This window comes from Sapajus apella, unplaced genomic scaffold, assembly GCF_009761245.1.
Source record: "Sapajus apella isolate SASKATOON/1434 unplaced genomic scaffold, GSC_monkey_1.0 scaffold76, whole genome shotgun sequence".
Taxonomy (NCBI): Eukaryota; Metazoa; Chordata; class Mammalia; order Primates; family Cebidae; genus Sapajus; species Sapajus apella.
In genome coordinates this window covers 221,197-283,699 of record NW_022437016.1, presented here as the reverse complement: position 1 = coordinate 283,699, position 62,503 = coordinate 221,197, and the positions used below count along the sequence as shown (strand labels likewise).

At 41.4% G+C, this 62,503-nt stretch overlaps 1 protein-coding gene across 1 annotated transcript; it reads left to right on the top strand.

Moving 5' to 3' along the window:
- The first annotated feature begins 5,314 nt into the window (after positions 1 to 5,314).
- On the top strand, positions 5,315 to 35,035 carry TNFSF8 (TNF superfamily member 8). Its single transcript, XM_032251420.1, has 4 exons — positions 5,315 to 5,841; positions 17,915 to 17,957; positions 30,685 to 30,756; positions 32,247 to 35,035. Exons 1-4 carry the CDS (start codon positions 5,647 to 5,649, stop codon positions 32,639 to 32,641), a joined length of 705 nt encoding a protein of 234 aa, XP_032107311.1. The 5' UTR covers positions 5,315 to 5,646; the 3' UTR covers positions 32,642 to 35,035.
- The last annotated feature ends 27,468 nt before the right edge of the window (positions 35,036 to 62,503 follow it).

Here is a 62,503-nt window from a genome sequence, read left to right as displayed (position 1 = left end):
CCTTTTTAAAATTTGCACATATTTATAAGAAAAATGTGAAATTTTGTTACTAGTATATTTGATCTATTTATCTCCCAGATGGCTTCTGTCCTACCTTTCTATCAGCTGTCTTCTTCAGTAATCGATTTTTTTCATCCACCAACCAGAACACACAGCTTCTCTACAATTAGTGAATTCCAAAAATAGTCTTCTCACATGAAGCATGAGTTAACAATTTGGACATCAGGGAAGATTTTACAGAGGTGCCTTTTTAAAATTTGTACAAATTTATAAGCCACATGTGAAATTTTGTTACATGTATATAATGCGTTGCAATGAAATCAGGGCATTTAGGGTGTCCATCTCCTGAGTAAAGTACACTTTTGTTTAACTATAGTCACACTACTCTACTATCAATCAGTGAATTTACTTTTTCTATCCTACTGTATATTTGTACCCCGTAACCCTTTTCTCTTTGTCCCCCAGCTCCCCCTGCACTCATCCTTCCCAGTTTCTGTTCTCCATCTTTCTACTCTCAACCTCCACGTGACCTAATTTTTTAGCTGCCGCTTGTAAATAAAAACGTGATATTTGTCTCTTTGTGCCTGTTTATTTCACTTAAGATAATGATCTCCAGTTTCATCCATGTTGCTGCAAATGACATGATTTTATTATTTGTTATGGCCAAATAGTATTTCACTGTGCATATATAGCACGTTTTCTGTATCCATTTGTCTGTTGATGAACACTTAGGTAGACTCCACATCTTTGCTGTTGTGAATAGCGCTGCAGTAAACATATGGGTACAGGTGTCCTGTTGACATACTGATTGGTTTCCTTTGGGAAGAGACCCAGAGTGGGATTGCTGGATCAAATGGTAGTTCTATTTTCAGTTTTATGAGGACTTTTCGTATTGTTTTTCATGGTGGCTGTACTAGTTTACATTCCCACCAACAGTGAACAAGTTCCCTTTTCTCCACATGGAGGTGTCTTAGGGAACGCATTTCTGTTCTCTTTCCCAAATCTCTTTTGGTTATCCTGCCTTGGGTTTATTTTAATACTCTAAACTAAGGGTCAGCAAGCTTTTTCTGTAAAGGTCTAAATAATAAATGTTTTAGGCTTCGCCAGCTATGAGGTCTCTGTTACAACCATTCAGATTTGCTGTTGTAGTGGAATTGAAGGCATAGATGTCTACACAAGTGGACATGATTACGTTTCAATACAACTTCAATTACAAAAATAGGCGCCTGCCAGATATTGTCTGTGGGCCATTTTACTAGCCCTGCTCGAAACCTTCCCCACACTGTCCCTGTCCTCACTGAGGCCTCTCAATGAAGTGTCACTGTGGCTGAACTCCAATGTCCAACCTTTTCAAGTTACATGTGTTATTGCTTGAATATACCCTGGGTGAGTCTGTCCGTGTCTCACATATACCCATAGTGAAATATACATTTATATATTCCTACCACGCACAGTGATCAGCACAAGAGAACCTTAAATGAATAAAACTATCAAGTTACTTTTAATGGCAAAAACCACAATCACTTTTGTGCCAACCAAAATACCTGCATTCCAGAAAGGTTGTGAAAGTATTTCTAGAGCCTGCAGCCATAGTCAAGGTTAGAAAGAGGGCTCAATCAAGGGACCAGAAAAACTAGTCTGTAAACCAACATGACCCAGCAACGTGACCCCAGACAATAACTTTATTATGCCTCAGTTTCCCTATCTACACAATGGAGGTGGTAGTTTACTTCCATTGTGTAGATAGGGAAAGGCCAAATTTTGGACCAGATGATCCCTTGGAGATTATTTCCCTAAATTAGTGTTTTTCAAATGGTCTCAAGCATCTGCATTCCCTGGGGTGCTTTGTGAAAACAGACTACCAGACCCCAGCCTGAGTTTCTGAGTTAGAGTAGGTCCAGTGGGTCTTGAAGTGCCACCAAGTTCCCAGGTGCTATTGCTGCCACTGCTGGTGTTGGCTTACACCTGAGAGCCTCTAGTCTATACAACAGAGATCTCTCAGTCCCTTATACAGGAAAGCAATGTTGGGGGAATGACTATAGCTGACTTCTCTTTACTTTTTCAAAATGGGATTCCTTCTTTAAGGAGAGGTTAGTTCTATTTGCCCACTGAGTCTACGACAGCACAGCCACACCTCAGCAACTAATTCCAGGTTGAAAGAAGGCTGGGGTGGTCCCCTCATGGTGCCATTCTCTGGAGAAGGATGGAGACATAGAGTACTGTTGAGAAGAGAGAGGCAGGAATGCCACCACACAAGCCATCCTTCTAGAACTTTCTCCTTCCATAAACACGAAGCACTGATTGAAGGTCAGCCCTACATAGAGGCCTAGCAGCAAGAAATGTAAGGTGGGATGCAAGGTCTTAAGAAGACTGGGAAAGTGCAAACCGCCCTCAAGTACTCTTATGAGCAAGGCAAAATTCACGTGTGTTCACACACTTGGGTTCCACATCAAGAGAAGTAGATAATTAGACAATCAGGTCATGTGGCATGAAAATAGAGGCATTGCAGAGAGGGTGTTAGTGGATTTGACAGATCTGGGCAAGCATTCCTGGAGACGGTGAGGCGGGTTGGCAAAGGCTGAAAGGTAGAGGAAGAATGGGAGCAGTGGAAAGGCAAGTAAAACGTGAGAGGAAGCGTGGATGCACCTGGAATATTAGCAGAGCGGGCATGAGAATGAGCAGAGGGGACTCTTAGACCTGGCTCTCTCCCTGCCGGTGTGTACTCCTTTCGTTGTTCCCATTTCTGTGTCCCAGTTTCCTCCTTTCATGGAATGAGGGATTCAGGCCAAATTTTCTGAAGTTTCTAAATTTTGTTCACCTTGGAGAGACACCACGCCAAAAAAGGGCAAATGAGCAGATGGAGCTTCTCTCTGTCCCACCTGTCCTTCATCCAGAGCAGACCTGTTTTCTTATGTTTTTATACTCCTTGTACAGTTTTGCTTCCAAAAGTATTTAAAAATTACTCAACAAGAAATTCTATAAAGGCTCTTTCCATCTGCACATCGTACAGCTTGAGTAGAAGACAGAAAGAAGCCAGTTAGCACAGGGAATGGGTTTCTATGTTGGCCAGGCTAGATTCTAGAACAGCTGGAAAGCAGAGAGGGGCTTAGAGTAAGGGAGAGGGAAATAGGGAGCCATTGAAGGTTTGTGAGTAGAGGAGTGCCACAGCAAAAGAAATTGAGCCCACAAACTACTGTACTAGAAACTGATCTGAAAATCTCAACTGCTCAGAAAGTTCTGAGTAAAAACAAAGGGTGATTTTTCCCCATTGTCAGCCTTCCCTCCCAGGTCATTTTACTGTATGCAAAACGGGTAACTGTAAGACAAACATTTTTTTCCACTGCCCTTCTCAGCCCCACAGGCCTTCAGGAAGACCCGAACTTCAAGCAAAGCCTTTTTATTTTTCAACACCCACAGCTTCCATTCAACAATCAGAAGTTTTCCACTTTGATCAAAGAGACTGAACAAGAGGGCCAAGGGAGCAGCTGGTTCTCAGCAGCTCTGGGCAGATCACAGAGCCCTTGCTACCCACTCATGTCCGTGCCTACCAGAGGACACAACTTTCTCCCCAAATCAGTCAGGTACATGCTCCAGAAAACACTGGTTTGCCTCCTTCCCACCTTAATTACCAGATCAAATGAACGTAAACACAGTTTTCAAAACCAGACTCAACTTAGGATCACAGGGGCTTCAGTTTCCTTGACTGTAAAATGGGTGTGCCGCCCCCGACTCTATTTAGCCCAAGAAAACAATTTATCCCTTGATGTCTCTTTCACTTCCAGGATTTATGCTCTTACGGACTCACTGGGAAGAAATATCCAGACCAACTCCTAAAGCCTGACCTAATTTGAGAGAAACTCGGAAGTTTTAGATCTGTATAAGAACAGCAGTGGTAATAGTCCAAGCTTGGCTTTCAACACAGGACATTTCCTTAGGGGCATCTGGGATCTCTGCTGCATCAAAGTGACATGTTGCAGCCAAAAAGTGAGCAGAAAGGAAAGGGGGTGCCACACAGAATGAGCTCCTTCCAGGTTGATACCAAGTGGAGTTTTCAAAGAACCACATCTGGAGGCAGCAGCTATGCAGTGATTCACATTGTAAATGATGTTTTGAAATAGAGATCATTAGTAACCACAGATGTGACCTAGCTCGGTGCCCCGGATAATCTGTCTATTGTATCTAAATTCCAGACTTGGAATTTAGGACACCCGTTGGAATGTTTAACAGGAATTGTCCACCACCACCCCCAAGCCTGTTTTTATTCATGAAGTACTCTGACATCATCTCACTTGGTCTTCCTGATGACTGTAATGCAGACAGGGAACAGGGAAAGCCATAAGGACTTGTACAAGGACCAAAGGCTAAGAAGGGGAGGGCTGAGACCAGACGTCAGGTTTTCAGCCTTCAGGTGCAGTGACGATTGAATGACAGCACGAGCTTTCGGCCAGGCAGGCTGCAAAGTGCACCCAAGTTCTTTCAGTGATCAACACTTGTGACTTTGGTTGAGACAATTTTCATCCTCCCTGAGCCTCAGTTTTCCCATCTGTAAAAAATAAACATTGCCTGCCTGGGAGGGTGGAGGTGAAAGTGGATTGAGTCCACATGTAACTCCTAGCACCGTGCCTGAGACAGTAGAGATTCAATTGTAGCAGTCATATACACACCACACACACACACATGCAACACAACACATACAAATCACACACAGCATGCATCTCAGATCACAAATGCACATCACACACACACTGCATACATATACCATACAGAACACACACAACAAACACACATACCCCCATACCACAAATACACACACATCACGCACAACACACACAGCCCCTATACCACACTGCCTCATTGCCAATTCCTTCCCCTTTTCATGAGTTTTATGGCAGGCCCAGGTTCATCTAATGGTTTAACAGAGCCCAAAACATTCTGCAGGAGTGTTTGTTCAAAGGATGGATGTTTCCAGATTCCTGCTCTCTGACAGCATCTCTGAACCCCGAATTTTATACTCCATGAGCCAGTCCCCCTTTGTGGGAAATCTCCCATTTGTGGGCCCTTTTTTTTTACCCAAAGACCCTGCAGCATGTCCTGTTTTCAGCAGGAGCCAATATGATCAAAATGATCCCTTTGGAGTTATTCCACCGCAGTCCGAGGGATCCCGCCTCCCTGAAACCCAGCAAGGACTCATTATCTGGGGAGGTCTTCTGAGCCGCAGGCCTCACTGAAAGAAGGTGCAACTTCTTGAACAGGAAGGCGTTTTGCGGCTGGGTCTAAACGAAACAGAAGTTGTTTTGTGTGTGCGCACGCATGCACACACACACACACACACACACACACACACAGAGTAGGGGAACCGTCACTTTCCTACGCGCCCGCTGACATCAGCCACCTTCTCTGTAGCTAGTTTCTCTGCACTCAACTTAATCCCTGGCAATGAAAAATGAACCTCTCCCCCACCCTTGCTGCCGCCTCTCGCCTCACGCCCCCAGAGAAGAGTTTCTCCGCCAGGCAGCAGGTGAAGGTTTTTTTCCAAGTCACATGATTCAGGATGCAGGGGGAGAATCCTTCTTGGAACAGAGATGAGCCCAGAGCTGAATCAGATGAGGAGAGATAAGGTGTGATGTGGCGAAGACTATATAAAGAATGGACCCAGGGCTGCAGCAAGCACTCAACGGAATGGCCCCTCCTGGAGACACAGCCATGCATGTGCCGGCAGGCTCCGTGGCCAGCGACCTGGGGACCACCAGCCGTAGCTATTTCTATTTCACCACAGCCACGCTGGCTCTGTGCCTTGTCTTCACGGTGGCCACTATTATGGTGTTGGTAGTTCAGAGGACGGTAAGTGGACTCCTCTTCCTCCCTTTCCCTTTCTTGTTGTTTTCCCTAGAGAAAGAGTCCTGGGAACAAATGATATTCATTCGCTGGGTAAGAGCAAAAAATAAAATTAAATAAATAAATAAACTATATCTATAGTATATAGTATATGCTGTATAACATAATATACAGTATATATGTTATATAACATAATATACAGTATATATTATATACTATACTGTATATACATATATTTGAGAAAGGGAGAAAAGAAAGGGGAACTTAACTCTCTGAAATAATTTGGCTTGTTGAGAGAAATATTGTTAGACCATCATCATCTCAAAACTTTGCAGACCTGTTTGAGCAAAACAGTGGAGCAGAGCTATTGGCCTTGTGAAGTTAAGATTTAATCTTAATGAGCCAAAGACCCATATCAAAAGAAAGAAACAATAAAGAAACCTGGTAAGACTTTACACAAGTTTTTATCATGTCTTCAAGGACTTCAGACTGTATTCCAAGGTTCTGTATCCTAAGTCCGAGTGTCCTGGAGGTTTCTGAGGCCTCACCTGTTGCCAAGAGTTTTTGTTTTTGCTTTTGTTTTATAGAAAGAGGTAAGTTTCAGAGGCCAAGGTCTAGAAGGAAAGGAGGCAAAAGAGAAGTCCATGGCTCCTTAGAGCCTTGGACATTTTGGTGTTAAAACCAGCAAGACAAATCGAAAGCTTCCTCTGAAGCCACCACTTTGAAGAAGTTAGGGCGTCACAAGAAACAGCACATGGAGGCAGAAAGTAGAAAGGCTTTTAGCACCTGTTCTCTCTGCGGTTCCTCACAATACTAAGCAATTGTTGGGTACACACTGTACAGGGTCAGACTGTGTTGGGAAAGCTACTTCGTTTGAAGTAAATGGTAAGATTTGTTTCTGAAAACAGAAGAGGAGAAGAAAGAGGAAGCTTCTTCATATTTTAAGAAATTGGTGTTTACAGAGACTCTACCAGTATGTATTATATAGAAAATACTGTAGTCATAGCCTACATTGCTCATGATTTGTGTGTGTGTGTGTGTGTGTGTGTGTGTGTGTGTGTGTGTGAAGTAAAGTTGTTAATTTCAGTGTTCAACACTTGTGACTTTGGTTGAGACAGTTTTCATCCTCCTTGAGCCTCAGTTTTCCCAACTATAAATCTGTAATTTGGGTAATTTAAGAACTGCACCCACCCACATGAACTGCCAAAGTGAGAATATTTCTGTTTCTTACTTCATAGCTCCTACTTTTCATTATATTATAATCCTGCAGAATCTGTTCTGGTTTTTCTTCAGTTTTCTTAAGCCAAATATTCTATAGCTTATCAATTGCTGGAAAGAACTAGGCTTTAAAAGGCTTTGATATCTGTTTCTCAAGTGTCATGAAGCTTTGAAATTACATAAAGCTTTGAAGCTCATATCTCCACAAAAGTGAAAAGAACGAGTTGCAAATATTTGATTTAGATAGTGGAACTCTTAAAACCCATAATTTAATGGGCTTATCTACATCTATTAAATCTAAGACTCTTGAAAACACTTTAAGGCATCTTCTGTAAGGGCTCTGAAATTTCTGTAATTCTAATTTAGAGTAAGCCAAGGGTGTGTCATTTTGTAGCAATGGTCAAAGAAAAGAAATGGAAGTGTCCTTTAAGAAGTCCTTCAGTGAAAGGATGCAACTAGAACTGCTGAGAGAGAGAGATAGTGGAGGAGTGGGTGGCAATGGTGATGTATAAAGCTAGAGAGAGCTAATTCAAATCCAACTTGTGGTTGAATTGATTTCTTCTATAGAAGAACTGGAGCAGATCTTTCTGCATCATTTTTGTAAATGTGGAAAATGAGAAGCAGAGAGGGAACAGGGCTTGCACCACGTCACCCTGAGAAAGTGGTAGAGCCAATACTGCTTGATTGATGCCAGCAGCATCCCCTTTGCCAACACAGCCAGCCACAGAAGCACTAAGAAACACTGCGTCACTCTTCCCTTGGGAGGTTTATCGTCTTGTGCATCCATGTCCTTCACTTACCCTTCATGTTTGGATATGAAAAGATTCACTGCGCAATCTGATTATGTGGTTTGCTGTGCTGTGATTTCTTAGCCCAGGAAACACGAGTTGCTTCCTTAAAACTAAGGCCTGTCATATTAATAGTAGCTGTGATATATTAAGTGTCAAATGCATTGCTCATGTCATTTCCAATAAATTGCTCCAACATTAATGATTGTAAGACCTAACAAGAAAAAAAAAGGCCGGGCGCGGTGGCTCAAGCCTGTAATTCCAGCACTTTGGGAGGCCGAGGCGGGTGGATCACGAGGTCAAGAGATCGAGACCATCCTGGTCAACATGGTGAAACCCTGTCTCTATTAAAAATACAAAAAATTAGCTGGGCATGGTGGTGCGTGCCTGTAATCCCAGCTACTCAGGAAGCTGAGGCAGGAGAATTGCCTGAACCCAGGAGGCGGAGGTTGCGGTGAGCCGAGATCGCGCCATTGCACTCCAGCCTGGGTAACATGCGTGAAACTCCGTCTCAAAAAAAAAAAAAAAAAGAAAGAAAAAAAAGAAAAAAAAAAAACGCGTTATTCCCCTTAACTTGAGTTATAAGGAAAGTTTCCTATGGGAAGAGTTTCCTATAGGAAGTGGGAATGTAGAGTTACTTGAAAGCAGGAAGAACTTAGACACAGTGAAGAGACTGTAAAATAAACTCTAGGAAAGAAATCAATGGGAGAAAGCCCAGGAGCCAAGACTCACATCCTCATTATTAAAAATGGAATGAGTTTGATGGCCAATTAGCACTCTATATATGATGGGAACAGAGGTGGGGAACCCTAAAAATGGTTTTACTGGCATAAGAAGTCTCACAATTCTTATCCCAAGGCACATGTATAGACAACATTTAAAACAGCTAAGTCATAATGTATATTAAGTGATGGAAGGGATACCATGAGACCCCAAGTTAAGGAGAAAGTGTATTTTTCCAGACGGGTTTAAGAAAAACTTTGCTAGGGATAGAGTTTCAGGTTGGCTTGAGAAATGTGGACAATTTCAAACAGGCAAGGAAGGGAAAGCATAGGAGAGGCACTCTTAGCCAATGGAACAGCATCAGCAAAGAGACAGAGGAGAGAAGATACAGAGAGTATAAGGAAATCATCAAAGCTTACCTTGAGATTTAGCTTGAAGATCAGATAACTCCAAGCTCAAACACCTTGGGAGAGACAAAGGAGGATCGTAGGTTTCTATCTCAAATATTTATTAAATATCTACTGTGTACAGGACATTGTTCTATACCCTTGAACAAAACCAACAAAATCCCTGTGTTTGTGTTGCTATGAAACGTACTTTCCAGTGATATTTTTAAAGTCTCAGTGGTGGTCGTATTTTGTTTTATTTACATTTAAGCCAGCATATTTATAAAACATATTATTTTATATTATAAAATAATTACTTTATATTATACAATAAATGCTATTTTATTTTATAAAATAAACATTTCTATTTTATATTATATTATAAAGTGTTTATAATGCAGTTTATAAATATTATAAAGTATTTTTAAGAGTTTTATGCTTAGTAATGTAGATAAGCCCATTAAATTTTTATAATATAAAATACTTATTTTATATCATTTAATATTTTATAATATACATTAATATATTTTACATATGTTGTAAAATATACTTACATGGTTTAAGAAAAGTAACTAGCAAATAAGAGGAAAAGAAGTAAAAATCTGTCACACCCTCCCACCAACCACTAATCCCTCTTTACCAAAATAACCACCATTTACAGATTCTTGTGTGTCCTTCCAAATGTCTGTGCATCTACAAATACACAGTGCACACATGTCATTATAATAAACCCATAATTTTGCATCTTGCTTTATTCACTTGACACTGTATATCTTAAAGATTCTTCCATCCTCAATACATAGAAGTCCACTTTATTCTTTTGAAGTCGCATAGTATGAGCTGTAAATGCTTCATAATTTATCTGTGCCTGGTAAGAGACATTAATTTTTCTCTAGAATTTTTGCCCTCCGTGCACGTCTGCAAGAATATCTAGGGGATAAATTTTTAGTGATAGAAATGGAATATGCATTTTTATTTCAATAAACATCAATCTGTCTCCAAAGAGATTGTACTAGTGTACCCTTGAGGAAGTAAAAGTCCTATCAACAAAGAGACACCTCTTTACATCAATATGGAAAGAAAAAATTGATTTATCGTTGAGTAAGCAAAAGAGTGCATGTATATAGGCAGCCTGCAACAGACTACAAAGTCAAGATGAAATTTCACACAATTCATCCAGCAAACCAAAAGAACAAAAAGTAAAACTTCTCTTATCTCCTCAAGAGACAGGAATACATAATGAGATAGACTCCTAGGTTAACACCAGAGGCTGGTGTTTACATTTCAAAAAGGCTCTTTGAAACATCCCTGTTTTGTAAACTAGGAGACTGGGCTTCTCTAGCCCCAGGGGAAAATGTAAATAGTTACATTCTAAAAGGTTAGAGTAAAGACTTAGGGATTGGTAGGTTTTCAAGTAGATCATTTCTAGAAAGAAGGAGAAAGCAGCTGCTTATTTTCCCTTTATAAGCAAAGAAAACTCTTTTTTAAAAAAATTATCCCTTTTTTAATTATCTCCACACCAGCAGTGGAGCTGACACCTGTTTAAGGGTAGTGATTGTTGGTGGTGGTTTCGTATTTTGGGCTTATTTTTAGCTCAGACACAAAAGGAAAGTGTAAGGTAAACATACCTGAAACAGCAATAACTAAAGCATACCTTTAGAATAACCATGGAGAGCAGACGTGTCTGAATGTGTGTCCCGAGCTAGAGAATCCAGGAGCGGTCAACCTGGAGACACATTCCTTGTCTATGAGGAACATCTGAGCCCCCAGCCCATCCAGTGGAACATACGCCATCCAGGGGATTGAGGCCTGAGTTTTGTGTTACATGAAGGCCTGAGGGGAGGCTGTTAAGTGAACATACTATAGAAACTGGATGCTGTTTGCAAGTGGTTGTGGTTTTCCTGCCCAGCCCACCCACACTGGACTCTGTGTAAGGTGACTATGTTGTCCAGTCTACTGCCATGAGATTATTTCTGTATGTAAGGCAGTTCTCTGTTCAGCTCACTGCCGCTGGACTCTCTCCCCTGTATGTAAGCCCCTAATGAAACTCCATGTCTTGTTTGCTGACTCTACACCTCTTCTTTAGCCTCTTGAATGTGGTTCCTTCCCTGTTGAGGCTAATAGGAGTTCAGCACAAGAATAAGTTATCTGGAATGCTCAATGACACTTCCCTCTACCCCAGGTACTCCCTCCACCTGATGTTCATTCCAGTTTGCAATCCAGAAAAACCCACTGGAAACCTGCCCAGGTGCGAGCCCTGTGTGAGCTTATGCAGGGAGGGCCCAAGTGGACTGGGCAAGACCCTGTCTTCTGGGAGCTCTGTTAAATTGAGCAGATGAAGCCCAAACATCAGGTTCTTGGGTTCTGGGCAGAATGGCACCGAATGTCGCAAAGCAAAGGAGAGGTCATTCCTTCTTGGGATGAAGGAGGGGTTTGCGGAAGAGCTAGGAAAAAAAGTCAGGCCTCCAAGAATTAGAACAGTCATGTCTTATTCCCAAGGTCTTATTTTGAAAATGTTCAAACCTACAGAAAAGTGGGATGGCAAATGCTCATATAACCTTGCTCCTAGATTGGTGTGCCAATATCTTGCTGTATTTTTGCTCTCTCTATATAAGTATATGAAGGTAGGCTGTAGGCAGCATGACCTTTCACCCACATGTACTTCAGTGCCTATCCCTTAACTAACTGCAATGCCATTATCACAGCCTAGAGAGTTAATATTAATTCAATACTATATGATCCATATTTTAATTTCTTCACTTGTTCAAAAATGTCTCATATGGCTGTGGTGTTGTAGTTTGTTTGAATCAATCCAGGGTGGGTCACATACTACGTTATGGTAATACCTGTTTTAATCTAGAACTTTGCTGTTTAAATTGTGGTCCTGGGAGTTTTACTAGAAATTCAGAATCTCAGGGCTCACCCCAGATCTCCCGAATCAGAATGTGCATTTAAATAAGCTCCCCAGGTGATCTGTGTCTACACTAAAGTTTCAGAAGCTCTGAACTAAAATCTGGCCTATGCTTTGGTGTTTGTTTTAAATGACATTGCACTTTTTAAGGGTCAAGGCCAATTCTGTTGCAGAAGTCCATTCATGGCCTGGATTTGTCTTAGTACTGACTCATGGTTACACTCAGATGAAACATCTTTGGTAAGAATAGTACATAGGTAATGCTATAGACTTCTTATTGTAGCACAGCTGGAGGCATATGTCACCTTGTCCCATTTTTGATGACTATATGTTTAGTTACTCAATTAAGGCAGTGACCACCAACTGTTGCCTTTATAAAACATTTTTTCTTTCTCATTAATAAGTAACCTGGCCAGAAGCAGTGGCTCATGCCTGTAATCCCAAAACTTTGGGAGGCTGAGGCAGGTGGATCACTTGAGGCCAGGAGTTTAAGACCAGCCATGGCAAAACACTGTCTCTACAAAAAATACTAAAATTAGCCAGATGTGGTGGCCCACACCTATAGTCCCAGCTACTGGGGAGGCTGAGGCAGGAGAACCACTTGAACCTGGGAGGCCAAAGTTACAGGGAACAGAGATGGCACCACTGCACTCCAGCTGGGGTGACAGAGTGAGGTTCCATCTAAAAAAAAAAAAAAGTAATCTATGGGATAATAGTCTAAAGACATAAATATGCTTCACTTGGTGGTTTCGCCATTTCTTGATGATCCTTGTCTGAATCAGCTAATGCACTGAGAGTTGAAAAGAGTGAATGCCTAAGTCTCTTACTCCTTCCAAATTTATTAGCTGTCATTCTCTGCAGAGAAGAGCTCCTCAATGGAAAGATGATAGCAGGAGGAGGAGAAAGAGCAGGATATACAAGGTGAGGCAAAAGACAAAGCAGCGGCACAACCCATGGGAAGGCAAGCCCAGGTGTGAGGAGAGGAGTGGCAGGGCCGGGAGTCAGTCCAGACTGTACAGAAGAGAAGAAATGGAACTAGGTGACAAAAAGATTTGATAGAAGAGACTGAGAGGACAAGATGCCACTGCCATCCTCAAACTAGGAAGGTTTCCTAAGCCCATATCTGAGCCCAAATCTACACTCAGCATCCTACAGCCATCACTCAAGACCTCGGGTGTTCTGATTGCCTACTAAGTAGTGTAATACACTACTTAATGTGGGTCACATACTACGTTATGGTAATACCTGTTTTAATCTAGAACTTTGCTGTTTAAATTGTGGTCCTGGGACCACAATTTAAATACTTAAATCAGTATTTAAGACCTTGCTACTCAAGGGGTGGTCCATGTCCATGGCAACATTGGCATCACCTGGAAGCTCATCAAAAATGCAAAACCTAAGGCACCCTCCCTACTGAATCAGAATCTGCTTTTACCAAAATCCCCACGTGCTGATAAGTCTTTTAAAGTGAGAGAAGCACTGATTTAAGCCACTGTGGTCCAATTCTCACTTTGACAGACCATGTGCTCCCAGTAAAAACAGTCTTCCCCTGAGGACTTTCTATGATTTCCATTCACTTTTCCATGAAATTTCAGGAGATTTTACTGCTCAGCTTTATTCTGCCCTCATCTAGAAAGGCAATGCAGGAGGACATTGAAGAGCATTGCCTTCAGAGTCAAACTCACCTGAGTTTGAATCCCTTCCATGCTATTCACCACCTGTGGGACCTTCTGTAATCATTATCACATTATGAAGTCATTTCTCTAAGTCTTGATGAATCCCTAATTCTTGGGGTCAAGTTAAAGGCCAAATGAAATAATGCATTAGCTTGAAATTGAAATAATCAATTAGCTCGAAAATAAAAGGTATTCTTCACAAAAGTCTCTGTGGACCATGAGCCAGAGCCCACCTTACAAGACTATGTGAGGGAAGCAAGGAAAGGAATGTGGAATTCCCTCTGGCATATTCCAAACAGAGTTGCCTTTGATTATTTTCAGTCCAACAGGGCATTTTGTGTCCAAAGCAAATTTAGGAGCTGACTGCTTCTGCTGATCATTGCTCTGTGAAAAGAAACAAGGCTTTCAAGGTTTGGGGGCAAATTAAACACATCAGTAACATCAAGGCAGTGCTCAAAATAGCTATGCTTTTCAAGTACTTGCTAACGCCTTATAAGATTTTATCATGTCCACAATAGCCCAGTGGGAAGACAGATTATTAGCCATCTAATCACTGATCAAAGGAGAGGAAAACAATTCTAGGCAGGGAAGATGATGGGATGGGGGTCATTTTATAGCTGGGGACAAACAGGTTAAACATGACCATTCCCCCCTCCATACATGAAAAGAACTTATTATTGCTGGGAATACACATCAGACATCTACAGAGGCCAGGAAAAAGAGAAAGTACATTTAAGGACGTGTAGCTGGCTGATAACCATGGAGATAAAGTTTCCTGAGCTACTCAGTGGAGCTAAGAATGAAAACCTGGGAGGGTCCATTTGTGTCTACGCTCAGCCTAGGCACTACCTTACTCAAAGCCAAATCATCAAGCAAGATAGTTCCCATTTCCCAAGCTAGGACCCAGATCCCCAGACAAGATTAGGGAGAGAAATCTAGGACTGGGGGACATCTGGCCAAAAAGTAGTTGGTGAACAACACTTAGCATAATACCTGTTTATGAACAGTCTTTGTTGAATTTGAACAGTCATCATCTCTTTAGACCCTGCTGTTCCACCTCCAAATGCAAGGACTACTTATGGGAGAGGGGAGGAGGAAGGAATGAGCTCTTCTATCCTTGGTTTCTGGAAACAGCATCTCTCCTGGGGCAGTGGAAAGTACACCAGAGAATTTCAGTCCAAGGTCGGCCTCTGACTCATGAGTACCTTGGTTTACTCCTCCATAAAAGTAGCTTGATGGACTGAAAGATGTTTCAATTCCCCTCTGGCTTTGATTGTCTAATCTTGACTACCATGGGTAGCCAGAAGAAGCTATAAAGACCTCATCCCAAGAGCTCTTCAAAATAGGAATAGTCACGCTTCTGTCATAGATTCCCTGGGCCCTGGGTGAAGGTTTAAGTGACAGGCTTCTTTCCTGTTTGAGATGCTTTGCTTTTGACATCCCCTGTCTGAAATTAGGAAACCAGAAAGTATTGAAGTGACAGAGAGAAGAGAGGCCTTCCTTGACCCCCATCTAAATTAGGTCCTCCTCTCTGATATAACTTCTTACAGCTGGGCTATTCAACGTGCGTTCTGTGAACCAGGAATATCAGCATTTCCCGAAAGCTTGCCAGAAATACAGAATGTTGGCCCAGCGCAGTGGCTCATGCCTGTAATCCCAGCACTTTAGGAAGCCGAGGAGGGCAGATCACCTGCGGTCAGGAGTTCGAGACCACCCTGGCTAACATGGTGGAAACCCCGTCTCTACTAAAAATACAAAAATTAGTCAAGTGTGGTGGTGGGAACCTGTAGTCCCAGCTACTTGAGAGGCTGAGGCAGGAGAATTGCTTGAACCCAGGAGGCAGAGGCTACAGTGAGCTGAGATCCTGCCACTGTACTCCAGCCTGGGTTGACAGAGCAAGGCTCCACCTTAAAGAGAGACAGAGAGACAGGGAGGGAGGAAGGGAGGGAGGGAGGAAGGTGGGCCCGCAAACTCTCCCCAAATCTGCAGAATCAGATTTTGCATTTTGATGAGATCCCCAGGTGATTCCTGTGCGCATGGAAGTTCAAGCAGTGCTACCTTAAAGCACTCTGATTCTTTTACTCTATAGCTCTTCCCACAACTTGCAACTGCAATTCTAATTACACATTTATTTATATTGTTTTAATGGCTGCCTTAACGACTGAATTGTAAAATCCATAGGATGTCTTTTAATGACTAACGTAGTTCCTACCACAGACCAGGTGCTCATCCAGGGTGTGCTGAATGAATGATTCTCTAGGACTTCCGGAAATGCTAGCAGCCTCTGCAATAATGGCCCTACTAGGTTTGCTATTCCAGCTTCTCTCACTGTTCCAGTATATGTCCCTGGGAAGCTGATGAATTTGATGACTGTAGCAAGACATTCCTATGCAGATATTTTTTCTAAGTGCATTTGCACATCATGCTAATCAGTGGTCATGGTCACGCTTGGCAGTAAGTTGTTAATTAAATTTTAAAATGCTGTTTGTTGTCTCACAAGGCAACATAAAGGGGAATTTTGTGATGTCAGGCTTTCCTGCAAACTGCATGCATAAATGAAAGACCACAAAAACTTCAGCCTTGTTATTCAGGTTAAAAGCTTTCAACTAAGGCAACAAAATCATACACTATTACAGCAAAGAGGGAAGGACAGGTTTGCCTCCCTTCCCCTGAGAAGCTGGGGCCCACATGTTTAAACTGACTTCCCCATCTCCAGATTGGTGCTATGCCAAGGCTTTGCCTTCAGGAGACCGCCTTGACTCACTACCATCCTCTTGCACTAGAGAAGAGATCCATTCATAAAAAAACAAGCTGTCAGTGGAAGGCAAAGGACCGAGCTCCTAGGGAAGTGTTATAATAATAGGGGAACTCCAGATGGTCTTAGTGTTCACACGGAACACTAAGAAAATAAGCTGTGGGCAGCTGCTCATTTCTTGCTTTGGTAGAAGTTAGGAAGTTGGTTTTTTCCCATATACGTGCTCACACCTCTCTAGGTCTTTATTAATATTTCAATTTAATGGATTATAGAAGATTCCAACCTTGGCAGGTCAAAAGATGAATAAGATACTTTATTGCTTATTGGTGGGACATTGTACAAGTGTCTTCATGGCTGGGGAGAAAGGGGAGGGAGAATTAGGGTGTGAAAGTTAGTCACTGAATAATTTATTAGGGGAAAAGAACTGTGCATCTCTGCTTCTGTTAACTCCTTGTTCAGAGCCCTTGAACTAGAACCTCCCTTTAATCCTCTTCAGTCCTCAGCCCAGGATTCCCTTCTTTAAAAGACAATCTGTTTCTATCAACCTCTTACTTATTTGTGTAAATATTTATGTATATATTTGTTTGTTATAGAATAAATAATACATAATATAATGTAAATGTTTAAATATATAATATGCATTTGTATGTATTTATACTACATATGTATACATATCTGTATATTTAAATATGAACTTGTAATAAATCCATAAGGTTGGGGACCCAATTTAATTATGTATGGTTTTCTCACAATGCTTGGCATATAAACACACAATTCAGAACTTCCAACCACAGGAGAGATAGAGATGTACCTTCCAGGTATGTTTACAACACACTTTCACAGATGAATCAAACATGGAAAAAAGAAACAACGTATACTTCTATAATACACTTGATTATTCTCATGTTGACCAAAGGGGGAAAAAATCACACATGTGGAGGGGAAAAAAAAAAGCATGAGATTGGGAGTTGAGTCCCAGCCCTAACCAGGTACGACAGCTCACACCTGTAATCCCAGCACTTTGGGAGGCTGAGGCAGGAGAATCAGTTGGTCCCAGGAATTCGAGACCAACCTGGGCAACATGGTGAGACCCTGTCTCTACAAAAAAATAAAAATAAAAAATTAATTAGTTGAATGTAGTGATGTGCACCTGTACTCTCAGCTACTCCGGAAGCTGAGGTGAGAGAATCGCTTGAGCCCAGGAGGTGGAAGCTGCAGCCAACCATGATAATACCACTGCACTCCAGCATGGGTGACAGCGTAAGACTTTGTCTCAAAAAAAGAACAAAAAAAACAGTCCCAGCTCTGGACTCTGATCTTCTATAACTATGTGGCCCTGGGCAAGTCATTTTATCTTACTCTCTCCCATGTCTCTTGTCTGTGAAATGAGGACAGCAATCCTTATCTTGCATTTCTAATAGTCACATTGTCAAACAAATGGATAGAAAGCCCATTGCAAACTACATCAGTGAATTAATTTTTAAAATTTAAGAGGTAGGTGGATGGTGAATTCTAAATTGCACAGTACTTTAAGGACAACAAAATGAAAAAGAAATTAAAAAAAAAAGTTGTTTCAACTGAATGTCACACCTCATGCTTCTTTTTTCTTCCTTCTCTTCCAGGACTCCACTCCCAGCCCACCTGACAACATCCCCCTCAAAGGAGGTAAGATCTTGGAATTAGGTGTCACTGTGTAGTAAGTCATCTAGATGAATGCCATAAAGTGTGAAAGCTGATTATCAACCAGAAACGACTCTATGACATGGCCCAGAAGCAAAGTGGGTGGGGGTGGAGGCAAGGGCTGCTCAGGACTGAGCTGATGCATCTGAATTCACCTTAGTAGCCCCTGAACTCATCCCCACAAGTCTCCCACCAGCCCTTGACACTCCCATTAATGAAAATTCCACCTCTGGCATAGGCAGGAATGCAAGGCAGTGTTGTATTAAATCTTGAAACCTGAAATCAGATAAATGTGGAAAAGAATCTTGGCTTGACTTCCCATCTGGGAGCCTTAACTCCTTCATCTATTAAATGGGAATAATAATACTCACCTAATCAAGGTATTGGAGAAGTCATTCAGGTCTCATCTATAAATTGCTTGGTATGGTAACCGGCACATAGTAATCATTAAATAACTAGTAATAGCTAAAATGCATAATGAAGTCAAGGACTTGTGAAAACAGACTTCCTCCTCACTCCCCATATTTCCAATCATTGAAGTCACTAATTAACACATCATCTCTACTAGCCTCGGAGGGATGATATGCCAAGTTCAGTTAACATCGATGCTGAGAAATTTTCAGATGATCTGATTAAAGTTTTCATTGCTCAGAGGAAGAAAAGGAAGACCCAGAGAGGGAAAGGGAAGCATCTTGTCCAAGGTCATACAAAACCAAGCCTAGAACCCAGATGTCCTCGTCTCTAATACAGTGTCTTTTTCACCCAAGAACACCAGCCCCCATCTCAGTCCTGTAACCTTTAGAACCTAGATGGCAAACACAGCTGGAAAACCAGACAGCTCAGAGCAAAAAGTGAAAAAGTGAGTTAACATAGGCACCAGCGTAGGGACACAAGAGTGTCCTTGAGACCAGAGGACACAGATGACTGGACACAGCTCCTCATAGTCACAGCATCACACTTGGAGTGTCCTTCAATTTTCCCTTGGTCATGCCTTTCATGTAGTTTATCACCCAGAGACTTCAAAAGTAGGGGCACAAGCCCCCAAAAGACAAGGCTTCTGGATCTTTCAAGGCAGACTAATTAATCACAACCTTGTCAACAGTATCTCATTTTGGCTGGAATTACTTAGCCTGAGTCCTCAATTCCTATCATGTCTATGCAGACAGTCACATTAATATTAAAAGGAGCATGCTAGAATACAGTGGTAGGCAGGCTTTTTCTACAAAGGGCCAGACAGCAAACGTTTAGGCTTTGGGGGCCACAATGTCTCTGTTGCAATTAATCAGCTCTGCTATTGTAGTGCTGAGCCAGTCTGACTACATGCAAATGAGTAGCCAGGGCTGCGTTCCCATAAAACATTATTTCTCAAATGAGATGCTGGGCTGGATTTGGCTAACGAATTGGAGGAGTCACTACAGGCTTTGGAGTCAGATGTTTGAGTTAAACTCATAATGCACATTCACATGGAGCTTTATAAAAACCGAAAGGCTCTGAGTGAATATAACTTGCCCCTCCCCACTCCCACTGTTCCACCACCACCTCCATCCAGACTTTCCAAGGAAGAGAAGATGGGAGCTTTCTCATTTTTTGACAAGGAGAAGGGATTTTTATCATGAACATGGTCTCAATGACGAGGACGGTTTTGATTAGGTAATGGGACCTCGGCCATTCTGGATCTCAGTCTCCTCACCTAAAGAGCACTTCAATCCAAAGTTGCCAAGTACGGGGACTCTAACTAGTTTTCTGGTCCCATAATAAAGTTGACAAAGTTGCCATCAGTCCAAAGTGGAGTGCAAAAAAGGACACAGTAGCCCTCTTTTCACAGGGCCAATTATATCTAATGTAAGAGGCACTCTTCCTCTGGGACGGTCCTTCATTTTTGTGTGTCAAAATGTCCTTTCTTTTACAATATGAAGTTGATATGCACAGGAGTTAGGCTGGCTTGCTTTTTGCCAGAGTTATTTTGTTTGGTTTTAATGATTGCAGTAGGCAAAATAAAAAGCTGTCTGCTCCTTGTTGGTCTCTGAATTTTCCTTTTGGGGAGAAATTTCCTGGGTCTATAAATCACAGAATTTTAAGAACCATGGACTAGATTGCTTATCAGATTTCTTTTTATCTAAGCCATGCATGGGAATAACACAAAGCAATCAAAACCAACCTCAGTTTACAATTCAATGTTTCCATAACCAGATTTTTTTAATCCTAATAATATTAGCTTGGTGCAAAAGTCGTTGCAGCTTTTGCCATTATGTTCAATGGCAAAAACTGCGATTACTTTTGCACCAACTCAATAATCCCACTGGGACCGAAACTTTTGTTAAAGACCTCCCACACCTCCTTTGCAAGCCACAGCAAAGTGAGGAACAGTCTTCCCATTTTGCAGATGAGAAGCTTGAGGCCCAGAGAAGCCAGGTGACTTGCCCAAGGTCATACAAGGAGTTAATGACTAAGTGAGAATCCAGGGCTCCTCCCTCTTTCCCCCTCCCATGATGAACTTCCACCATGAGATGCCAGTGACCTGCTGGAGGTGGTCCCTGACTTTCTCTTGCTTTTGGTGCAAGTCTTCACTCCCCTTAACTCAGCAAACTGCAGACACTGTAGTAGGGCAAAGTAGAAAAAATATTCCTGGGTTCCAGAACTGACCTCCAGATGAATAAGCCTTTTCTCCTCTCTGAGCTTCATCTGGAATATAACAGCAATATACTAAATGCCCTGGAGGAGTCTCTCCTGCTTTGACACTTTATGAGACTATAATTCTCTTGCCCAATATGTAAACATAGAAGGAAAAATCCTAACATATATCTTGAGGAAATCTGAAGCCACAGCTTCCCTTCCCCAACAAACAGAAGCAAGCAAATTGTCCCTTCTGAAAAAAGCCATTACAAGACATTCCAGGCAGAGGAAAACCATCTTCCAGCTACTCTTGGGAGGAAGCTTCAGAGACAGCATGTGGTTTGTCACTAGAAAAGGAAAGAGCACAAGCCAGACACCTTCTAGGGAACCCTTTGTCACTGGCTGTTGAAAATCTTCCACCATCAGCAGAAAATCAGCAGTGGCTCAGAAGCTGAAATATAGAGCTATGTGCACATGCTAAAGAAACTATCACAGGACACACTTCACTGCAGAGGAACCACCAAAAACCAAGTCCTTTTTGGTAATGAAAGGATTTCTGAGTCTTATCACAAGCTTCCCATTCCCAGCCAGGATAGCCCCCAGCCAATGCCACCTCACAGGCAGTAAGCCAGAAAAGCACATGGAGGAGAAGCTTTCCCCACACCCTTCTCCTTTCTGGATTTTAGTTTTCTCACCCAGAAGAGAGAGTTAATAATGACTCTTGCATGAAGCCACAGTTAGGAGGAAATGGGACAGCAAAAGTGACCCTTATCTGATACCTGGCTGGGCCTATGTCCTTTGGACAGAGGACCCACTCTGTTCTTCCATATCCAGAGAAAATGTTCCCATCTCATTTCACAAATGGCATGGAACCAAGCAGAATGGTGTAAAGAAAGCGAAGCTCATCCTTTTCTTCGTCACTTCTTGTTTCACTTTTCTGCTTCCACCAAATTTTGAATCTTATATCTGCTCACGGTTTGTGGCTTATTTGCCCAAATCAGAGAAGTCAGCCACTTTTGCCTTGATTTTGCAAGTTTGAATGGTAACTCACATTTATGAATAGCAAGATCTACAGAAGGATTTGGGGTATGCAGAGACGCTGGTAAGGCACTGTAGTACATCCCAGTGCGGGCCAGCAGATGACACAGAATTGAATATTAGGTCTCTCTGTTCTTGCAAAGCCTCAGCTATTCCACCTATTGGGAATTCCTCAAGGGACAGTTCTCCTCCCTGGGGCTCAGTCCTCCGCCACCTGAGCTGACCCACTCTCCTTCCTGTTTTAATGTCCTTCTCCCCATTTCCACGCCACTTTCTACTTCCCCTCACAAACTCTGCAGAAATTCAAATTGTACTGACTTTAATTTGCAGAACAATTCTGGTCCTTTGGTCTCACCTCAGGGCCTTCTCAGTATCCCCTGACCTTTCTTAATAACAAAACACTCCACCAAATGACATATTACCTGCACTAGAAGAATTCTGTAGACATTCTGAAGCATTCTTTCTTGTACTCCCTCGTTGCATCTGCATGAGGCCAAAGCAGAGTGAGAATAATGAACATTGACAGGCATCCACTATGTGCCAAGAATTGGCTGAGTACTTAGTAATTCATTTATACATTACTCACAATAAGCCCCCAGGGACCATAATTAGCCCCATTTTATAGGTAAGAAACTGGAGCACAGAAAGGCTTGTTGTCTTGCCTAAAATTTTAGAGCTGGCAAGGAGGGGGGTGAGACCTCAAATCCAGCTGATCCACCTTGCAGCTCTTATGCTTAGTGGGATTGTATTGTAGAACATCTGGGAAAACTAAGTACTGTGCTTCCTTCTCCTACCTGCTCACCAAGTCTAGAGACCCTTCCAATGCAATATCAGCTCTGTCACTTCCTCAGCACCTGCTGTCCCCAGCCATTGGCTTTTATGTCTCAGAAGTGTACTCCCTGTTACCAAGCTCAGGGTCAGAAAGGGCCACTAGGGGAGGCTGCATGCATGAGTTTGAATGAGGTGAAGTGATGAGGGGAAACATGATCCATGGTAAGGGTTCTATAGGCTGAATTTCAGCTCTAGCTTTGCAGGTGAGGGTCATGTGCCTTAAGACGATTCCTTTTCCACGCCTACCATTTAAAACAGATTTGTATTTCCTAAAAAGGTTATGTAGCCTCCAATACTCAGAGGTTCCTAGAGGCCTTAAGAAAGTTTGACAGACCTCGTGTGGGTCCTGACAACCCCATCCTTGCCTGAATTCAGTCTCCAGCTGAAGTTGCAGTACCAGATGCAAAGAACTGGCCTGGAATTTGGAATGCTGACATTAGAGTCTTGGGACTTGAAGCAATTCACTTTCCCTCTCAGGGTTTTCTGTTTTCTAAAGTATCAGAAGTGAGGGGAACAAGCCAGATGTCCTAACCCTGAGATGGATTTTGCTTTGATTGTAGTGTTCCATAAATCAAATATCTTAGGATTATTTGACAACTTTAACATTCTAACATTTGAAATTTTATAAGGAGTGGCAGGCTACTCCCCTTCCCCCTCCCCTTGCTAAAAACAAAATGGCATTCAAGAAGACGAAATGAGGTTGGCTCTCTAATTTTACCAAATGAACTCACCCCAAAGAAACAATAAAATCTGTGCCTTGAAGGCAATGGCACTAAACCAAGACTAGGTTCTCACCAAGACCCAACTATCCCTCATGTTCCATGGTCACAATGCACGCGACAGCAGCCCCAGCAGAACACCACACTGAAAGCAGTCAAGAGGCAATTGGAGGTGCAACAGCCCCCCTCTTCCTGACAGCTCCTTCCCCTAGAAAGACTGAAAACTACCAAGCAGAGACATTTCTGGATTTAGAATGCCCAATTCATCATTTTGTCTCTCTCGCTTGCTTGCTTGCTTGCTTTTTTCACAGAAAGGGAGAGTGCTCCTGCTCAGGGGGAAAATTACTTTTCAGATAAGTCACAGGTCTCAAAAGCCTATTTGCTTCTCCATTTACTTTAAACACACTCACTCAGAACCTACCCTTAAACTCACTTTTTCTTAAAGCAGAGCTAACAGGAAACAAAAATCTCTTATAAGAAATAAACTAGACAATGAGCCACTCAAAATAAAGTAGAATGGGATCCTGGAGAGGCCATCAGAGTTTGAAAGCCATCTGCCCCTAATCCTCACATCCCTGCCACCAAGAGAAGAGAAGAGAGAAGAGAGGAAGTGCAGGGGAGGGGAGAGGAGAAAAAGGAAAAAGAAAAGGAAAAAATTTAAATCACTGGGATAGATGTGAAAATTTATGCTCAAATTTAGCACGTATAAATCACAAGTCTTTGAATCCAGAGGAAATCTCAGAATTCCCCACAATTCAAACAGCATTTTGGAGAAGGAGGGAGAAACAGAAGGAAAGGAGGAAAGAAGGAAGGGAGGAAGGGGAAAGAGGGGAGGGAGGGAAGGAAAGAAGGAAAGAAGGAGGAAGGGAAGGAAGGAAGGAAGGAAGGAAGGAAGGAAGGAAGGGAGGGAGGGAGGGAGGGAGGGAGGGAGGGAGGGAGGAAGGGAAGGAAGGAGAGAAGGAGGGAAGGAGGGAAGGAGTGAGGGAAGGAAAGAAGGAAGAAATAAAGGGGAAGAGAGAGGAAAGCAGGCCCATTCCTTGAAATGGCTTTATTATGTATTTCATTCAAGCTGTCTGGACACAACATGTGTTGGCTTAAGTTTCTGCATGTGAAGCAGCACAATCCCTAGACTAGGGCGTAGGACTCCACCACTGTTTGATATACTTTGGGTGGTAGATACCAGACTCATTTTTATGCACTATCTCATTTAATCCTTCCAGCAACTCTCCACAATAGTTATTTTATTATTCTCATTTTTAGGAAGAAGAAAGGACAATTCAAAGAGGCTGCATGACTTTTGCAAAGCCACACCGCTAGTAATGGCAGAGGTGTAATTTGAACACAAGTCTGTCTAACTTTCTAAAATGTATTTGAACCCAGGACTAACTTTCTAAAATGGCTGCCATACGTGTGCATCTTGAATAGCTAGGGAGTGTTTTATTCAGGTTATTAAAATGTTAGCAGATTTTACCCTATGGCTCCAGACTCACCTTTCCTTTTAAATTATAGACTTCAAAGGTGTTTCTTACCCATAGTAATGTCAATTCAACCTGTATTTAGTGTAAGTGAATTCCAAGGAAATGCCCATAGAGTCAGTTAGGTTTACTGACTATTGCAGATACACTGCAACAAGTCAGGACGGAAAAGACCTTAACATCCCAAGGAAACGGGGAGGGATTTAAATTATTTAAATGAATTCCAACTTGATCTCAATTTATATTTACTGATCACTTCCTACGTGCTCAGCACTAAGCATTCTTAAATGGGCATTTCCCCTATCCTTTTGTAAATCCAGGGTTACCTAGTCGTCCTTTGTTTAACAAATGGCCCCTCCTGCAGTTTATTTTCCATTACCATTTGACCTAGTGACATCAAGGAAATGGTCAAAAACCGCAATCACTTTTTCACCAACCTAATAGTTGAAATGACCCTTGCTCGGGTGAAGGATGCACTTTGATTCCAAATTTTATCGAGAAGGGAGAGACTGTCCTCTAGATGTCAGTGTTGAGACTCTCTTGTATATTCTCCCTGAAGCCTGGAAGGAAGAAGCCAGGGCATGGCAGATGGAGAGTCTTTAGAATAATCCCTTTCCTTCTTGGAAGGATTAAAACACTTTCAATAAATGTAAAGAGGATTCGGCACACATTCCTGGAAGCATCAGATAGCCTCAAACACTTAGGCACTTAATTGAGAAGCTCCCATCCATCAGATAATGTCATGAGCTTCATTTCAATGAGCATTTCATCTGCCAATTCACTCTGCTAAGTGGCATTGCTAAACTGTGCCACTATAACAGCAAAGAAAAGAGGAGCAAGGCAGAAAGAATCTACTTTGCTGAATGTCTCCTCTAGTCATGGGCTGCCCTGATCACTTGACATCCATAGACTCATTGCATCTGCGTGACATCTGAACATTTGGGTTGACTGTTTCAATTGTCACTTTATGGATATGACAACTGAGTCTCAGTAAGGGGAAATGACAGATCCAGAGCTAAAAGCCCTGACCAGAACTCAGGTGGTCTTTCTGCGATAAACTGTGTCTTCCTTGTTCTTATATCAAAGTTGCTATGCATCTGGAAGGTACCTGGCACTCAAACCACACACCATCTGGCCGGGGTGATCAGCGTGGTTTGTTTTGCCATGGTAGAGCTATCTTGAGCAACATTGCATCTTTATGTGCCCATGACTTGTAATTTGGCAGTGTTCAGCACATGGACCTGAAGTCATCTGCTGGCATTCTCCCACAAGACGGAACCTGGAAGCTCATTAGTGCCTGTTTTCCCAGCACCTCCATCTGTCTCCTTAGTTTTCAGTTCCAGTGTCTGTGGTGGCTACAAACCTACTTCTTCCTGCATTTAACCCTTCCTTCTCCACAGGAAGACTGAAAGGCAGAGAAGAGCCCCGGACTAGGAGTCAGAAGCCCTGTGTTCTGAACCCAGCTCTACCACTTACCTACTATGGGGTCTTGGGCCAGACCTTCATCTCTCTGGGTTCAGTCTCCCTACTCCTAAAACTAGGATCTCTGTTAGCATGGCATCTAATGGCCCTTTCTGTCCAACATTATGAAAGCTCAAGATGAAAGCTAGTCTTAAGGTTGCCATAATCTAGATCTTCTAGAATATGGTCCTTTCAACCACCTCGTGCAACCTCTCTTTCTATCTCTCTCCTCTGTGTGAAACTAGCCAGGAGGCTTTTTTTAGCACATCTTTCTCTTCAGCCTCTCGAACAAAACCACAGAACATTCCATGATCCTTCTAGAAGAGGCTAAAGCTTGGAAAGACGATTTTATAATCGTCTTTCAGATGCATCTGAAGGCTTTGGTGCTCAGGGGAGTTCATGAAGTGCTTGGGTTATCTGAAAGATTGACTGCCCCAAAGAAGGAGTATGGAGCCCTGGTCTCTGGCCCTGCCTCTCTAACTCTCTGGATGAACTGGCACAAGGCTGCCATAGGGGCAACATTGAGGAGCACATGAGTTATGTGTTTACCAAGCCTGAGCCAGGTGATCTCAGGGAACTTTCGTTTCTCCGAACTATTCAAATCCTTACAGAATCAGGCTATTCATGTTGTAGATTGTCCTTGGAGCTAAAATGTTCTGCTCCACTACTGCAGGTGTCTGATAACCTGAATGTGTGAAGACACAGTCTCCTACCTCGGGTAATGCAACATGCCCACAAAGACAGATAGCTGGAGCTGGGACTGACACCCTGTCCCAAACCTTCCCACCCTGACCACCAGCAGGTCTGGTAGTGAATGGCTGAGTCTGCACAGTCTGCTGAAATAGGCTAGTTAGGCCCTTATAGATAGGTCATGAAATCCACTGATCTTCATCTATTAGCTTGGTGCAGAAGTAATTGTGGTTTTTGTTATTACTTTTGATGCCAAAAACCACAGTTACTTTTGCACCATCCTAATAGGGACATTAGAGACCAGGGAGGAGCAATCCCAGGATTCTAACTCTCAGGCCATCAACTCAGCTGTGACTTGCAGACAGTTCTCATTTCCCCCACTCTGATGCTCTGTTCTTCAAACTAAACCTCTCCAGACATCACCTTTTCTCCCTCTGCTCCCAACCTTCAAAATTCCAGGGACATTGTAGGATTTCAGCTGCTTGTAATGCCACTATTTATTTTTTTCTGTCTTCATAACCAAAAAAGAAAGTTATATCATAGACTCACAGGGTGATGAGAAGACTCAGGCCACGTGGCTGATGACCCATGAAATGTTCATCTAACTGTTTATAAGAGCCTCATGACCTCCAAAGCAGCCCACCTCTTTTTTGAGCAGGACTGACTGGTCAACTATGTGAGCTGCTGGTGCTGTGACTCACAGTGTGACTAGGTGTTTTGAGTATAGGTCTTTCCATTGCTGCATCTGAGAAATGGGGATTACAGCAGTGTTAGCCAGTAGCTGAGGGCTTCATCTCCTTCGGTGACCACCTGGAGGATTAGTGCTCGGGGCCCCATGGTGTGCCGACAGCCTCCTCAAGCATTAAAGGACAGAGGCTGTGCCCTCCTCTGGGGTCTTCTCCAAGTTCAACAGCCCGTTTCCTCAATAGCTCCTCTAGTGTCCTTCTCTTAGCCCCTTTCTGAATCATCATTTTTAAAGGGGCTGCCTGTGTTTTTTCCTTTAGCTAGAAACCATCTAAATGATTTTTAAAGAAAAACTAAAATATATCATGCCATTTGACTTCAGGAAATGCAAATATTTCAAAATAAGTTTTTTTTTTGGTTTTTTTTTTTCCATCCTCGGGTTTCTCAGAATTACAACTGAGGTTACCCCGCTAAACATTTGAAGACCAAAGGGAAAAAAACAACAAAAGAACGAGCATGTGTAAGAGGCAAGCCTGGGCTTGCACTTCTCCAGCCACCTCTTCACAGAGGCTCACCTGCCGGAAGGGGTAAGGGGCACAGTGTGAGGGGGCATTGGGCCAATGAGCAGAGCCTGTCCTTGTTGTTGTATGGCTCAAGCTGGCCTCAGCTCAGGGCTTGAATCTTATCTTCCCATCTCTGCAAAGCCAGTGGGAGAATGAGGCCCTGTGTTATTCCAGCCCTCAGGCAAAAGTCAAGCCAAGCATCCTCATTCACCTTGCTGTTGCCCTAAGTATTTATTTGGTATCCACAGAGGGAAACAAGAAAGAGGAACTAGATGATCCAATTCAACAAACATTTACAGAGCATCTGCTAGGCTGGGCAGTGGGGGGTATATAAACAGGAGTCTCTGGCCTGAAGTTTCATAGTCTAATAGAAGAGGCAAATAGGCAGAGTCAGAGAAGGTATCCTGAAGGTGATGACTGCTAGGCTGTTTCAAAGGAGGAATAACTTGCCTGTTGCAGTGGGAAAGTCCAGGTAGAGAGCCCAGCAATTGCCAAGGTGTAATGATAAATCGACATGCCTAAATGGTACGTTTAGAGGGGACTGCAAAGCCCCAAACTCCAGGACAGCGGTCAACAATCCACTTGGGCAGCATCAGACAGCCTGAGTTTGAATCTCTACTCCACCCCAGACTACCTGTGTGAATGTGAACAACCCTCTTAACCTTTAAAAGGGTTCGTTTTCTTATGTACAAAATAGAAATAATCATAGAACCTCTCTCATGGTGTGGTTGTGAGAATTAAACAAAATAATCCATGTAACATGCTCAGCAGAGTACCTGGAAAATGGCTGACTCAACATGCATTAGTTATTGTCATTCATATCATTATCACTGCTCCTCCTCCTCCGATTGTTATTACTGTTGGAACATAAAGGGAAAGGGGAGGAGAGAAGGTGAGGGGTGAGACCAGAGAGTTGAGTAGGAGTCAGAACACTGGGGACCATGAATGCCAGGCTGAGGAGCTTGGGCCTGATCCTGCAGGCAAAGGGAGTCAGAAAGGGCTTCCATGCAAACAGACTTAGCCAGATCTGTCTCCCTGACTTGATGTTCTACAGCTTAGTGTCAGAGGTTAGGCCAGGAAACTGGCCTCTCTAGCCATAGTCACAATCCCTTAGGAGCAAAAGCAGCCATCAGTGTTACGGTTCTGACTACACACCCCAAGAGTGTGGGCCATGGGCTGCAACAGGAAGGACCAGAGCACCAGTCAGAGGATACATGAGGATGAAACCAAGAGAATGACAGCTGACCCACTGGCCCTCCCCACCAAGAGAGCTTTGGACCAGAAGCTCTATGTGGATGCAGCAGATAAGGAGGAAAACTGCCCCCTGCGTCTGCTGGGGGTGCCCCTCGCAGTGAGCTTGTTCAGACAGGAGAGGGAACTCTTCATTTAACTTTCAACCACTCCAAAGCCCCCATGAAGCTAGGAGGTTGACCAGGAGGGACTTTATCAGGGCTGGGCAGAGATTGCAATGGGAAAGGTTGTGAGCGCAATAGGCACTACTCCGAGATGCAGTGAGCAAACATCCCAGGGTGTGGCCGCTCCATTGAATGGGCCGTTGGTTGCCTAGGCTCTGATGGATAGACTGAATGGTCATCTCTGGTGACATCTTTGAAAAGATGTCCATGTCAGGTGAAAGATTGCCCAGTTTTACACCAGGAGAATCCAAGGATCAAAGAAGAGATTTGCTCTGAATAAGCTGAATTCATGAGTCATTGCAGGAAATGTATAACTTGAATCTTTGCATACGGAATATTAAGTAGTTACTATAATAAGAAAAAGCTAAGCCACCATCACTAGTGAATATATGAAAAATATTTTAGTTTCTTAAATACAATAATGACATAATGTTATGTTGCCTCTGCCAAGGAAGCTCCAGATAGTAGGACTTCTGCTAAGATTTATTTAATCCTGTGTCCTCTTAAAATTGAACATAAAGATGTTTCTATCTTCCGTTGTCTAGCAAAATAGCCTAGAACAAGGATCCTGGTCTCTGGAATTAGTCATGGGCAATTCCAGCATTTATGCAAATTTGCCTGACCTTAAGTGATGATATTGACCATCTCTAGGCATCAAAGTTAATCCTGTAGGATTAGTCTGAGAAGTAGATTAGCTGATATATTACCCAGCTGTAAAAGTATCCAGCCTAGTTTCTGGTGTGTGGTAGGTAAGATGGCAGTATTTACTATCAGTGTTATCATTCTCGTTACCACTGCCTGGCAAGGTGACATGAAACAATGTATTTCACCTGCCTGGTCCCTAAGAATTTTTCCCATTTGTGAAAGGGGCTTAATAATACCTTTCTCATAGAGTTGCTGCAAAGATTAAGGAGATGAAATAGGTATAGTGGCAAAAATGGCACCTGACACATTATAGGAATGCATGTCATATTTGTTTTCTTCCCTGACTTCCACAGTTTTCCATTAAAGCCCAAGTGGAAGCAATCAATAAAAATAAATTTAAAAAATTAAAATCCTAAAACACCTGATGCCAAAATGAGAAATAAAGAGGTTTTCTCTTGATTCTCAAAATGGAAGCAGAATGGTAATTATCTCCATCAAAGGATCATAGAAAAAGATCTGATATCATCAGATCCCAGAACAGCAAACAATGTTTTAATGCATTGTCTCCTTATTTTTAGGAAATTGCTCAGAAGACCTCTTATGTATCCTGAAAAGGGCTCCATTCAAGAAGTCATGGGCCTACCTCCAAGGTCAGTAACCAAACCCAGGAAACCTAAACATATGAAAACTACCTCTGTGGCTTTTCAACAACTGCTAAGCCAGGAGTCACAGTTAGAGTTCCAGGGCCAAATGTGACCTGTAGATATGTACTGTTTAGTAAACAAGATATATATATATATTTTTATTTGAATTTGAATGTCGTAGTGGGGAGAGTGTTTTTCTCCAAAGCTACAAGGCGTCTCTTTCTTCAGCCCCATTCACGCTTTTACGTATCCTACCTGGCCTCTGAGGGTGTTCATGGTCCCCGCCACCACTGCCACCACCAGCCCCACCCCTCACCTCTCCTTATTCAGCTACCTACCAGTTTCAGCAAAGTATACAGTCCTTTTCCTAATGCAAGGGAGGCAGGCACTTAATCTTTGCCTCTATGAAGTTATTCACAAGGGATCCACAAAATTGCCTTGTCCCCAGATTGACAGCTTAATGAACATGTCAGCAAAGGCCCAATTTGCATATTGCAGTGTGCTTCAGGTAAGAGGTCCCTTACAAATGAAGCACTAAGGGGCACTTTAGACTGCAGAAGAATGAGCTACAGAGATGGCCAAGATTCTCTGAATGGCCATCCTGCTCATTTAAAAAATTCAATTTTGCAGTTAGATTAGTTCTCACTCTTCAGTTGAATTGCAACAAGGTTTAAAGGGAAAGCATGGAAGCAATTCAAACCCATGCCAGCTTCCCAGCTCTGAAAGTCACCCCTACCAGTCAGTGCTGATTTTCACGTTAGGACTCAGAGACTCACCTTCCAGCACAAACCTGTCAGCTTAGAGGGCCTGCTAATTCTCTGCTTTTCAATAAATCCCGGATGGCAAGAGCCCTGTAATAGGCACATGAGGGACCTATGCAATTATGTTTGGCTTCCCATTGAAAGGAGACATTCAAAAATTCAGACAATGAACAGTTAGAGGATACATCTTAATGTGAAAATTAATTGCAATTCTCCTGGACATCATCACACCTAAATTGGTTATTAACTGAATAATATTACTGAATATCTTACCTTGTACTTTCTGCAATGCCTATCAAACTCAATATTTTTGAATTTCTTATCCCTGATACCCTCTGCAATGCCCATTCATGATAAATGAACATGATAGTTCTGACCTTGTAGAGAACAGTCCAGGAGTTTATAATCTGAAAGGAAAAGATCATCACCATCATCATAGGATAATATAATATGATAATGGTTCCGTGGAAAACCATCCTGTAAGAGGTAGAAGTAAAGTACCATGTGTGTTCTGACCCTCCAGCTTTGAGCATTGGAGAAAAGGAAGAGGGGCGGTTTTATACCTGTGCCTTGAATAATAAGTAGACTCTAGAGGGAGTAACATGGAGGATATTCAGATGATTGAAATGTTACAGAAAACATGGGTCTCGAATGGAGAACTTTGAATGAAGACTTAGAATTTTCCAATGTGTACCTACAATCTTCTCAATAATTCTGTTTTTTATACTTTTCTAGTCGCAAAGCATCTAAACCAAACCAAGTTGTCTTGGAACAAAGATGGCGTTGTCCATGGAGTCAGATATCAGGACGGGAATCTGGTGGTCCAGATCCCTGGTTGGTACGTCATCATTTGCCAAATGCAGTTTCTTGTACAATGCCCAAATAATTCTGTTGACCTGAAGTTGGAGCTTCTCATCAACAAGCAGATCAAAAAACAGGCCCTGATGACAGTGTGTGAGTCTGGAATCCAAAACAAAAGTGTATACCAGAATCTCTCTCAATTCTTGCTGGATTACCTGCTGGTCAATACCACCATATCAGTCAATGTGGATACATTCCAGTACATAGACACAAGCACCTTTCCTCTTGAGAATGTGTTGTCCATCTTCTTATACAGTAGTTCAGACTGAACAGTTTCTCTTGGCCTTCAGGAAGAAAGTGCCTCTCTACCATACAGTATCTCATCCATCCAAACACTTGGGCAAAAAGAAAACTTTAGACCAAGACAAACTACACAGGGTATTAAATAGTATACTGTCTCTTGGGAAGAGACAGCTCCCGGGTTAAAAAGAGAGTTTTGAGTGAAGTATCTTTCAGATAGCAGTCAGGGAAGCAATGTAGTGTGGTGGGCAGAGCTCCACATGGGAATCAGAATGGATGAATGGATGTCTCAGCCCAACCACCAATTCACTGTATGGTCTTGATCTATTTCTTCTGTTTTGAGAGCCTCCAGATAAAATGGGGCTCCAGTACCAGAGCGGCTAGCAACCGTGCCCTAATGGGAAATGAAGGGGAGCTTGGTGTGAGTGTTTACAGTGTACCCTTCACGGGATACTTCCTTTATCTGCAGATGGCCTAATGCTTAATTGTCCAACTTGTGATCAAGGACTCTCTCACACAGGAAACTTCTCTATACTGGCAGATACGCTTGTGACTTGTGTCTGAACCGTGCCCAGTTTATTCCTGTCTGGCCATCACTTTGGCACTAGGAGCCTGACCTTGTGTTCCACACAACCCCGCCCTTAGGAACCTCCAGGGAAAACCATGCCTGAGGCAGCCCCTCATTCTTGAGATGGAAAGCACAAATTTAATACACCACCACAATGGAAAACAAGTTCAAAGACTTTTACTTATAGATCCTGGACAGAGAGGCCATAATGAGTCTGAAGGGCAGTCATCCTTCTCTGGGTTACATGAGGCAGGAATGAGGAGTCAGACATTGAGAGCAAGCCAATTAACAACCTAGGTAAATAAATAGGGTGTGATCACTCTCAATTCACTGGCAAATGCTTGAGAGGTCGGTTTGACGGATGCAACAGAACAGTGGGAAATCTAGTCTGCTAGACAAGAGAGAGATGCCTCTCAGTTCTTGTCTCTGGCCAGAGGTGTGGCATAGAACTGGAAAACCCTACCAAGGGTGACTAAGCCCAGCTTCTGGTATGAGAACATTAAGCTTGTATGCAAAATGGATGCCAAAGCAACATAAAATTATAAGAATTCACCATACTTTCCCCTCCCTGGAACCCAGGATCCAAGTCTAGCAAATGAAAGGACTGGGTTTGAATTGCTTCAAAACCTTTTCTATCTCAGAAGAGCAGACCCTTTGAACTGAGATTCCAGATGCAATTTTGGAAGCTCTCCAACCAAAATAAGGCCCCCCTACCACAGTATACCATTGAAGACACTAGTACTGATCTGACCTCATCTCAGCAGAGCCAGAATATGGGGGACAAGGTTCAGGGTGCCTTGCTTAATGGTATGAACTGCAGGATCTAAAGGATGTAATGGAAAGGACTATTTCAGGGTTTTTTCTTTTCTACCATGACCCAGAAGAAATGTCATGTTGCCAACGAGGACTAAAAAAAAAAAAAAAAAAAAAAAAAAAAAAAAAAAAAAAACTTACTGTTGACCACCTGAATCTAAGAGACTGAGCATCCAGAATCTAAGAGACCGTCTGGGTGTTTGGGAAGCCACCTGACGAGGCCTGACTCTATATCAATTAGACTGACAATAATTGAGCAGCAGGCGCTTTTCATTTCCTGCCAGGAAGGTATTGTGCCTTTAGCAAACAATCAGTGTGTAATAGTGATGTGGTCATCTAGCCAGGGAATGGCTGCTCCATCTCCTGCATGATATATTCCTGCTTCAAACACCTCTCAGAAAACCAGTTCCGTGGAGAGCTTTTGAATTCCCACAAAGTTGTTGACAGACAATTATGACCCCGAAAGTGGGGAGGACTTCTGAGAAACAGCAACCTCCTCTCCTGCTTGGGATAGCCACATGGGATTTCTCTAGTTGTGTCCAACTTGGCATCCGCACATCACCTTTGGAGGAGCACCTTGACAAGCCATTTGAGATGGAAGGTAGGCCCTGAGGCTATGCTTCAGTAAGAAAAGATGGAAGCTTCCCTGCCAGACCAAAATATGGAGCAAAATTTGCATTTTTCTCAAGAAGGAGAGAAAAGGAGTAGGAATCCAGCAAAGTTTGTCAGAAAAAAAGCTAGAAAAGATTTAAAAGAAAAAAAGAAAGAAAAAATCAGCAGTGGTGGTATGGATGAGAGGGACCTGAGAGAACAAAAATGGCTAAGGGAAAATTTTAAGTCATCTGCTGAGCAGTATGCTATGTCAACCTTCTCCTAAGTCTCCTCTATGACATATTCAGTAAAGTCTACATTTCTCTTTAACTCTTTCTGTGAGTAGATTCTTTGGGAGAAGCAGAAATTGGAAAAGGTGTTGAATTCAGCAAGCCAAGTGGTCTGTGGTAAAAACAGACTTTGAGACTCAAAGCTAAAAAAAAAAAAAAAACAGGGAAACATCTGGCATTTGAGTTACACATTAAATGCATAGGACAAATGAATCTTGCTTAGACCAACTCATGTATACTTGAAAAGGTATATATATGCAACCCACTGTGGATTAACTAAGCAAATTTTCTGCCATCTCACATTCTAACTCGAGAAAGATTCCATTTTCATTTTTCACCAACTGTCCTCTGAGGAGAGGTACCTGACTTTTGCACTGTGAGTGGTTCGTAATTTCAGTGTCTGTCAAGCAATGCTCAGAAAGCCAACACCTACAGACGCAAGAGGTACATCATTTAAATGAATAATGTAACCAAACCAAGAAAATGAGAGAGAATAATCATTAATAACTCAACTGATAGATACATAGGGAGTGGGCAACCCAGGAAGTTTAAAACTAAATTCTCTTACTCTTGAGGGTTAACCAGCCCTGGGAATGTTACGAATGAATGATACTATGCTAGTAAAATGATATCTATACAAGTGAAATAAATAATTTATCTAACTGAGAACCCAGGCTACCTAAAACATATGCCTCTTTGGTAAAAACCCAACTTGAGTGCCTTCCCTTCCTCCTACCCTCCGAACCCTGCCTCCCCACCACACACACACACTCAGTGTATTCGCACAACTTTTAGAGGAAGATGATGAGTGAGTCGATGAAAAATAACAAGTCAAGGTGGAGTTGCCCTGACTGAAGTGCAGTAGTGTGATCTTGGCTCACTGCAGCCTCCCCTTCCTGGGTTCAAGTGATCCTCCTACCTCAGCCTCCTGAGTAGCTGGCACTACAGGTAGGCACCACCACACCTGGCTGATTTTTGTATTTTTAGTAAAGAAAGGATTTCACCATGTTGGCCAGGCTAGTCTCGAACTCCTGGCCTCAAGCAATCTGCCCGCCTTGGCCTGTCAAAGTGCTGGGATTATGGGCGTGAGCCACCACACCTGGCTCCTCACCCTTTTCAGAATCACATATTGACTATACATTGAGTCTGTAGAGGAGAGAGACCACCTGTGCCTCATGTTCAAATCACCACCCTGGAGTGACAGGGGTGAGGGCAGGGAAGAGCAGAGGAAAGCGCTGAATGTGAAAGACTGTCCAACATAAGGCTGGAAAGACATGACCTGAGAAATTACGGAAAGGCTACAGGAGGGCCTATCAAGGCTGGTGGGAAATAATGGAGATTGGAGTAGGAAACTGGGTTGAAACTCCAGCTCTCTCACTAACCACACTTGAGGACTTTCCAAGTATCTGCTCCCTGCTGGGCTTCCAACCAATGGGACTTCCGTCAAGCCTGGCAGATCTCTCAGGAGTGTTCCGGAGATGATACTGGCTGACTTCCCCATCCTCTTAATTGAAGGAGTTTGTCCCTTCTATCCCAGAATAAGTGGTATTCCTGGGATTCTGGGAGGCTCCCTTGTTTGGTAGATTCTGCCAGGTTCCCTCAGCACTTCTTCCTTTTAGTATTTGTCCACATCAAAACCTCTTAGGCCACAGGGCTATTCTCCAAGCCATCCTTATGTGACTGGGGATTTGGGGAAGGAATTAGATAGTAGAGTCACAGTAGAGTAACTGCTATATATTTAATTGTCTGAATATACTATAGTTTGTCCATTCTCTTATGCAAGAACATTTAATTTGCTTTTAGGTTTTTGCTATTACACACAAAGCTACAATATAAGCACATCTTCTTGCACAGTTCCCACCCCTAGTTGTCATTTTTCTATACAGCAAAAACACTCTTGGAAAATTCTAAATGGTGTCACAAAGATACTTTGTTAACCATGGCTACCAAGGGTTTAGATGGCTCTGTGATCAGAGCTTATGACCTGGAGCTTAGTCTCTGGAATCTGAATGGCTCCCTCCATACTTTTTAAGTACTTCTCTGCTTTGTATATTTATTCAACACACATATCCCGAGTGTCAGTGAGTGCCAGGTCAGTTTACAATCCAACATGGTGTGTGCTATAGCTCTCCCAAGCCACTGCAGAATCAGCCCTCATTAACACAGGTTTGAAACCTGCCTTTCAATGCACTCTGGGGCTTCCCTGGATCTAGCTCTCTTCCTGGAAAGTAAACAAACACCAGAAAGTGTGAAGGACAAGCACAGCTCCAGAAGATTTCTCCCCCAAGATCATATATGTTCATATTCCTCATGGGCTTTTCTCACGGTTCTCTCCTGAAACCCTATAATGGAAGATCGCCACTCAATGTCTAGTATAATGACTTTTCAGGTGTTTTTTGTTTTTGTTTTTTTCCTATCATGACCCAGAAGAAGAAATGTCATGTTGCCAACGAGGACTAAGAAAAAAAAAAAAAAAAAAAAAAAAAAACTTACTGTGACCACTTGAATTGATTTTTATGATGCTCTCATAAATCACAACCCACAGTTTCCAAAACATTGTTCCAGTGTGCCTTCTCCTGCTCCACATGTTGGAATGCTAAAAATATACTTTCTTTATTCCCTTGCAGCTTGGGTTCTAGTATTATCTAGCCTGAAATGGACAGAATTTTGGAATGTTTGTCCATCGACCCAGCAAGCACAGGTTTTTGTTTTTTTCTGCGGCTTCATTTGCAGAGGTTTTAATGTTCAGACACTAGCTTAGTAGTTGAGGTGAGCCTGGGTGGTTGGGGAGAAGCATCCATTCTGCTGATAGAGTCTGTTCCAGATGTACACTGGTTCTGGAGCCCGGCAGCATTAGCGGCTTCCTGATTGTACTGGTTTCCTGTTCACGGCAACAGTTCTGTGGTTCTAGAGGGGCAAGATTCCTGATTGCAAGGTTACTGGAGAGACAGCAGCTATGTTAGCAGCCCAGTTACTAGGAGTCGCATTATAGGTTGCTCCTGAAAGCTCAATCTCAATTCTGTTTCCTCACCTCTCCTGGCAATTCCACAAGCCATTTAATACCCTGTGATAAACCCCTTCCTGCCAAACAAGCTGAAGTGAAGTCTGTTCTCTGCAGCTGATTCCTCATGAATATAATAATAACATGTACAAACTGACCTCACCAATGTTTACAAACCCACCCCACCATACTCATCCTGAACTTAACACTATTCCTACATTCCAAATCTCAAGGACTATTCCAATCTCTGAAGATCCTTCTTCTCACTTCCTACTCAATTAACATCCAATTCCTCCAGTTTCCTAGTTCCAGCCACCACCCAGTGGCATTACTCTGAATACCTCCTAACTCACAGCATTGCCTCCAATCTTACTCCTTATAAATCCCATCTTCAGACAGCAACAGTATCTCCCCATTGTTCTTGGAATTGATAGTGATAATGACCATTTATCAAGCTCTTACATGTTACGTACTTTTCCTGCACTCACTTATTTAATCTTCAAAGCAACCCAATGAAATAGGCATCATTATCTCCATTCTTCAGATAAGGACATTGAGAGTCTGAGACATTGAGTAGCATGGCCAATGTCAGACAGCCAATGGATGGTAGAGTTGGGATTTAAGACCCAGTTTGTCTAACTCCACATCCCATGCTCCAGTCACTACAAACATAGCCTTCCAAAACTCTAAGCTCTTTCCACCAGCTCTCTCCCGATCTCCTGAATGTTTCTGTAGTTTTGTGCTCAGCCCCACCTCCTTGTGCTCTATGCTCAAATCACATTGCACTCTTTCCAGTTCCTCCAATCTTTCATGCTCTGCCTAGCCACCAGGTGCTTGTAGATAATTTTTCTTCTGCCTAGGATACTCCTGTCACACTCTTTCGCCTGATTAACTCCTATCATTGTTCTAATTTCCATTTCAGTGTCACCTCCTCAGAGAAGTCTTCCTGACTCTGCTGGCTTCACATAACGCCTTGCTGTCTACTTCCATACTTCCCCCATCCTTAATTGCATGACACTTTACCCTTCACCCCTCGTTCTCTCTATCTCCAACATTCAAACTCCCAGAAGGCAGGAACCCTATCAATCTTATTCAGCACTGGGTGCTCACAGGCCAGCCCAATTCCTGGGACATAGTAGATGGCCATTCAATAAATATTTCTTAAATGAATAATCAAAGAAAACCACTTTAAACATGAGTTCATTTTAAGAAAAAGATATCAAATAAGCCATGCCCCCCCCCAAAAAAAAGAAAAGAAAAAAGAAAAACAATTATTTTCAAAATATGGAAATATGAATTGAAAGCCTCTATTTTTCTTAGAAATAATTTTTAGCACTCAGGAAATAAGAGTGCCTATTAGGGAAAGTTGAAATTTTTAGAAAGCAGAATCTACCTGTGCCATCTGAAAACATGGAAGGGAAAAAAAAATCTTCACTTACTTTATTGAACCCCTTTTCTGAGCAAGGTGTGGTGTATTTGCTGTACAATCCATTGCCCTTCCTACCTCTGAGATATCTATGTGCTATTCTAGTCATTTTTTGATTAGAAATAAACAGAGTAATCTTAGAAAGTTTTTTGTCATTGTGTTTTGTTTTGTTTTGTTGTTTTGAGACAGAGTCTCACTCTGTCACCCAGGCTGGAGTACAGTGGTGTGATCTTGGCTCACTGCAATCTCTGCCCCCCCAGGTTCAAGCAACTCTTCTTTCTCAGCCTCCCAAGTAGCTGCGACTACAGGCGGGTACCACTATGCCCGGCTAATTTTTGTATTTTTTAGTAGATACAGGTTTTCACCATATTGGCCAGGCTGGTCTCGAATTCCCGACCTCATGATCTGCTTGTCTCAGCCTCCCAAAGTGCTGTGATTACAGATGTGAGTCGCCATGCTGGCATTTTAGGTTTTATAAGTTTTATTTTATTTTTGATTGATAAAAAACTTGTGTGCATATTTAGGTAGCACAACGTGATATTTCAATACATGTATACATTATGCAATAATAAACATATCCCTTTAATGAACATATCCCTTACTTTAACCAGCTATTTCTTTAAGGTAAGAACATTCAAAATCCTCTCTTCTAGATATTTTGAAATATACTAGAAAGTTTAGACCAACCTGCATATATCTTAGAATCCTGAAATTCCAGCCCACTTCCTAGAGCAATTAAATTAGAATCTCTGGATTTAGAACCCAGGCATCAGGATTATTTTAAGGTCCCAAACTTAAGCCAAGTATAAGAGTCAGTGGTTTAAATCTTTGCTGTCTAAGTTATGTCCTGGTGCCTGGCATCACCAGAGAGCTTGTTAAAAATGCAGGCATCTCATACATACCTAAAAACTGGAACATAATCTGCATTCTAATATGACCCAAGAGATTAATGTGCACCTTACAGTCTGAAGAACACTAGTTGGATGACTTTTTTTAAGTGGAGAAGACTGCTGATAATGCATTACATTTCTGTTTTTTCCAAGTGGACTTTCGTGAATGGACATTGTCTTCCTTGTTTGCTGCTTAAGCAAATGTGAGGGTCCAAACCCTACAAAAGCATCAAGTCAACATGATGGTATTCATTTGTAATGATCACCACTGAATTTTTTTTTCTTTTCTTTTTTTTTTGAGACAGACTCTGTGTCGCCCAGGCTGAAGTGCAGTGGCACAATCTCCACTCACTGCAACCTTTGCCTCCCAGGTTCAAGCAATTCTCTGCCTCAGCCTCCCAAGTAGCTGGGATTACAGGCACCCACCACCATGCCCGTTTTTTTTTTTTTTTTTTTTTTTTTTTTTTTTTAGTAGTAGAGACAAGGTTTCACCATCTTGGCCAGGCTGATCTTGAACTCCTGACCTCATGATCCACCCGCCTTGGCCTCCCAAAGTGCTGGGATTACAGGCATGAGCCACAGTGTCTGGCCACAACTGAATTTTTACCAACTGCTTTTGGTCCAACTCTCTCCCTTGGGATTCTTGGGCAAGCAGTGGGAAGAATCTGGACAATATGTTGAAAGCTTTGGATGCAGTTTAGAAACTTCTATGGGGACTATACTTTCCTTACAGCCAAGGAAAGAGAAAAAACAAATCTCAGGGTAGCAGATGGGAAAGAAGGATGGCCTTGGCAGTTGGAAATGAGTTTGAATATGAACTTAAGCAATTACTTACTCTATGACCTTGGCAAGTCACAGGGACTTTCTAAACTTAAATTTCCTCAGCTCGACAATGGGATGAACAATCCTTCCCAAAGCTGTTGGGAGAACAAATACGTAGAATAAGCTTGGAAAGCATTCAACTATTGGGGTATTTTATCATAGTCAGCATCTGTGAAGGAGTTTGACCTTGGGCAAAGGAGTAGAAAAAAAATGAATCAATGCAAGTTTGGGAGAAATGGAAGTTCCTTAAACTCACTGACCTGTCCTCATCTGCATTCAGAAAAACAGCCATTGGATCAACAAAGGTCTCTGTGAGGCCAGCTCTCAAAGGACGATTTCATCTTGCAGGGAAAACTGGACTAGATAACCAACTATTTGGGAGATACAGTATCAGGATCCTCTCCCTGTGCCTCTCTAGAAGCAGCACGGATTGCACTGGAAATAGTTTTCCCACTTAGAAATGAGCACTTGGAAGGCAAGAAGAATCCATCTCCAAATCCCAGCAGCCAGATCAGTGTCCTGCACAAAGTCAGCACTCAAGAAATGTTTAGATTTCACCTGCAACAGGAAGAGGGAATTACCAGACAGGGATGTCAGCTAAACTAGTTGAGAGCATGATGATTTGAAGGCTGATCCTCCTTCACAACCAGAAGGCTCTAAGCAAAAACCAGCTGAAGTATTTCATCATCTAATTTCCATTGCCAGGGACGTAGATGACCTAACTTCCGTGACATTCTGACTATGACTTCCGTTCTCATGAGTCTTATTTTACCAGCTGGCCTGAAGCAGTCAGCATATGGCATGGTAGTCAAGGGAAGAAAGGCCACAATCCTTCACAGGATCAGTACAATGGGATGAGGAAACAGCAAGAAAACACTGAAGTAAGCTACATTTCTACCACCAATGTTACATTCCTACACTCACACAGTGAGTGTAGGAATACTTCACCACTTTATATTACATAAATAGATATAATTGCTAATACTTGCTGAATGTTTGCTTACCAGGTTTCAAACATGAAAGCCTTCAAACACTATAGTCTACTTCATTCTCACCCTTATGAGATAGAGAGGACCATTAGCATGTTACAGATGAGGAAACAGAGCCTGGAAGAAATGCATAAGTATGTCCAAGTTTCAGCAGCTTATCAGCTGAAGAGCTAAGACGTAACCACTGCAGTCTGGCTCCAGAGCTATATTTCTAACCACACTACACTGCACTACCCTGAGGCTACTTGACATGGTCCCTGCTGATTCCTTTGTCCACAAGGTCCTTGCCCTTCTTTCCCAGCTAGTTAATTTGACCTCATTCATAAAATTTCAATTCAGACATTATTGCTCAAGAACCATACCCAGGCTAAATTAGGCATCCAGCCTGGGCCTTAATATCCTCATTTCTGCCTAAAAACTTACCATGCTGACTATGATGGTATGATTGTATGTTTGCCTCCCTGCTAGACTGTGGGCTTCTGAGTAAAAACAATATCTAAGGATATTATACCCTTCCTGCCGGTATCTACAAAGTAAAGTTATTCTTGCTTCCAGATTATTGTGGCATGATCCTCTACCATTCACACCATACCCTAGGCTCTGGGAAGGGGAGCTTCTGACTTGTGACTCCACAATCCTGAACCATAATGCTAGCTGCTCCAGAAATGAACTGCTTCTACCCTGGGTCACTGTCACTGCTAAGAGGAAAGTCATGAACTTGACGGTACCAGTCACTCTAACCTTAAACCCATATAGCCAAGAAACAGTTCACTCCCAACAAACAGAATCATCTGGACCTGTCCATGATTTGGAATCTTGGCCCAACCTTTCCTGGGTCAGAGAGAAAAAGAAGTCTGACCACCCCCTACCCAAAGTGCCAACTCACTTCCTTCCCAGAATTAATCACTTCCCAAAATGTATGACTGTGTGAACATCAATTCCTTTCAGGGGAAAACCTCACTCCCACCTCTCAGGCTGTCATCTACCCTATGACCCCAACCTGACAATCATGCAACAGCCCAGTATTGGTACCTTTTCCAAAATTTAGATGACTCATTCTTATCTACAATCACTTTGTTGTTCTAGGAAAGTTTTTGACACAGCAGGCATTTGATATCTATTTCTTTTTTTTTTTTTCCCTGGGACCTTGATATCTATTTCTTGATTAAATGAAAGATTAAATGAATACCATCTTAGATGTCTGCATAGTACTTTAAAGTTTACACACTATTCTTTTAAATAGCACAAGAGAAAACTAAGCTGTGCACTCAACTGAGAAGAACTGAGAGTGGGAGCTCCTGGTATTCTGATTTCTTGTCTAGAACTATACTGTATTCTGAGATCACTGAACTACAACCTCAGGGGACTCTGCCTACTTTTGAAAATAAAGTTTTGTTGGAACACAGCCACATCCATTCATTTACATACAGGCTTTGACTGGTTTTATGCTATGGTGGCAAAGTTGAGTAGCTGTCCCAGAATCCAGGAACTGTTTACAGAAAATGTCTGTTGGACCTGCTATATATTGCTGGTGACTCCAGGTATATTTAGATATAAACTCTTACAACACACATTCACGCACATATACATCATAAATTCTCCCACAAAGAGAACCATATGATCACTCTCTGTATCTGAACTTTTCAATAATGTCAGCTGTGAGAGGGGAGTACCAACGTTGTTGGAATCACGTATAGAACATGCCTCTGCTGAGTAAGAGCTTCTTTGGGCCAATGCATGATTTTTGATCATGGACTTGATAATATCTATCCTAACAATATGAAGAAGTAGTAAACTTAAAATAGAAAAGGCCTCAGAAGCACATGCACCAAAAGCAGTGAGAAAGGAACAGCTTCCAAAAAGATTGTGTTTTAAAATAAGGAGGTTAGAGATGTGAGATTTTTTTTTCTTTACAACCGATAAAACAGACACATGTGAGGATTTGAATGTCTTCATAATAATGAAAAAATTTTAATCAAAAAGTATCTTTCTAAAATATAGAGTCAGAATGTACTGTTTCAGGAAAATTATTTGCTCTTGGATGTTTTTCCACAATAAACCACCCAAGGGAGTTTAGAATAGACCAGATGGTGACTTAGAAGAATTTGAGGCTGGGCATGGTGGCTCGCACCTGTAATCCCGGCATTTTGGGAAGCCGAGGTGAGTGTATCACTTGAGGTCAGGAGTTTGAGACCAACCTGACCAACATGGTGAAACCCATCTCTACTTAAAAAAACACAAATTAGCCAGGAATAGTGGTGCATGCCTGTAACCCAAGCTACTTGGGAGGTTGAGGGAGGAGAATCACTTGAACCCAGGAGGCGGAGGTTGCAGTGAGCTTAGATTGTACCATGGCACTTTAGCCTGGACAACAAGAGTGAAACTCCATCTCAAAAAAAAAAAAAGAAGGATATGAAAAAATGGAACTTAAGTGAATTCTACACAAATCACGAAACCTCATATATGGCTAGTCTGTAGACTAACTTATCCAGACTTCTGAAATTATACTATCAGACATAATTTTAATATTCACAGATATCCTATGAGTTTAGTCCCTGCTCAAACATAGGGCCAAACCACAACACTGTGGGTGAATAAGTATGGGATATGCACGATAAAGACACATTATCATTATTATTCATCTAACATGGTAGATACTTATGAAATATTTACTTAACACTTTTATTTATCTATTTATTTTCCTTTTTAAATTTTTAATTGTTGTGGGTACATAGTAGGTGTATATATTTATGAAGTACATGAGAAGTTCTGATACAGGCATACAATGTGAAATAAGCTTATCATGGAAAATGAGGTATCCATCCCCTCAAGCATATATCCTTTGAGTTACAAACAATTCAATACAAAATTAGCCAGGCATGGCTACTCTGGTTTTGGTTGCTTGTTTGTTTCACTCTGTTGCCCTGTCTGGAGTGCAGTGGGATGATCTTGGCTCACCACTACCTCTGCCTCCCAGGTTCAAGCGATTTTCCTGTCTCAGCCTCCTAAGTAGCTAGAACTACAGACATGCGCCACAATGCCCTGCTAATTTTTTTAATTTTAGTAGAGATGGGGTTTCAGTATGTTGGCCAGGCTGGCCTCGAATTCCTGACCTGGTGATTCACCCGCCTCAGCCTCCCAAAGTGCAGGGATTACAGGCATGAGGCACCATGCCCAGCCTCTTTTTGTTTTTAAATGTACAGGTAAGTTATTATTGACTAAAGTCACCCTGATGTACTATCAAATAGTAGTTCTTATTCATTCTTATTGTTTTCTTTTTTTTTTTTTTCTAACTCATTAACTATCCCTCATCTCCCTTTCAGCCCCTCACTACCTTTCCTAGCCTCTGGTAACCATCTTTCTACTCTCTATGTCCATGAGTTGAATTGTCTTTTTTTAGACCCCATAAATAAGTGAGAACATGTGATGTTTGTCTTTCTGTACCTGGCTTATTTCATTTAATATAATGATCTTCAATTTCATCCATGCTGTTACAAATAACAGAATCTGATTCTTTTTTATGGCCAAATAGTACTCCGTTGTGTATATATAACACATTTTCTTTCTCTATTCATCTGTTTTTAGACACTTAGCTGGCTTTCAAACCTTACCTGTTATAAACAGTGCTGGAACAAACATAGGAGTGCAGATATCTCTTTAACATACTCATTTCCTTTCTTTTTTGGTATATACCCAGCAGTGGCATTGCTGGATCATATGACAGCTCAATTTTTGTTTTGTTTTGTTTTTGAGGAACCTCTGAACTGTTCACCATAGTGGTTTTGCTAATTTACAGCCCCACCAGCAGTGCACAATCCTTACTAGCATTTGCTATTGCCTGTCTTTTGGATACAAGCCATATTAACTGGGGTGAGATGATATCTCGTTGTAGTTTTGATTTGCATTTCTCTGATGATCAGTGATGTTGAACACCTTTTCATATGTCTATTTGCCATGTGTATGTCTTCTTTTGAGAAATGTCTATTTACATACTTTGCCCATTTTGATCAGATTATCAGATTTTTTCTATAGGGTTATTTGAGCTCCTTATATCTTCTGGTTATTAATCCCTTGTCAGATGAGTAGTTTGCAAATATTTTTTCCCATTCTGTGGGAAAAACACTCTGTCAATTGTATCCTTTGCTGTGCAGAAGCTTTTTAACTTGATGTGATCCCATTTGTCCATGTTCACTTTGGTTGCCTGTGCTTGTGTCTATGATTTCTTTCAGCGGTGTTTTGGAGTTTTCCGTGTAGAGGTCCTTCACCACCTTGGTGAGGTATTTTCCTAATTATTTTATTTTATTTTTTGAAGCTATTATAAAAAGGGTTTTCTTTTTTTTTTGTATATGTTTAAGCTTTTATTTATTTAATTTAATGTCATTGAAAAAGCTAACATAAAATTTAAATCCTGAATAAAATAAAACAATTGCTTTTTTGATGACAACAGAGTCATTAACTTTTCAGTTTCTAATCCATATCCTATACCTTGATTTACTCAGCCTATAAAAAGGGTTTTCTTGATTTGATTCTCAGTTTTGTCATTGTTGGTGTATAGCAGGACTACTGATTTTTGTACATTAATTAATCTTATATTCTGAAGCTTTGCTAAATTCATCTACCAGTTCTAGAAGCTTTTTAAATGAGACTTTATGGTTTTCTAGGTATACAATCATGCCATCAGAAAATAGTAACAGTTTTACTTCCTATGTTATTATCTCTTTTCATAAACTTTTTACCCCTATCTCTTTCTCTAATTCCTCTTTAAGGCCAATAACTCTTAGATTCATTCTTTCAAGACTATTTTCTAGATCTTGTAGGCATGTCATTGTTTTTGATTCTTTTTTCTTCTGTCTTGTCTATTATATTTTCCAATAGCCTATCTTCAAGCTTGCTAATTCTTTCTTCTTTTTGATAAGGTCTGCTATTAAAGGATTCTGATGCATTCTTCAGTATGCCCATTGCCTTTTTCAGCTGTAGAATTTCTGCTTGATTCTTTCAATTATTTCAATCTTTTAATTAAATTTATCTGATAGAATTCTAAACTCCTCCCTTGCATTATCTTGAATCTCTTTGAGTTTCCTCTACACCACTATTTTGAATTATCTGTCTGAAAGATTATATATCTCCATTTCTCCAGGATTGGTCTTCAGTGCCTCATTAGTTCATTTGTTGAGGTTGCTTTCCTGAATGAGTGTTGATGCTGTCAGATATTCTTTAGTGTCTGGGCATTGAAGAGTTAGGTATTTATTGTAGTCTTCACTGTCTGTGCTTATTTGTACATGTCTTCTTGGAAAGGTTTTTCAGATATTTGAAAGGACTTGGGTGTTATAATCTAAGCTGTATCTGATTTAGGGGGCACTGCAAGCCCAGTAACACTGAGGTTCTTGCAGACTCCTAGAGGTACCACCTTGATGGTCTTGGACAAGATCCAGGAGAATTCTCTAGATTACCAGGCAGACACTCTTGTTCTCTTTCTTTATGTTTTCCCAAACACACATATTTTTCTCTGTGTTCTGAGTCATCTAAAGGTGGGGCTGGAGTGACAAGCATCGCTGAGGCCACTACCACTATGGCTGTGCTGGGTCAGACCTGAAGCCAACACAGTATTGGGTCTTGCCCAAGTCCTGCTGAAACACTCCCTGGTTACTTCCTGTTTGCTCAAGACCCTGGAGCTCTACAAGCAGCTGGTGGCAAAGCTAGCCAGGCCTGTGTCCTTCCCTTTGGGGTGGCAAGGTTGCCCATGCCCCAGATGAGTCCAGAGGTACCATCCAGGAATCAGAGTAAAAAACCCAAGATGTCTACCTGGTATTCTATTGTACTGTGGCTGAGCTGACACTCAAACCACAAGACACAGTCCTTTCCATGCTTCCCTCCCCTTTCCAAAGGCAGAGGAGCCTCACCTAGTAGCCACCACCACCACCCCAGGCCACGAGGAGAACTGCCAGACTATTGCCGATGTTTTCTTAAGTCAACTTGTGACGAATGTTGCCTAGCCTGGGACTCACTCATCAGGGCAGTGGGCTCTCCTCTGACCCAGGGCAGGTCCATAAACACCATCCAAGAGTCAAACCCTAGAATCAGGAACCCCAGGAGCCCACTTGGTGCTCTACCCAACTGCTGGTGTCTAAGGTGCAAGACAAAGTCCTCTTTACTTTCCCTTCTTCTTTTCTCAAGCAGAAGGAGTTTTGCCCCAACACATACCACCTCAGCTGGTAATGTGTTAAGTCTCACCTGAAGCCAGCAAGTGTCAGAGGCTTACCCAAGGCCCTCAACATAGTACCTGGATATCACTGCTGGTTATTCAGGGCCCAAGGGCTCTTCAGTTAGCAGGTGACAAATGCTCCCAGGACTGAGTCCTTTCTTCAAGGCACTGCGTTCCCTTCTGGCCCAAGGTGTGCCTAGAAATGTCATCCAAGAGCTAGGGCTTGGGACAGGGACCTCAAGCTCTGTCTGGTGCCTTCTTCTGCTGTGGCTGAGCTGCTATCTAATATGCAAGAGAAAATCCTCCTTACTTTTTCCTCTCCTCTTCTCAAGCAGAAAGAAGGGGTCTCTTCTGGAGCCAGGAGCTGTGCAGCCTGGGTCTAGGGGAAGGGTGATGCCAGCACTCCCTTGGCTGATTCAGCTGGTATCTCAGTATGTCACATGCCACCCAGCCCACCATCTCTAGGCCCAGTTAGGCACTAGGACTCACCTAAGATTTGCAGGCCTTATGGCCTAGACTGCTTTTCAAGTTTGCTTGGAGACACAGAGCACTGTAGCCCTCAGTGGTGAGGTTTGCAGGAACTCAAGTTTGGACTGCTGGGATTCATGATTCACTCTGGCTAGGGCTGGTTTAAATGCTTCCATGGTCAGTGGGCATCAGCTGAGTTTTGTCCAGTTTTCCTTTCTGCTCTACCAAGACAGCACTGAGTTCAATGCCTCACAATTGCTGTGCTCCCCTTCCCCCAGCACCCAGAGACACTCTCCACACCATGGCTGCTGGAGGGTGGGAAAGGGGCAGCATCAGCAATTCAGAGCTGTCTTTTTTTTTTATCTCCTCTGTGCCTCTTTCAGCAATTTGAAGTTAGAACCAGGCACTGTGAGTACTCACCTGATTTTTGGTTCTTATGAAGGTATTTTTTGGCCTGTGGATCGTTGTTAAATTGGTGTCCTTGCGGGGAGGACAATCAGTGGAGCCTTCTGTTCTGCCATCTTGCTCCACCTCCCTCTCCTGAAATATTTATTGATTTGAATAGAAGCTGCAATTACCTTTAACAAAATTCCTGCATGAAATTTTGTCCTCTTGGTTCAAGATCTTATTCAAACAAAAATATTGTACCCAAATACTCTTTAAATGAGCTATATAGGCACATATTTTTAAATAATTAACTCAAGCCTTCTTTTAAATAAGAGATTAACAAGAATAGCATTCTATTTGAGTAAACATGTAATACAGGGAAACATTGTGAGACTGAAATTTAGTGAGAGTACTGACTATCTCATATGTCTTGGTTATTTTATGCTTTCACTGGCTCTGGGATTTGTTTTACAACCCTGAAAGTTGCAGAAAGTTGATAGTAATGCAAATAATTCTTGTCCGCAAAAATGCAAGTTGTATCCCATGTGATGCAATGGATTATCACTCTATAAATATTGACCAGTTTTGCAAGTTTCTGTCTATGTATAACCCCTATTCCACCAAGCAGCACCTATTAATTACCCTCTATAGAGAACCTTCTTTACTAAAAATTGGTCCACACTCTTTTCTGCAGTCAGTAACTCAACAATGTCGTATATGCACACATATACAAGAACACACACACCAGTGATTACAAAGTCAATTTATGGTATAAAAGTGGTTTGGCTATTTTAAAACAGTATTTTTATTAAGTAAATACAATTATTTTGGTATTTTTAACCCAAATATTGAAACAGAGAGAAAACTAAATGCTGCATTAAAAATGAGGCATTACTGTTTCCATTTTATTGATGTAGGGAAACAGAATCAGAGATGAAAATCACCTACTTGTTAAATAAATACAGTAGCAAGGGCACCAAACCAGATTTTCAGAGATATTCTATATTTTGAGGGAAACTTTCTTATCTCTTTCTTCAAATACTCAAAGAAGTAAAATCTCTGTATCATTAAGATACATCTATTATATCTAGAATATTAGCACTTCAAAAAGTATCAGACTAATAGTATTTCAGAAACACAGGTAAAAAAATACTAAAATTTCAATATTATTGTTTTGCTGTGGTATTATCGATAGCAAATTCATCTAGCACAAAGGAAATGCAAGAAAAGCACAAGGCCCAGATGTGTTCTTACGAAGCTTAAAAACTAATTCGGAAAATAAGTCATGTTATATCACAAAACATCTTGATAAAAGTATAAAATTATATATTTAAAAGCCCAACAAATGCAATAAGATAAGCTAATAAGAATAGCTAACATGCAGTAGGAGTTTACTGAGAACCAGGCTCTCAGTAAAAGCCTAAGTGCTTTTATGTTCAAATAACTCTTTCAATATTCACAGGTATTCTATGAGATTGGTCCTATTTTTATTCCCAATGCAAAGATAAGGGAAAGAGGACCTGAGGGGCTAATCTAATTCAAGGAAGGTGATGGGAATGTCTAAGTGGTAGAACTCCTGTGGTAAGTCCAGAGAGCAATCCTGGGGAATTTGGCTTTGGAGAGCCTCACTCTTGGCTAGCCAGGGAAGAAAGATCTTTAAAAGAAATTAGCCATGCAGACCTGATGGTGCTGAGAAAAAGCCTAGGACTTTAAAGAGGGAAGGGTACTGTAGCTTTCTGTCAGGGATGAAGCTCAGCTAAGTTACAGAAGGAAGAACATGGAGAAGGAAAGTGTAATGGAAAGAGAGCTGGATAAGCAGAAGAGGAAGGAGGCTTAAATGGCCCATGTAATCATACTTTAAAAATATATTTCCTTGACAGATGTTAAAACTTCTTTGTGACTAGTTTGTTTTATTTAAAAGTTGTTTTATGTTAAAATACTGAATATAAACAGTGCTGCAATGAACATTCGTGTGCACGTGTCCTTATAGTAGAACGATTTGTAATCCTTTGGATATATACCCAGTAATGGGATTGCTGGGTCAAATGGAATTTCTATTTCTAGGTCCTTGAGGAATTGCCACACTGTCTTCCACAATGGTTGAACTAATTTACACTTCCACGATAGACTGGATAGGGAAAATGTGGCACATATACACCATGGAATATTATGCAGCCATCAAAAACGATGAGTTAGGGTCCTTTGTAGGGACATGGATGAACCTGGAAACCATCATTTTCAGCAAACTGACAGAAGAGCAGAAGATCAAACACCGCATGTTCTCACTCATAGGCGGGTGTTGAACAATGAGAACACATGGACACAGGGAGGGGAGCACTACACACTGGGGTCAGTTGGGGGGAAATGGGGGAGGGACGGTGGGGGGTGGGGAGCTGGGGAGAGATAGCAAGGGGAGAAATGCCAGAGGTAGGTGATGGGGAGGAAGGCAGCAAATCACACTGCCATGTGTGTTCCTATGCAACAATTTTGCATGTTCTTCACATGTACCCCAAAACCTAAAATGCAATAAAATAAATGGGAAAAAAAAATACTGAATATAATGCAACTAAAAAAAAAAGTAAAAGTATCTCTTAATACCACTATTAAAGTTTCAGAGGTGGTGAGACCTACCTCTTTCTGCATTCAGGCTCTTGAACAAACCGACGAGTAAAATGAATATGAAGGCAGATAGGAAATCACCATATCAATTTCATGACTATGAAAGATTAAGCTGGAGGATGCAGCTGAGCTTCAGAGCCAAAAAGACCAGCTCTGCTAGCTGAATCTCAGATCTAGATAGGCTTGCCTGTCATAGAATTACTGAATCCTGGACAAGTCCAGGAGGATAAAAAGAGTAGCTGAAAAGAATATGCCTGCTCTTTTCCTCCCAGATTTATGAAGCATATAAGTCATTCCACCATCCCTGTGACAGAGTGAACAAAAGGAAAGAAAGACATGGAGTTAAACTGAGCTCCCTTCATGTGAAAGAAACTGCTAGAAAACAGAAGTGTTTCTCAACAGTCATCCCTCTTCAAATATTTTATACTCAAAAACAAAAAATATATATATTTATTAAAAACTTACACTAAAATCATACTCAGTGGTGAATATAAACCATTTTCCCTCTTGTTAAGACCAACACAAAAATGTCCGTTAGCATCAATCCTATTCAACATTGAAATGGAGGTCCTAGCCAGAGTAATAAAGAAAGAAAAAGAAACAAATTATATAAAAATGAAGTGACACTTTTATATTAACAGATGACACAAATATTATAGTTAAAAATTATAATACAAAAGATTTATAAACAAATAAATTTAGCAAAGTTGCTAAGTACCAAATAAATATACAAAAATAAATTCTGTATCTTTTTTTCACTTTTATTTTTCACTTTTTGTTTCAGAGGTATATGTGCAGGTTTTTTCTATAGGTAAATTGAATGTCATGGGGGTTTGGTGCACAGACTATTTTACCACCCAGGTAATTAGCAAAGGTAGATTTTAGATCCTTACCCTCCTCCCACCTTCCACCCTCATGTAGGCCTCAGTGCCCATTGTTCCCTTTTTTGTGTCAACGTGAACTAAATATTCAGCTCCCACTTATAACTGAAAACTTGTGGTAATTGCTATTCTGCTCCTGTGTTATTTGCTTAATTCTATTACTATCAACAAATAACTAGAAAATAAAATCTGGAAAAATAAACCATTTACAATAGCACTCAAAAGTATCACATACCTAGGAATAAATCTAATGAAACATGTAAAACCCTCTACACTGAAAATTATAAAATATTGCTGAGAAAAAGTAGAGACCTAGTGGAGAGAGATGGCACACACATGAGTTGGAAGATTAAATACAAAATGATGGGAACTCTTCCCAAATTGATCCATGGAATCAATGTTATCCCAGTTAAAATCACTACAGGCTTTTTTTTTTATTGGAAATTGACAAAATGTTTGTAAAATCTATTTGGAAATACAAAGAACCTAGGATAACCAAAATAAGTTTGAAGAAAATGAGCAAATTGCAAGTCTTCCTGTTATAGTAGGTAGCTCATCAGGCATGAGCACAGTAGAAGAGGGCCATCCCGGACTTCACACTCTCCCCCAAGCCCCGTCACACACATCAGAAATGTCAGGTGACAATCAGGTAATGGTCACTAACAGTCAGGCCATTATTAACTGTCACTCTAAAATAATTGGTCACAGCTGGTGCCAGGGAAAGGCTGTCACCTGATAAATAAAAAACATCTGAAACTAATGATCAGCAGCTTCCTGGTAAGATCTTAGGAGTTGGGAAAGTGGGCTCAAGCATTTGCATGCAGACAGCCCATTCCAAGGAAAGGATCAAGGGAGAAATGACGCAAGACCCCAGAAGTATGCCAATGTATAAAACCAAAGTTAAACATAAAACCAAAGTATGCCAAAGTAAAACAACATCAAAAGGTCAAACCACACTCTTTGTCTTTCAAGCCAACTGCTTGGTCCTCTTCCAAGTGTGCTTTCTTCCTTACTGCTCTAAAGCTTTTATTCTTGCTCTAAAACTTGCCCCAGTCTCTCCTTCTGCCTTATGCCCACCAGTTGAATTCTTTCTTCTGAGGAGGCAAGAATTGAGGATGCTGTAGACCCACATAGATTTGCTGCCCGTAACATTACTATCAGACGTCAACTTAACTGTACAGCTAAGGTAATTAAAATAGTCTGGATGTTAGCTTAAGAATAGAAAATGTGTCAATGGAATAAATCAACACATGTATTATCATCTGAATTGTGACAAAAGTCTCAGTGTAGAAACGATGTCCTTTTTAATAAATGATGCTGGAATCATTGTATCTGTAAAAAAAAAAAATCAAGTTTGACCACCCCACCTTACACCACACGTAAAAATGTATTTGAGATAGATTATAGACATAAATGCAAACAGCATGGCAATAAAGCTTCTGAGATAAAACATAGGAGAGTACTTTCATAATATTGAAATAGATAAAATATTTTATACAGAATATGAAAGACACAAATCATAAAAGAAAAAATAATGAATTGGTATTCATTACAATTAAGACCTTCTGCTCATCAGAGGATACCATTATAAAAGTGAGTAGAAAAGATTAAAAAGAACTTTGTTCTGTGACAAAGGATTCATAGTCATAATACTATGTATAAAAATTTCTATAAATCAATTTAAAAGACAAATCAACCTAATTTTAAAATGAGCAAAACAACTTAATAGGACTTCAAAAAAGACACTATCCATATGTCCAGTAAGCTAATGATTCCCTGATGGTATCATTAGTCATCAGGGAAATGCAAATTAAAACCATATAACCACCAAATTAAAACTATGCACCCACCAAATTACTAAAACTGAGATGACAGACAATATCAAGTGTTGATGAGGAAGTGAAGCAACTGGAAACCTCATATATTGCTGGAGGAAGTGAAAGTGGTACAATCATGTTGGAAAACTGTTTGGCAATACCTACTAAAGCTAAACATATGCTTGCCTTATGATCCAACCATGCTACTCCTAGGCATATTTGTAAAAGAAGTGAGGTCATATGTCAACAAAAAAGATGGGTAAAGGAATATTGATAGCTTCTTTATTCCAAGTACCCCCAAAATTAAAATAACCCTAATGACTACCAACAGAAAAATTGAATAAAGAAATCATGGTATATTCATACAATATAAAATTAGGCAGCAATAAAGGGGAAAAAAGCTACTTTTACACACAGTAATGAATCTCAAAAACATTTTGCTAAGCAAAAGAAGCCAGAAAAAAATGCATTCCATTTGATGAAAGGAATCCATGTATAATTTTATTTATATAATGTTCAAAACAAGCAAAACTAGTCTGTGTTGATAAAAGTCAGAACAGAATTTACATTGGGGAGATGAATATTGACTAGAAAGGGATATGAAGGAAACTTTTGGGTGATGGAAATGTCTTAAATCTGTTCTGGGTAGTGGTTATACAAGCACAGTTGGCCCTTCATATCTATGGATTTTACAACCAACCACGGATCAAAACTGTTCAGATAAAAATGAATGATTGCATCTGTACTGAACACACACAGATGTTTTTCTTGTCATTATTTCCTAAACAACAGAGTACAACAACTATTTGCATAGCATTTATACTGTACTAAGTATAAGTAATCAAAAAATAATTTAAACTATACAGGAAGATGTACATGGGTTATATACAAATACTACACTATTTTACATTAGGTACTTGAGCAACCATGGATTTTGGTATCTGTGGGGGGTGGTAGGTGAGGAGCTGGAACCAATCCTTCACAGTATCAAGGGAATTTACATCCATAAAACTCATTTTCATTGAATTGTACATGTAACCATAAGAATTCATCTAGCTGTTTACTTAAGCTTTGGATATTTTTTACCTCAATTAAAACACTAAATTATAAAATATTTTAAAGAAGGCAAAAAGAACACCCATTGTTATTTCAATCCCAACCCAAAGACAACTTCTAGTAACTATTTAATGGGTATCCTTGTTTCTATGCTCATACATTTTCATATTTCTTTCTTTGTCTCTATTCATCTATTTACCTATCATATTTTATCACACCTAAGCCTCTTTCAATTCTAAAATACATCATAAATTTCTGTACCATCAAGAAATAAGGAAAAAAAACTATTGTTGATTAAACTATTACACATCACATGTTGTGAGGCACTTTTGGATTTCAGAGACATGAACATATGACAAAAGTATGTCCTAGAATTGATGAAATATGCTTTCAGATACGGATACAGGTATATATAATATACAGGTTTATACATGCACATATAACACACATATGCATTTTCTTTGACAAAAAAATTCAATCATGCTATATATATTAGACTAATATATATATATAGCTTAATTATATAGCAAAGACATCCTTCCATGTCAGTAGGTACAGATCTGTCTTTGTTGTTTCTCATTCTTTCAAATGGCTGTCTAGAATTTCTTGGTAAAGACTTAATTCTAAAACCATTCCTCCATTGAGACACAAGCAGGCTGTTCTCAATTTTTTCTATTTCAACAGTACTGCAACCAAGATTCCCCAAAATATAGCTTTATGTACCTAAAATACAATGAGAAATTTTTGTAAATTAGAGTTTTCAAAGTGGAATTCAGTGTCAATGGATATGGGCATTTAAAATTGTAACAGATACCACAAATTATCCTCCACAAATTTTGAATCAATTCATGAGCCTCTCAGTATATAGTGGAATCCATTTCCCACACCTTCACCAACAATGGTTGCTACCAATCTTTATTACTTTTGCTAATCTAAAGGGAGAAATGGTGTTTCATTGACATTTTATTTGGCCTTTTAAAGATAATGCAATAATATATTTATGCTGGAAATTACCAACACTAATATGAACTAGACTCTACTAACAATGTCACATTGACTAAATATGTTTAAACAGAAGATACTGACCATGCTATGAAGAAAACTGCTTTGAAAAGGGGTTGGGACTGGCTACATTTTGCACAGGAATTCATTTTCCCTAGGATTACCTCCCCTATCCACAGCTCTTGCTGAGGGAAATAGTTCTGGGTAACTTCCTAAGCATAAAAAGCCACGCTCTATATTCACATCATCATTGCCTGACTTTCAGAGAATTTGACCAGAGACAGATTACTCCTAATCAGTCCTACAGAATGGCCAGTTACCCATGAGTTAGTCTAGTTTGTAAGCTTGGTTCCACAGTGAAACCAGTAAGTGGACTTACATCCCCATGGTACTTTGTTACATCCTCTAACCTAATCCAGTTCCTTCCCCACAAATCCTTCCACTGTAACCCTCTGAATGTCTGCTCTGGGGTCAGCAAACACACTAAATTGCCTTAGTAAGTTCTTTTTACATACTTTGCCTTAGTTGAAATCTGGCTGTTCTCTGAGACAGCATTTCTCCTCTCAAGAGGAAGGTTATTTGTTCTCTCATAACTCACAACCTCTAGTCTTGAGATGGGATAGCTATCCCTGCTCTCCATTTCTTCTTTCTCACTATCTCTCCCCCCTTGCTCTTATAAAACACAAAAACTCTTGCGAACTCACAGCCTCCCTTTGTTGCTATAAACTACTGACCTGACCACAACCGCTAATCCTGACAACCTGAGCTCCTGACTCAGTTTTCTGTCCACCCCAACTCCTGTCATCATCGTCACTAGTCTCAACATCCGGCAGCCTGGTTTTGCCTCTCCCACTCCACCTTTGCTTCGATCTGTCTCATCTGCCCACTCCCACAGTCACACCTTGGATCTTCTCATCAACAGAAACGATATCATCTGTGAAATGTCAGCTTAAACATCCCACTCCCTGACCACCACCTTCCATCATTCCAGATCACATGCTCCAGAACAGCCCCACACTCCCACAAGCCTTTGATGTCAACCTCCGATTCCGGCCATTTTCTCACGGCACTCCTGACTTCCCTTCTCTCTTGTCCATCCTAGATTTCATGAATAATCATTTCAGTTACTTCCTGGAAAATCCTACCAACTCCTCACTCATATCCTCCTCCATCAGACTTTCTTGCAAACACCAGACATCCTCCTCAAGGCTGTCTCCAACCAGCTATATGTTGCTAGAGGAAACAACTGCACAGCTGAGATCACGGGTTTCATGTTAATGTTGTGATCCCAAGAATTAATAGGGCTTTACCACCGCCTAGAGAGCTGATCATGTTTCTCTGACAGGCTCACCTTCCCACTCTCCAAGGTGAATAAGTTCTCTCTCTCACACTTCCTCCTACGTATATCATTTCTTGCCTCACACTTGAGGAAAAACAGAAGTCACCAGAAGCAAACTGAACTTCTCACTACCCATGTGCAAACCTACGATATCTGTACTCACCTTCTCTGCTTTTTAACCTGTTATGATGGAGGAAGTGTCCTCAGGCCTAATAAAGGCCAGCTCTCCTCTTGGGCTCTGAATTCCATCCCATGAATTCATCCCTACCTTCTAAAAGTCTGTACCTCCTTAGTTATGTTCTCTCCTGGAATAGAGTCAGTCCTCTCTTTCTCCCTACTAAACCACTCCCATCAGCAAGCAAACATGCTCTCACGCCTGCCTCTTTAAAAAGGTAAACCTTTACACCCCCCCCCCCCCCAGTTTCTGTATCATCTCTCTATCCCTTACTCATGGCCAAACTCACCAAGAGCTATCTCTACAAAATATGTGTAAATTCTCACTTCACCTTATTGTTCTTTTACTACGTTATTCTAGAAAACATAAAAATAGAGAAGAAATTGATATTTATCTGCAAAAAAGGCTCACACAAAATGCACAACAGAGGTTGCCACTATGGTGAGCATAGCAGAATAAAGCTAGAAGCATGACACGGAAGAGGACTTCAGCATCATCCTTCTATTCTCAGCGATGCTCTCTGCTCTGCCTTCTACCTCCACACCCAATGGAAACTGTTCTCATCATCCTTCAACAAACCTCATGTTTTCAAATCCAATGAATATCACTTGGTCTTCGTTTTATTCAGCCTCCCAGTGTCTGTCACAGTACCTAGCACATGCTTCTCTCTAGGCTTCCATATACCACCTCTCTGGGACATCTTTCTCAGTCACCTGACAATCTCCTCCTCATCTACCTGAACTTAGTGTTCTTTTGGAGATTTTACCTTCCATTATCTCTCCTATGACCATGGCTTTCAGTGTCCTCTATCTGCTACAACTGTTGCATTAGTTCATTCTCACACTGCTAATAAAGACATACTTGAGACTGGGTAATTTATAAGGAAAAGATGTTTGATTGGCTCACAGTTCAGCATGGCTGGGGAGGCCTCAGGAAACTTACAACCATGGTGGAAGGGGAAGCAAATACATCTTTCTTCAGATGGTGGCAGGAAGAGAATAAGCAAAAGGGGGAAAGCCCTTTATAAAACCATCAAGTCTTGTGAGAACTCACTCACTATCATGAGAACAGCAGCATGGGGACTTCAGCATCATTCTTTTATTCTCAGTGATGCTCTCTGCTCTGCCTTCCACCTCCACACCCAACGGAAACTTCTCTTGTTACAATCATCCATCAACAAACCTCATGTTTTCAAATCCAATGGACATGATTCAGTTAGCTCCCACCAGGTCAATTAGCTCCCACCAGGTCTCTTCCATGACATGTGGGGATTATGGGAACTGCAATTCAAGATGATATTTGGGAAGGGACACAAAGCCTAACCATATCAACTGCCAAACTTATATCTCCAGCCCAGATAACTCCTCTGAGCTCCACTCTTCCTAATTCAACTATTTAACATTTTCTGGCTGTGCACAGTGGCTTATGCCTGTAATGCCAGCATTTTGGGATACTGAGGTGAGAGGACCACTTGAGGTGAGTAGTTCGAGACTAGCCTGGCCAACATGGTGAAACCATCTCCACTAAAAACACAAAAATTAACCAGGTATGGTGGTGTGCTCCTGTAGTCCCAGCTACTCAGGAGGCAAAGGCATGAGGTTGGCTTGAACCCAGGAGGCAGAGGTTGCAGTGAGCCAAGTTTGCACCACTGGACTCCAGCCTGGGCAATAGAGTGAGACTCTGTCAAAAAAAAAAAAAAAAAAAAAAAAAAACCTATTTAACATTTTCTTTCTGATACTGACAATTTTAAATGTCCAAAACTCATTGTTTTAAGATATTTCTCCACTTACCTCTCTTCCTCTGGTTTTTGCAGTAACTTTATCACCATTGATTCAGTTGATCAAATCAGAAGTCCCCCTTTCACAACTATTCAGCATCTAAGCAACCAGTAAGTGGCTTGTACTACCTCCTAATATGCTATCTCATTTTTCCTCTCTTTATAATCTCTACTGCTAACACTGTAATTCATGCCATCATTCTCACGTGCATTGCTGGAATAGGCTCCTGCCGGTTCTTGTCTCTTTCTTGCTGCCTCCTTTCCCACCCCTGATGTGTTTTTCATGCATAAAGAACCTTCTTAAAACACAAAACCTGGATTATGTTGGTTTATTGGTTGGTGTCTCTCCCTCCCTCCCTCCTTTCCTCTCTCGCTCTCTCTCTCTTTTTTTCTCTCTCTCTGTCTCTCTCTATCTCTATTCTCCTTTCTCTCTCCTCCATTCTCTCTTACATACTCTAGGACCCACAACTCTCTCACTACATCTGGAATCCCCAGAACCTAGCCCAAAATTTATACATAAGAGGAGGACTTTAAATATTAAATGACTCGATGAAGTGAACAAGTTAGGGTATACTATGATCATTTAAAATCCAGACAGAAAGAGCTAAGAAATCAGTAAGAGAGCCAGAAATCAATGCACATGAGTAAAGAAAGCTTAAATAACAGCCAAGGAGGAGTAGACAATATGAAAAATCGAAAAAATTATTAGAATTGAAAAGCGTTTGGCATAGTGTCTGAACCTTAAAAAAAAATTCGTTGGTGGTAGCTGAGATAGTTACAGTACTCATGCAGTGTTCTGGAAAGGCCTTGAAGCTTCCCGTGCCCCTATATGATCCAGTCTTTTGAAGTACAGTTGTTTGAAATTCAATTCCTCCCTATTCCTATGTTTACCTTTACAGCAGGCTGAAGGATCTTCTGAATTCCTTGGTATATCAGTTGTCTACCCAAGTAATACTCTAATGTTGATTATCTCCTGAGTTGACTGGGAGGGTCTCTGTTCTTACAATTGGAAAAATAACAGATTCGGAGTCTGTATGGTCCCTCCCAGGGCAGATATTCTGTTTTGTTCATCATAGCTCTGTTTCCGATGCTGACACACACTAGGAACCTGAAAAAATGTGTGTTGAAATGAATTCAACCAATCAAAACTCTCTAATGATTTGATTTTTTGCTGTATTTTTTATGGTTTTCCCCTTTCTTTTAGCAGAAAAAGTGAATCAGTCCTAGTGAAGTCCATTTCATGGCTAATGAAGCTTTAACTGCAATGTGTCCCAGTGTAAAGACAGTTTTAGAGTGTGATATGGTTTGGCTGTGTTCCCACCCAAATCTCATCTTGAATTATAGTTCCCATCATCCCCATGCATCATGGGAGGGACCAGGTGGAGATAATTGAATCATGGGGGCAGTTTTCCTCATCCTATTCTTGTGTTAGTGAGTTAGTTCTAAAACCATCAATGGATGGTTTTACAAGGGGCTTCCCCTTTCCCTGGGCACTCACTTTTCTCTCCCGCAGCCATGTGAAGAAGGGCTTGTTTGCTTCCCCTTCCACCATGATTGTAAGTTTCCTGAGGCCTCCCTAGCCTTGTGGAACTGTGAGTTAATTAAACCTCTTTCCTTTATAAATTACTCAGTCTTGGGCAGCTCTTTCTAGCAGCATGAGAATGAACTAATACAGTAAATTGGTACTGGGTAGTGGGGCACTGCTGTAAAAATATCCAAAAATATGGAAGCGACTTTGGAACTGGGTAACAGGCAGAGGGTGGAACAGTTTGGAGGGCTCATAAGAAGACAGGAAAATGTGAGAAAGTTTTGAACTTTCTAGAGACTTGGAGGGCTCAGAAGACAGGAAGATATGGGAACGTTTTGAACTTCCTAGAGACTTGTTGAATAGCTTTGACCAAAATGGTGATAATGATATGGACAATAAAGTCCAGGCTGAGGAGGGCTCATAGGGACATAAAGAACTTATAGAGAACTGGAGTAAATGTCACTCTTGCTATGCAAAGAACTGGTGGCATTTTTCCACTGCCCTAGAAATCTGTGGAACTTTAACCTTGAGATAAATGATTTCAGGTATCCGGCTTAATAAACTTTTAAGCAGTAAAGCACTCAAGGGGAATCAGAGCATAAAAGTTTGGAAAATTTGCAGCCTGACAATGCAATAGAAAAGAAAACCCCATTTTCTGGGGAGAAATTCAAGCCTGCTGCAGAAATTTGTATAAGTAACAAGGAGCCAAATGTTAATCAACAAGACAATGGGAAAAATGTTTCCTGGCCATGTCAGAGGACTTTACAGCAGCCCCTCCCATCATAGACCCAGAGGTCTAGTAGGAAAAAATGGTTTTGTGGGCCAGACCCAGGGCCCCACTGCTGAATGCAGCCTAGGGACTTGGTGCCTTGCATCCTAGCCACTCCAGTCATAGTCAAAAGGGGCCAAGGTACAGCCCAGACTGTAGCTTCAGAGGGTGCAAGCCCAGAGCCTTGGCAGCTTCCATGTGGTGTTGAGCCTGCAGGTACACAGAAGAACTGAGGTTTGGAAACCTCCACCTAGATTTCAGAGGTTGTATGGAAGCACCTGGATGTCCAGACAGAAGTTAGATGCAGGGGCAGAGCACTCATAGAGAACCTCTGCTAGGACAGTGTAAAGGGAAATATGGGGTCACAGCCCCCACACAGAGCCCCTACTGGGGTTCTGCTTGGCGGAGTTACAAGAAGAGGGCCACCATCCTCCAGACCCCAGAATGGTAGATGCACTGATAACTTGCACCATGCACCTAG

Excerpts from the sequence above, each read along its gene's own strand:
- TNFSF8 (XM_032251420.1), top strand. The coding sequence starts at position 5,647 with ATGGACCCAGGGCTGCAGCAAGCACTCAACGGAATGGCCCCTCCTGGA. Across the intron at positions 5,842-17,914 it reads TGTTGGTAGTTCAGAGGACG|GACTCCACTCCCAGCCCACC; the intron begins GTAAGTGGACTC and ends CTTCTCTTCCAG. Across the intron at positions 17,958-30,684 it reads CAACATCCCCCTCAAAGGAG|GAAATTGCTCAGAAGACCTC; the intron begins GTAAGATCTTGG and ends CCTTATTTTTAG.